This window comes from Cibotium barometz, chromosome 4 (genome assembly GCF_041138505.1).
Source record: "Cibotium barometz isolate CiBa-2024 chromosome 4, ASM4113850v1, whole genome shotgun sequence".
NCBI lineage: Eukaryota > Viridiplantae > Streptophyta > Polypodiopsida > Cyatheales > Cibotiaceae > Cibotium > Cibotium barometz.
In genome coordinates this window covers 63,296,301-63,368,389 of record NC_141049.1, presented here as the reverse complement: position 1 = coordinate 63,368,389, position 72,089 = coordinate 63,296,301, and the positions used below count along the sequence as shown (strand labels likewise).

Here is a 72,089-nt window from a genome sequence, read left to right as displayed (position 1 = left end):
AATTCTTCAATAATAGTTTGCCAAAATGGTTTAGTAATGCATAATCTCTTTTGGAAGAAAAGAAAACCATTATCATATGAATAATCCGAATGATGTAACCAATCATTATATTTTATCTTGTTGTATGCATTATAAAAATTAGAATCATTTTCATATGTTTCATTCATGTTATCAAAAGAAATACCTTCAATGGGGCAGGTATATTATTAATGGTAGATCTCCTACTCAAAGCATTTAGCAAACAACATTTTCATGTCCGAATGTGTATTGAATAGCTGGCTAAAAACTTTAAGTAAAAGATGCCCACTTAATATGTCTATCTGATATTACATTAATATACTTAATATGTCTATCTGATACTTAAGTTCAAATGGTTTCAATTTTCTACTTTCAAAAGTAATCAAATGGCTATCTTGCATAAAGAAGATAGCACCAATACCATCTCCACTAGTATCAGTTACTACCACAAAGAATGGTCTAAGGAAATCAGGTAGTGTTAATACAGGTGAATGGTAAGTGCGTACTTAAGTGCGTTAAAAGATTTTTTATCTGATACTTAAGTTCGAATGGTTTCAATTTTCTACTTTCAAAAGTAATCAGATGGCTATCTTGCATAAAGAAGATAGCACCAATACCATCTCCACTAGTATCAGTTACTACCACAAAGAATGGTCTAAGGAAATCAGGTAGTGTTAAGTGCGTAAGTGAATGGTAAGTGCGTTAAAAAAATTTTCATGCATGTTAGTCCAAAGAAAGACCTTACTTAGGTTCAAATGATTTCAATTTTCTACTTTAAAAAGCAATCAGATGATTATCTTGCAGAAGGACAACACCAATACCATGTCCACTAGCATTAGTTTTACTACCACAAAGAATGGTCTAAGGAAATCAGGTAGTGTTAATATAGGTGCATAGATAAGTGTGTACTTAAGTGCATTAAAAGATTTTTCATGCATGTTAGTCCAAAGAAAAACTTTAGTCTTTTTTAATAATTCAGCCAATTAATGTGCTTTATAAGCAAAAAAATTTCACAAATATTCTACAATAAGAACATAAACCAAGAAAAGATCTCAACTCATGAATGTCCTTGGGTCTAGGCCCATGATCTAATGGTCTCTATCTTTTTAGGACCGACACAAATTTCTTCTACAGACAATATGTCTAAGGTTTTCAATTTCTTTTTAAAAGAATTCCCTTTTGTCTGGTTGTCATACAGTTGATTTTCTTTCAAAAAAGATTGAATACTATCTCCAAATGTTTCTCGTGCTCATCTTCATCTTTGTTAAAAACCAAGATGACATCAAAGAAAACAACTATAAAATTTTGGTGCTTTAGAAATATATGGTTCATCATGCGACTAAATGTAGCCGGAGCATTAGTAAGTCCAAAAGGCATTACTAAAAACTCATAATGACCTATTTGCATGCAAAAAGTGGTCTTATAGACATCTTCTTCAACCATTTTAACATGATGATAGCTTGACTTAAGGTCAATTTTGGAAAATACTTTGGCTCCTCTCAACTTATCTAAGAGATCATCCACATGTGGGATATGATATCTATTCTTGACAATATTCTTATTTAAATCTTGATAGTCAATGCACGTGAAATGTTCTATTCTTCTTTTTTACGAGAATAATAGTTGCTCCGTACGGTGAGTTACTAGGCCTAATAAGTTTCGTATATCAAGTAGTTCCTTAATTTGAGACTCGATTTCTTTTTGGTATAGAAAATTTACTTTATAACCTGAGCTCTACAAGGTGGAATCCTACCAGGGATAAAGTCTATCCTATGGTCTTCTAGTCTAGAATTAGGTAATCCAAGAGGTAACTCATTCATAAAACAATCCAAAAATTGTGAAATGAATGTTTTTTGCAAGGTGTCCTTGGAAATTGGTTTAGAGACAAAAACCTCATTAACCATGACTAGATAAGTCTTTTTATTTTTCCTCATGGCTCACTTAGCTTAGGTATAGTCAAGGAGTGCACATTCACTAGATTCCCGTAATCCTTTTAAATATACATTCTCACCATTAAATTCAAAAGATATGACATGAGAATCATAATTAATGTGAGGGCTATGCTCATGTCTCCATGGCTCACTTAGTTTTTTCCTCATGGCTCACTTAGCTTAGGTATAGTTAAGGAGTGCACATTCACTAGATTCCCGTAATCCTTTTAAATATACATTCTCACCATTAAATTCAAAACATATGACATGAGAATCATAATTAATGTGAGGGCTATGCTCATATCTCCATGGCATTCCAAGAATAATATCATATGAATGCAAAGGTGTAACTAGAAAGATGCGAGGTTGACTATATGGTGCAATGGATAAAATAATATCTTTTAGTTCCTTTGTGAAATTATGCTTTGTTCCTTGAAAAGTAATTTTCATTTTATACTTTGAAGGAATGGTATTTAATTTAAAATCATGAACAAGCTTTTTGGAAATAAAGTCATGTGTACTACCATCATCATTCAATCTATTTACTTCCTTGCCCTTAATTTATCCTTTCGTTTTTAATAGCATATGAGGTGAAACTTGTTTTTCAATAGGCTTAGGCATACCTGAATGATCTGAAAGATCTTTGTTTTTTATATTACCCTCTTTCTCATGAGAGAAATTGACATCCTTTGCATCTTCTTCACCATCAATCATGTTAATATGTGCGGTTGTTGACTTCTTCTTCTTCTTCTTCGGGAAATTAGGTGCAATGTATCCTTTTTGTCGACAATTGTATCATGTCACAGCTCAAGATACAAGATCTTGTTTCTTCTTTGCGTCATCATTCTTCTTATTGTTGTTGTCAGCACCTTGATTATTATTGCTGTTTAAAACACATTTGGTATCATTGGTGTACCTGTCAAATTTATGAAAAGGAACAAACTTTCTAATTTTGTTAACATGAGAATCCTGAGGTTTTTGTTGTCCTTTGGTACTCCATTCATTTGCTCACAATTAGAACTTACCAAGATTTATCCATATAAAGTTATATAGTCTGTTTATCGAGTTGACGAAGCATATCCCATTATTGATGTACTCTTGCTTTATATTGAGATGGCAACAAATTCCTTTTAAATGAGCTTTTAATGTTCTTTCCAAGTCCTTGGTCTTTCATGTCCTTACTTAATTACATTCCACCATAATGATACAGTTTCAACTAAGTGATTTGCAACACACTTAATCGTATCTTTCTTGAAAAATTCTTGCCTAGAAAAATAATCATCAAGTTGGCTAATCCATGACAACATTGTTTCTGCATCCTTTTTACCATCAAAATTTTGAAATGAGAAAGCCTTACAATTGATTTTATTTATGTTAAGGAAACCCTACCCTAACTGTGTCATGGGAAGTTGCCTATCCGTCGAGCTCAAGCATGGCTCAAGAGCTCCACCGTAGCCACTCATCACCGTTGTCCTCTCGCACTCGTTGTCACATCGAGGTAGTTGCTCTAATCCAACGGGTGATGCAAGCTCTCTCACGAAGATCGTGTGGGATCTCCATGGAAGAGGATCGCGTTAGTTAGCCTAATCATGAGAGAGAGAGAGAGAGAGAGAGAGAGAGAGAGAGAGAGAGAGAGAGGGAGGGAAGTAAGAGGGAACAAGTAATTAGCACTAATCACTCCCAAACCCTAACCCTAAGCACACCACTCCCAAACCCTAACCCTAAGCACACCACACATGCTAGATTAGAGTTGCAAGAGAGAGGGAGAGAGAGAGAACACTCCACTTCTATTACACAAATGGGAGAATGAGTTACAAACAAGAGAAATTGGCTTTTATAGTTCCAAGCCTTTTCCCACTAGGCCACCCAGGAGTAAGTGACCCGAGGCGCCCAAAACATAGTTACAAGGCGTTTCTCTTTGGTTTGGCCAACTAACCAAGATCCTCTTATCTATCCTTTGAAGCTTAATACTTGGAAGTGTCTTTAGGGCGTATCCCTCATCAAATGACGGGATTTAAAATATAGCACGGGCGCCCATTACATAAGTGTGCGGACATAGTTGTCATAGGAATGTGTTAACCAATATGTGGTTAACATACACCCCTTCTATTTGGTGCGAGGTTGGTGAGGCACGCGGGGGAAGGTCGCACTTGGCTGGTTCTCTTGTCTCTCCAAAAATGAGAGGGGATGGGGGAGTTAGTAAGATGAAAAGAAGTTAGTGGAGTACTAGTGATTAAGTATCTAGCTAGTCGTATGGACTCTTATGAGTTTGATTTTTTGTATATGCCCAATAGTACTCTTTATTTTGTTTTTTCTCTTTCTTGTGTGTGTGTTTTTTTTTGCCTTTGCAGCAGGACATCTTCATTAGAGGAGTCAAAGCACTTGAATGAGTAGACTAGCACATGATGGAATACTTAATGACCATTATCCCAGTGGGGTAGGTAGTATGATTAAAGTATGTTGTATGTCAATGGCGATGTTCATGAAGCTCTAGCATCTTTGTCAAGACACCATGATGGGTATCTTGGCTCCCGTGGATGTTGAGTTATCAGGTTGCGGTATTCTCTCTTTTTCTTTTTATGCTTTTTCTTCTTCAGTCATTGGAGCTCTGGGATCCTGTGTGGATAGGAGTGGTAGTTGATGTCGAGGATCCATACACATGGAGCCAAAGAAGAAGTCGAGGGTAGGATTGATTAAGCATGAAGCATAGGTATTCGAGTGAAGCAGGGGTGATTAAGAAGATCCAGGCAATGGGTCATACCATGGACCAGGCTAGCGCCCACCATGGCCCCCCCATCCAGAGGTGTACCTAGATCTTCTTAATCGCCAAAAATGTTAAGGAAACCCTATCCTACCTAGCACCAAAAATGTTAAGAAAACGCTACCCTAACCGTGTCGTGGGAAGTTGCCTATATGCCGAGCTTGAGCATGGCTCAAGAGCTCCACAGTAGCCTCTTGTCACCGCGTCCTCCCACACTCATTCACACCGAGGCGACTGCTCTAATCCAACGCGGGTGATGCAATCTCTCTCACGAAGATCGTGTGGGATCTCCGGAAAGAGAATCGCGTTGGTTAGCCTAATCACGAGAGAGAGAGAGAGAGAGAGAGAGAGAGAGAGCGAGAGAGCGAGAGAGAAGTAAGAGGGAACAAGTGATTAGCACTAATCACTCCTAAACCCTAACCCTAAGCACACCACGCATGCTAGATTAGAGTTGCAAGAGAGAGGGAGAGAGAGAGAGAACACTTCTATTGCACAAATGGGAGAATGAGTTACAAACAAGAGAAATTGGCTTTTATAGTTCCAAGCCCTTTCCCACTAGGCCATTCGAGAGTAAGTGACCCAGACACCCAAAACATAGTTACAAGGCTTTTCTCTATAGTTTGGCCAACTGACCAAGATCCTCTTGCGTGTCCTTTGAAGCTCAATACTTGGGAGCGTCTTTAGGGCATTTCCCTCAACAGATTATGGGATTTAAAATATAGCACGGGCACCCATTACGTAAGTGTGCAGACATAATTGTCATAGGAATGTGTTAACCAATATGTGATTAACACTTTCCTTTTTGTTTCTCTTACTCACACGGAAAGTTTCTTTGATGGTACATCTAATATCAAAGTCAGATTTAACACCTCTTGGTTGTTTCCTGTTAGAGAGTGGTTCTTCCAATTCTACCCTCTTAGCTCGTTCTTTATTTAATTGAGTTTGAAGAGATAGAAGTTGCTCAAAAATAGGAGGTGAGAGCACGTTAGGGAAGAAGCCGCCTTCTGTGAGTGAATCTTGAAGCTCCAAGTTCGCAAGAGAAGCTTCAATGGAAGCTTGTAAAACACCAAAGCTCCAACAAGAAAAACTTTAATGGTGAAGAATAGAAACTTGCTCTAATACGACTATTAGCTACAATGGAGGAGCTAAACTCACATACACATAATGCTTAATGAAAAGAACACGAGAGTGTAAAGTGTGAGGGAGAATGGCTAGCTAACGGAAGAGAGATGAATCTCTCTTCTCTATAAGTACAAAGTAGAGTGTGACTGAGAATGGCTAGCTTAAAGGGAAGAGAGATGAAGCTCTCTTCTCTGTAAGTACAAAGGAGAGTGTGAGGGAGAATGGCTAGCTTAAAGGGAAGAGAGATGAAGCTCTCTTCTTTGTAAGTACAAAGGAGACAATATAAATGAGCAACAACCCTAAACACTGGGTGTGGATCTTTATATGCTAGCCAACCCTAAGGTGTTTATTCATACCTAATGGCCATGGGAAAAACCCAGTGGGACAAAAGTACCCACCACGACATCAGTACATGGCCTCATTATAGTATTATCATAAATATCTAACAATTTTCAGCCATAGAAACAAAGTTTATAAAGCATGCAAAAACCTCTAACTTTGTTTTCAATGGATACACCCAGGTGTGTCTGGTGTAGTTATTAATAAAATTTGTAAAGTAGATATATCCCACAATCAATGGTATCCTCATAGAACTACATATATCACTATGTATAAGCTATAATTGACAACCCTTACAGATCCATCTTTCAAGAATATGATGCCCATTGCATCTTGCCCAAAATGCACCCCTCACATGCATGTTTAACAGGGGCCTGAAGCTTTGGCAACTCTGACACCATCTCTTGCGTTAAGATATAAAAAACCTGCCAAAGTGACTAAAGCAAGCATGCCATTACTCTGCGTCACTATATCACATATGGTAGTAACTAAATATGCTGCTTCCTTGTTGTTGATGCTTGATTTGCTTCCATTTCTTCTTTTCAGAACCGAGAAACTGAGGTTTAGTTCTAAAAGTGTTAATTCTGACAGACTTCACTAGTTCTTCTCTGAAGTTGGAGTCTGAAGTTGGAGGAGGATTCTTCTTCTGTAGACGACGGTGGAGGATTTGGTTCTTCTTCTAAGCCTGAGAAGTCCATGAGGACATCCATGGAGATATCTCCAGCAAGTTTTGAATCAATTCATACTCTGCATTTTCTGCGAGGGGAGAGCCTTTACCTTCCTTTTACTTGCCTTAAGGTAATCTTTGGCATAGTGGTCTTTCTTGCCAAAGATTGGCAATCTTTGGCATAGTGGTCTTTCTTGCCATAGAGAAAATTTTTGCAAGCGAATTCTTCGCTTTGATGTGGTTGAAAAGCATCCTTGACTCGATTTGGCTGAGTCTTTCATTTGCTTGCATGACAGCTTTCTTGTTCTGTATTTCCCTTTTAGAGTATTGGATACCAAAGTGATGTCTCCATCGCTCTCTAGTCATGATCTAGACACCTATCTCATTTACAAATATGACCACTAGGCTAGAGTGATCTCTCCATCACTCTTTAGTCATGATCTATACACCTGTCTCATCAACAAATATGACCACTAGGCCAGCAATGGCAAAGACTGGCATGCAAGTTCTTTTTAATGCCTAGCACAAACAAGAATTCTGAGAGTGATTATCCCACCATTTGTAATAGTGAGAACAACCTTAGAGTTTTTTGCACATGTGACTGTGCCTCATTTGAGAAGTAGACTCAAGGGAGAAAAGCAAATCACATTAAGTAATGTGCTTGCCTAGTACCATCATCAAAATACCAGACATGATGATTTTTCATTTTGATGGTGGTGCTTGCTAGCACCACCATCAAAATACTAAACATGATGATTTGTTATTGACATGCATACATCATGTGGACATAGTGGTAATAACAAAAGTGCACAATCATCCTACGCATAGTTCATTGACACTTGGTGCTGGTGCATTAGCCAACGCCATGCGTGACTCTTTCTTCTTCTCCTCCTCCAATATTTTTCTACATTCATTGATATAATGGCTTGGCTTTTGCCTTTCTTCTTAGGCTTTACATTTCCCTTCTCAACTGTTGGAATTGGGGTTGCAGGAAAGCACACAAAGCTTGGAGAAGAAGAAGCAAGAATGCACACAACACAAAGTGTATTAGATTGTGTCAATGTACAAAAGATAAGTTAGCCCTAGAAAGATGGGCGTATATACAAGCCGGGGGAAAAAACCTCCTAAAGAGGGAAAAAGTGCCCCGGCGGTCCTAAGTGTATTCACACATATCACTGCCTATGTATATGGCAACAAATCCCCCCTGGGAGTGATGGTGTGAACGAGAGCTGGCACTCATGTATAGGGGAGTGCCATGCCCGAAGTAGATCAATCCACAAAGGGGAGCAAGCCCAAAGCTTTGCGGAAAGCTTCAAACTTCTCACGAGGAAGCGCCTTTGTGAAAAGATCGGCGAGGTTGTCCTGTGTTGGCACATAGGCCAAGCTGATCTCTCCTGCTGAGAGTCTCTCCCTGACATAGTGATAATGCACCTCAATGTGCTTTGTGCGAGCATGAAAAACTGGGTTTCTCGCAACTGCCAATGCGCTCTGACTGTCAGTGTAGATAGAGGTGGCAGACACCCAAATCAGCCATAAGCCGTTTGAGCCACACACACTCAACCGTAGCTGTGAAAGCTGCCCTGTACTCAGCTTCACAACTCGAAGTGGCCATAGTAGGTTGCTTCTTGCTCAACCAAGATATGCATGAGCTACCGAGCATGAAACAAAAACCACTTGTGGACACTCTTGTGTCATAGCAACCAGCCCAATCTGAGTCCGAAAAAGCATGCAAATCTGGTGGGGCAACGATCCTCCCTTGGGATAAAACAACCCAAGATGTATGGTGCCACTCAAGTAATGAAAGATGCGTTAGCTGAGACCCTGGGCTATGCATAAACCTGCTCACCTGTGAGACTGCAAACTGAATGTCCGGCCTCGTAATGCATACATAAATGAGACAACCAACAGCTGTCTGATAGAGTGTGACATCAAAGTGATCTCCAGCATCATGAAGACTCAACTTCAAACCTGTCTCCATTGGAGTAGCAACAGGCTTGCAGTCTTCAAGGCCAAATCTCTGCAACAATGTCTCAATATACTTTGTCTGACACAAAGCAATACCTCCATCACACTGCTTAAATTGTATCCCCAAATAATGATGCAAATGCCCCAAATCTGACATCTCAAAAGAGGCATTCAAATCAGCCTTAAAATCAGCAATATGACTCTCATTTGGTCCTGTGAGCAGCATGTCATCGACATAGAGAGCAATGATTAGATGTACACCATCCACACGTTTAACATACAAAGTGCTTTCTGTTAGACTATTCTAAAACCCATGTGCAGTCAAATATGCATGTATCTTTTCATACCAAGCTCATGGAGCTTGCTTTAAACCATATAAAGCCTTTTTCAAACTGCACACTTTGTTTTCATGCCCTCTTTGAACAAAACCACGAGGCTGCGATACATACACCTCCTCATGCAAATCTCCATTCAAGAATGCAGTCTTTATGTCCAGCTGATGTACATTCCAACCATTATGAGCTGCCAATGCACAAATGCTACGAATGGTAGTCATACGACAAGTGGGAGCAAAGGTCTCATCAAAATCAATGCCCTTTTCTTGAGCATAACCCTTTGCAACAAGCCTAGCCTTATAGCGATCAACACTGCCATCTGGCTTTCATTTCAACTTAAAAACCCACTTACATCCAATGGCCTTTTTACCAATAGGCAAATCACACAAAGACCATGTACCATTCTTCATTATAGCATCATATTCACTTTGCATTGCAGCTAACCAATTTTCATATTTTTGTGCCTCATCAAATGAAAGAGGTTCTTCCTCTTCACACATACTAGACACAGCCAAAGCATAACAATCTGATGCATAAGAGGCATGCTGAGAACCTGAACGAGTACGACTAGGCATAGGTGCATCAATTTTACTATCACGCAAGGTTTGCACCAGCCATTTAGGCATACCTCTAGCCTGCTCATTTTCAGCCCTATCCTCATAAATTACATCCTGTAAATCTGCATCAGAAATAGGCTGATCTATGATGTCGTTTGAAATCTACATAGGCTAAATATTTACCTCATTAGGACTTACATTTGAATTCCCACCTGTAAATAGAGGCAACAATGTATTAAATACATCCCGTGAGCTCACACCTGTCTCTTTGGTACATAACAAAGGCTGCACAGCATCTTCCACAAAAACAACATCTCGACTAATCAAGATACGCTTTGACTGCTGATGATACAATCTGTAACCCTTGCTCTCAGCACTGTAACCAACAAAAATGCATTTAACAGCCTTATCATCCAATTTTCTGCGTTGTTGCACAGGCACTAAAGCATAGGCCAAGCAACCAAAGACACGCAAGTGACCAATAGAAGGCTTCCTGCCATGCCAAGCTTCATATGGAGTAATAGACTGCAAGGCCTTAGTGGGACACCTGTTGAGGACATATGCAGCACACATGATAGCCTCAAGCCAAAACGCATGTGGCAAAGCTTGGCTCTTGACCATACATCGTGCCATCTCCATAAGTGATCTGTTTTTCCTCTCAGCAACACCATTTTGCTGAGGGGTATACGGCACTGTACATTGGTGTTTTATCCCACGACTAGCCAGAAATGCATCAAACTGGTGCCCACAGTACAATTGGATACATTTTCAACCATAAGAAAAAACTGTTTGAAGCACAAAAACACTTCGGACTTTGCCTTAAGTGGATATACCCATGCATGCCTTGAGTAATCATCATCAATGAAAGTCATGAAGTACAAGTGTTTACCAAATGACGGAGTTTGCATAGGCCCATATACATCACTATGTACAAGTTGCAATTTGCGAGTGGCCCGCATAGAACCATCCTTTGGAAACGCAGAACGCTGCATTTTGCCCAAAATACAGCCTTCACAAACAACCATATCAAATTTCTGCAAACGCAGCAAACTAGCAAAGTTCAGATGACCAAAACGAGCATGCCATAGTTTTGCATCTGAAACTGCCTTTTCATCGAAAACTGCATTTGCTGAATCTTCCACACACTTGTCATAAGAATTGAGTCTATACAGCCCACGAAACAAGGTGACAGATACAATAATCGTATCACCAGAAGTCAAATCATGAACAGTACATCTGTCATCCACCACAAATTTGACTACAAGTCCAAGTCTAGCAAGCGCAGAGACAGACAATAGATTCTTCTTTATCCCTGGCACATACAAAGCATCTGAAAGTGTGAAAGTGCTGCCATTTGCAGCAGTAAGCATAATTTTACCAATGCCCTTCACTGGGTAAGAAGCATTATTGGCACATGTGACAGTATTCCCATTAGGGACAGCCTCAAGACAAGTGAACATATCACGATGCGAGGTAATGTGCTTTGTAGCACCACTGTCAAAATACCATGCATGAGAGTCAACAGAAACTGCCAAACATGCATCATGTACAGATGGGTCATACTGGCAATACACGCTAAACGCCCATTCTGTATCCTGCACAACATTTACAGAATCTGCATTTGATTTGTAGAAGCATCCGCTATTGTGGCTGCATTTGACTCTTTCTTCTTTGCCTCTTTAGCCTTTAGCTTAGGGCAATTCTTAATGACATGATCATTTGCCTTACAATAGTTGCACCTGGTCTTTTTCTTGCCTTTATCAAGAGCCTTCTCAGACTTATTGTTGCTATCTATGGAAGGAGAAGAAGTTGCAGACCTACTAATAGGAGAAGAAACAGTGGAAGGGGCTACCTTACCACTTCTTCTCTGCTAATAAATGCTTGATCAACTGCACGCTGCCTGGCCCTGTTTTGTCTGGACTGCGCTTCTTGCAAGAGCTGGTTGACTAAAGTATCATACTTAACAGCATCAGGTCTGTCCTCATTAAGAAGTCTCCACGTGGAAGCAAAAGTCTGATATGTCTCAGGTAAAGCATCAAGAACAGTCTGCACAAGAGAATGATCAGGAATAATCTCACCTGCAGAAATCAACTGTTCTTTGAGATCTTTAATCTCAGCAAGAAAAACATTCATGTCATCATCTTCCTGCATAATCTTCAATTCTAGCTCTTTACGCAGGTAAGCGATTTTCGCCTCGTTACGACCTGCATACAAACCAGCTAGAATATCCCAAGCCTGTTTTGCTGTTTTAGCTGAACGAATATGTGGGATGATGTTACGTTTGACAGAAAGTGCAATCAAGGCATGAGCCTGCGTATCTTTACCATCCCAACGAGCTTGTTCAACAGTGGGTAAAACAGCAGCAACAGTAGAGCTGCTAGAACCTGCAACATCCTCAATAGATCCTACATCCACAGAACTTGGACGTACATCCATACCCTGCACAATGTTCCACACTCCTTTTGTAACCAAAACATGCTGCATCATGTATGCCCAAAGTGGGTAGTTGCTGTCTCCATCCAGTTTGTCTTTAGCAGACAACATGCGAAATACATCATTGCTGTTTTCAGCCATGGCCACTGACTGAAACTGATGCAAAAGTTACCTGTAATGAAGCAAAGACTAAACAGAAAACAACTCGTGCTATGTAGCACGGTCCACAATAGAATACGTATGCCTGTTTTGCAGAAAACTGCACTGTCGAAATTTCTGCAGAAAATGACGAAAACACCTGTGCAGAACTTGAAATGCAAAAACGGAGCCCGAAACAACCTCAGATGCAAATTCTGAGAACGCAAAGCCCTACAAGCCTATTTGCAGAGTATAGGGACCTGCAAGCGCTCGTGAAAACTCACCTCGATCGGAGAACGTGAGTCGGAGGGTGTTGGCGACGTAGCCCTGGGAGCCGATGCCTGCTCTGATACCAATTGTTGGAATTAGGGTTGCAGGAAAGCACACAAAGCTTGGAGAAGAAGAAGCAAGAATGCACACAACACAAAGTGTATTAGATTGTGTCAATGTACAAAAGATAAGTTAGCCCTAGAAAGATGGGCGTATATACAAGCCGAGGGAAAAAAACTCCTAAGGAGGGAAAAAGTGCCCCGGCGGTCCTAAGTGTGTTCACACATATCACTGCCTATGTATATGGCAACATCGACATCCTTGCTAAAAGAATGGGTTGATTTTGCCTTTGCCGTCCTAAAAAGGCTTTGCCTTACTTTTTTAAATGGCATCAAATGCTTGATCTTCCACATACATAATAGTTTGGTTTTGCCGACATTGCAACCAACTCAACGTAAGGAAATTGGGGTTACCCTTTATCATGAGTTGAAGTGTGGATGAAACACCTTAGTATGAATTCGGTAAAGCTATGAAACATTAGACACCAATAAATTGTCAGGAATCAATATATGTAGGAGCTGCTCCCTGAATCCTTGTAAGGAACTCATCCATTATATCTTCTTTATTCATATGATCAGACTCTAACTACTTACGCAAGTAGGCCACTCAGACCTCGTTATGCAATTGGTAAAGTGCATCAACAAGTGCATCCCAAACCTGATTGGCAATTTTACATGCTCCTTTTCATGGAAAGTGTCACCAATGTATGTGCTTGTACATCCCTGCCATCCCACCTGGCTTCTTCCTTTATGGGAGGCGTGGAGGTAGATGCCACAGTTACATCTCAACTAGTATCACCATCCAAAATGCTAATAACAACATTCCAAAGCCCTTTGACAATCAATATATGACAACCAATACACGACGTGTCTCAATGCCAATAACATTCCAAAGCCCTTTGGCAACCAACACAATGGCATATTATATAGAACCACAATGAGTAGTTGGTCCCATCAAGCTTATTCTTAGTGGAAAGCATCCCAAATACATCACTGCTTTCAGCCTACAAATAACAAATCTCTAACACAAAATGCAAAAACTGTCAATGTCCATACAATGGGTAGTTGGTCACATTAAGGTTATCCTTAGTGGAAAGCATCCCAAATACATCACTACTTTTAGCCTACAAATAATGAATCTCTAACAAAAAATGCAAAAACTATCAACACTCGTGCAACTGAGATGGCTGCTAATAGATCAATGTGATGATGAATCTCATATAGAAAAATGGGTAGTTGGTCCCATTAAGTTTATCCTCAATGGAAAGCATCCCAAATACATCACTGCTTTCAGTCTACAAATAACGAATCTCTAACACAAAATGTAAAAATTGTCAATGTCCATGTAACTGAGATGGCTACTAGTAGATCAGAAGAATCTCATATAAAACCACAATATGTAGTTGGTCCCGTCAAGCTTATCCTCCTCATTGGAAAGCATCCCAAATACATCATTGCTTTCAACCTACAAATAACAAATCTCTAACACAAAACACAAAAATTGTCAATGTCCATGCAACCGAGATGGTTACTAATAATGAACAGATCATTGACGAAGGACACCTATAAAGTGTAAAAAAATGGCTGAGTGTAGAAAGTAGAAATGTTACTAGAGCAGGAATGCAAAAATCGATAAAACAATGATGATGATTCTGTCAAAGCTGGATAATAGACTCAAAGGTGTAATGTTAATGGCACGATGATGGCCCTATCTGCACAATGCTGATGCAGTGAAGAAAACCCAAAATCAAACAAAGATTGACACTCCCTCAGGATGTCTACGTAAACCTTATAGCATGTGAGCAAGCCTCAAAATATGCATGAAATGTTCCTAAAATGTGCCAAAGTTTCTATAAACATATACATAGTTATCAACACACTAGGAGGATAGCGTAATTTGAGACAGTCAAAAGAGCAGCACGAGGAGAAGATAACAAGGGGGTGAGAGTTAAGAGAACCTGCTCTAATACCAATTGTTGGAGCGGAGGTAAAGGTATCAACACACACACAGATGTAGTAAGCAAGGAGAGATAGAGAGAAGCACAACAACTTTCAAAATAGATTGATGAGAATGAGTGAAGTAATATGATAAGGTCACTTATACACACTCATAAGAACATGTACACACGCTCTTATGAGTGTGTATACACACTATTACATATACCCCAAGCATGTACACATGCTCTGGGGAAAAAACCTCCTTAGGAGGTGGCGCCTACGTCAACACATCACTACCATAAAATTGGCTACAATTAGATGGTGGGCTTTTGGATGCACACAATCATGTGTTTATTAGATAATGGGGTTTTGGATGCATGCAATCATGTGTTTGTTAGATAGTGGGCTTTTGGAAGCATGCAATCAAAGGCAATCACATGTCCATTAGTTTTTGGAAGCATATAATCAAAGGCAAATAGTCGTGGTGGTGGCCATGCAAAATAGGAGCTCGTTGTTTGCATCCATCATTCTCCTCTTCTACATCCTCAAGGGCAAGGTCTAGGTCATCATGGGGGGCCTTGCCATCATCACCATTCTCCTCCACCATTATCTCATGGAAGCATCTCATGGAAGCATCTCCTCTTCTACATCCTCAAGGGCAAGGTCTAGGTCATCATGGGGGGCCTTGCCATCATCACCATTCTCCTCCACCATTATCTCATGGAAGCATCTCATTGAAGCATGCAATAAAGTAGTGGTAGTGGTGGTGGCCATGCAGTAGGAGTTCCTTGCATCCATCATTCTCCTCTTCTACGTCCTTAAAGGCAAGGTTCATGGGGGGGCCTTGCCATTAGTGCCATTCTCCTCTACCATTATCTCATGGTCTTTCCTAATGTCCTTGACAAAATTAGCTATTCTTTTCCATGCACATATAAGAGAAATGGTACACACATAACACTTGGCGAAAGGCTAGGTGGTTATGTGGACTTGAAAAATGCTGGAGCCACATGCTACTTCTGTGTCAATAGTTGTTCATGCAGCTTGAAGTTCGTAAAAGTGTATTGGCTTGTATAGAGTGTGATGATGTAGAGAACACTTTTAATTACAAGCCACTTGGAAGTAGTCTTGATCATTACACTTGACCTGAGGGATTTTAGCATATCAAGATCTTGATGGGATGCAAATCAACCTTCAGGAACATCAAAATGACTTTGAGTTTTTAATTTGTTTTATGATGCAATCGATGAGACGCTAAAGGCTACAACTTAAGAGGCCACTCAAGCCTGGATAATTGAAGGAGTATTTGCATAGCAAGTAAGGAAGGTCGGTCGCTTGAGGATAGGGTTATTGCGACTCAGGTGGCACAATGTTAGGCCGATGTATAAAAGTACAGGAGGGACTATAAGTAAGGAAGGTTAGATCGCTTGAGGATAGGGTTATTTCGACTTAGGTGGGACAATGTTAGGCTGATGTATAAAAGTACAAGAGGGACTATAAGTAAGGAAGGTTAGATCGCTTAGTACAAGAGGGACTATAAGTAAGGAAGGTTAGATCGCTTGAGGATAGGGTTATTTGTGACTCAAGTGGGACAATGCTAGGCTGATGTATAAAAGTAGAGGAGGGACTCTAAGTACACCAAGCATTCTAGTACTATTGCATTCTTTTTATATTTCACTCTTTCCCATTCTAGGTCGGTTAGGCTAACTAATTTCAAAAACATAAAAAAAGATTCGATTAAAATCAAATACGCCTCACCTTTAGTTTCTCACAAACTTTTAGTTTTAATGAATCTCGATGTGGGTGCTGGAGAGGCTTTCCTCGCTTCTCTCTTCGTCGTCTCTCAGCGAACCAAGCAACGCAGGCTCAGGCAATGGTGAAGAAGACCCGACGGGCAGCGCAATCGTTATGCGGCCGCCGCCGCAGCAGAGGACGGAGAAAGCACGGCTCATCAAGAAGCTCAAGGGCTACTTCGACCTCGCGAAAGTGGAGATCGACAAGGCGATCCGCGCCGAAGAGTGGGGTCTCCCAGCCGACGCCCTCCACCACTACCAAGCTGTGCAGGTCATCCTGGCCGAGGGCCTTTCAACACCGGCTAACAGGTTGCTTTCATATCCATTTCAATCCAAGCGCCATATCAGGCTAACGTAAGATGCATACCAGCACACTGTTGTTTCGAAACGGTAATCACAATGGTGGTTATTAAACATCATCTTTTCAAGTATATGCATGAGATGTAGTACCTTGCAACAAAAGCCAAGATGGCATTGGTGGGCAAGTCGGACATCAGTCTAGCAGATGCATGTGCCACGTGGCAATCGTCCATCTGGTAGTCCTCTGGAGTAGGTCGACAGCATGTAAGCAGGCCAACCAACACATCTGGGTGTTATATATACGCACGTTAGAAAATCGTCATTTTCATCTGCAATTCTCAACGCTGGTTCTTCTACAGGGCGTGTCTCTTAGAACGTGGACTGGCCAAGGAGATCTTCAGCAGTGTTGAGCTGCAAGTTGTCTTCTACAATCTTAGGCATGTGTTGTTTTGGTTCTTTGTGCATAATGCATAACAGTAGATTTAGGACTCGTGTGCTATTGCGTTGCTTTCTTCTCTCTCTCTCTTCTCTCAAACTCTAGCACATAGGTACAAGTGTTCTACATAAGGAGTGTAGACCGATGGAAGTCCCTGAGGAGGTGCCAATGTTAGTGGTGGAAGAGTCGAAGCTGGGTACCGGATTTTATCTCAGATGACCAGCAGAGTCCCAAGGAGGCACTAACGCCAACATTCACGTATCTCTCTTTGAATCTAGCACGGAGGAGGAGGAGACCAATGGCACAAGAGTTTTTGAGGGAGCAAAGGACTCTCCCATGTCAGCAGTGCATCCATTTGCAAAGGAGAGCCAATAGTTCTAGTGGAGGCAATAGTAGCAGAAGAGCTGGAGAGTTAGAAGATGAGTCTTCGCAAAGTTGTGGTTAGAAAAGGAGCAAAGGTGCATGGTTTGTTCGTTTAGTAGCAAGAGGGGATGCCATATGTACACCTTAATCCAGTGCCATGTAGTTATAATTATTTGTTCAAGTCAAGACCTTACTTTGCCCATGCTGAAACAAGTGTCGTCGGAAGCTTTGCCATGGAGTTGTGAAATTCAATTTCTTGGTTATGGGTGTGCTAGCCCATCCTTCGCATCCTCACTCTGTTGTCACACCAGAATGCTTTCATGTCTATGGGTGTGGAGGGAGAGCTCTATCCGCCTAAATAGAGGCAAGAAGAGGGTTCCCTTCATTGTGGTTCAATCTCACAAGAGGTAGGTAGAAGGTGTTAGCTCATAATGGAGCTGAACTCACACGCACACAAATGCTCAATGAGAAGAACACAAGGGTGTAGAGCGAGAGAATGGCTAGCTCAAAGGGGAGAGAGATGAAGCTCTCCGCAAGTACAAAAGAGAAAGTAGAAATGAGCAACAACCCTAAACAATGGATGTAGTTGCTTATATACAAGCTAATCCTAAGGTGTCCATTCTGTTAGCAGTCATCTCCTGTCTGTATATTTACACCAGGGCCTCTGTTGTGGGTGTGTGCCCGATTTAGGTGTTCTCTCATTTTTCCCCACTCCCCATATTTTTTCCCTATTTCTACCAGGTGTGGGAGGCTGTCTTGTGGTTCTGGGATTGATCCAGTTGATAGCCGATTGCTCTTGCTGCTCCTCGTCTCTCTTTGTAGCTGGTCGATTGCACACGTGTGCTGGCCGACTGGGATTTCTGTAGGTCGGGTGTCTTTTAGATGGTGTCGGTTGTCCTTGCTGTTGGTCGACTGGATAATAGGGGCCATATAAAATGGCCCCTTGCCCCCACACATCATGTATTCAGTTTTCGGGATTTTCTTGTGTATATATAGCAGAGTTACATGCCTCTCTCTCTCTCTCCTTCTCTATTGCCGTGTTTTTCTGCAGTGCACTTACTCTTGAGTTTTCAGATTTTGTCTTCATCTCCGTTGCATATTTTGACATGGTATCAGAGCTCTAGGCTCTTTGAAACCGGCCTCTGATAGTAACCAGAGTGCGGTAGACTAGCAGTCACCCGTCCACTTGTAGTCTAGATGTGAAAAGAACACAGATTGGAGCTAGAGTGCCCAAATCTGAAAACACAGCGACATTTGTTGGCCCCAAAGCTTGGTGCCCCTTGCGGTATTTCTTTATTCAATTATAATAAAATGAATGGCTGAGTACAACACAAAGATCAGCCAAGAGTTTACACCTGTATATCCAATCTGACGGCCCACAAATCCTTCTTAGCACAGAGGATCTATGCACACAGATCTGTGTCTCCAAATAACACACTGTGCCTCCCTCTGATCAGCCAAGATCACTAAGCAGGCCAGCCATGGGCATACATCTGGCATAACTCAAGTGCATGATACATCATCTCAGCTCAAACATACATGTGCTGTCCAAACTCTGTCTCAACCCTTGTCAATCTGCCATACCCCTCCTCTCACAAGGGGCCAGATAACTCATATCTGCAACAGACATCAAGCAGTAGAAAGAGAGATAGATGAACAGAAACAAGGCTTACCAAGTTCAGCTCGTGAAACAGCACTGGAGGAAGCAACAGCACCAATCTGTACTTGCAGGCACTTGTATCCACAACCCTGCTTCACACATGTGCTTGTACTTGCCTATACCCTCCTCTTGATGTTCACTCTTATGCTGTCCTTGAAAATACAGATATGAAAATCAGCACTGTACCCGTCTGTACCACCTCGGGATACGTGCCAGGAGTTGTACTTGCACAATCAGCCTGCTGTCCTGATTCTGGTCGCCTGAATCTGAGTAACCAGGCCTGTCCAGCAGCTGTCTGCACCGCCTGCAGCAACTGTACTTGCTGTACCTGGCTGCCCGTACACTGTACGGCAGCCGTACAGTACTGTACTTGCTGAAAACCTGACTGTACAGCCTGTACAGGTCCTGTGCGCAGCCAGCCCAGCAGTGAAGAAGACCCACAGCTTGTACCAGAGAGAGAGAGAGAGAGAGAGAGAGAGAGAGAGAGAGAGAGAGAGAGTGTACTTGCACAGATCTGGCCGTACAGTGCTGTACGGCTGATTTACACTCAGAAAAACAGCAACAGCCCTCCAAAATCTGCAGTCGACTTGCTCTTCCACTTCTCCACGTTTTGTGTACATGCGCTTGAAGGCTCCTCCATGACTCCTTTCCCAAAAGCTAGAGAGAGAGGGAGGAGAGAGAAGCACTTACTCCAAAAGTGGAGTGGCCCTCCTCCCCAAATAATCCCTAGGGCCCCAAACTTTAATAAGTCCCTAGGGCCACTAAGGCCTAGGGGCAAACTTAAATAAACATTAAAGTTTAATGTTTCTAGTTCCCCCCTTCACACCTAGGGATGTCCACACATCTTAAACTCTGTCCGGGCACCCCCCATGTGAATCATAAAATATTCTGACTCTGCAACCACCATGCCCACACTTGTACTGTTCCATTTTCACAGGGCCATGACATACCCCCCTCTTGAAAAATGGCAAGCGTCCTCGATTGCATTCTGGTGATGCATCAAAATATCCAAAGTGAAATATACAATATGGCAAGATCAGCGTCCCAATCTCTCTAAGCCATACACATGTATCAACATTCACTGCAAACCAATGGCATAGTAATAGTCCAAGTTGTATACCACTGTGAACCATACATATCCACAACAATCTCATGTGACTAGTACACATATATCATAGAAGTCCCATAAACAGATGTACTGTCAGCCTCAGTACCTTCGGGTGAGATAAAATCTGCACCAAGCGACCTCTAGATGTCATCTGAGCCTGTCTGTATCAAGGGAGTGGAGGTGCTACCCCCCACTTGAGCATCAGGTAATGCCCCAGACCCATGCTCTGCTGAACCTGAATGAGCCACAATAAGAGTCGGCTCTAACTCAAAGGCATCGAGATAAAGCTGCAAAACCTGAGGTGAATCTGTTAAGTCACCTTCCTCCATCCACTTCGCATCCATCGGTGAATAGTTCTTGAACTTCACAAGATAGCGACGGGAAACTTTACCTCGTACCTTCCTTTCTTTATGTGCCAGTATCTGCTCTGGAATCAGAACCTCATCAAGTTCCTCAACTTCCGGCTGAGCCTCATCTGATACATCCTCAGGCACATCCCCACGGAAAGGTCTAAGAAGACTCACGTGAAAAGCATTGTGAATCCTCCAGTGATCTGGTAACTTCAAACGATAGGTTACCTCACCAATCTTTTCCAAAACCTGAAAAGGCCCATAATATCGCATGCTCAACTTAGGGAATAAGCGCTCTTTACCCTTCATCTTCTTGAGTCTAGCCTTTTCAAAGCGCAAAAGAACCCAATCACCCAATGCAAACTATAAATCACGTCTGTGACGGTCTGCGGCTTTCTTTTGCTTCTGCTGAGTTTTCTGGAGGGCCAACTTAACTCTCCGATAAGCTTCATCCAAGCTCTCCACATACTGATCAGCCTCAAAGATCTTATCCTTTGTATGCAAAATGGGTGGTACTTTCTTCCCTCCTTCTACAATCTCAAAAGGCGCCTTGCCTGTCGAGCTATGTACAGTGTTGTTATATGCAAACTCCACCAAAGGAAGATACTTTTCCCATTGTTGCTTGTGCTCTGACACATAACACTTGAGAAGATCCAACACTATAGAGTTAGCCTCTTTTGACTGACCATCTGTCTGTGGATGAAATGATGATGAAAACTTGAGAGTGGTACCCATGTTGTCAAACAACCCTCTCCAAAACAAACTCGTCATCCGTGGATCACGGTCACTAATGATAGACGTAGGCAAGCCATGATACTTGAAGATGTTCGCCATGAACAACTTCACCATATGATCCACTTTAATTGTCTTCCTCACGGGAATGAAATGTGCCTGCTTACTGAACCTGCATATGATAGTCCAGATGCCATCATTTCCCGTTTGTGTCCGTGAAGATCAAATACAAAATCCATGGCAATGCTCTCCCAAGGTCTATCCGGAATAGGTAAAGGCTGTAATAACCCTGGTGTCTTCTGACGGTCAAACTTTACCTTCTGACATACGATGCATTGCCTCACAAAGGCATCAACATCTCTTCTTAAGGTTGGCCAATAAAAGAAAGTCTCCACTGCTTTGACCGTGGTGTCAATCCCTCTATGACCTGCATACGGTGGAGCATGACTTTCAATCATAACCTTGAGTCGCGATGGCCTGGTAACACACAGTCTGCCATGCATCAATAAAAACCCATCTCTGAGAGTGTAATGCTCATGCCGTTGACCCTCAGACATCTGATCATACAACCTTTCAAAATCCTCATCATGGGCATACTGCTCTTTCATTTCATCAAGCTCATGATGATAAGCAAGTGAAACTGCAGAGACCTGTGGCTTGCGTGACAAAGCATCTGCCACTACATTCTTTTTGCCTTCCACATGCACAATCTGAAAGTGAAACATTGACAAAAAGTTTGCCCAACGCATATGCTTCTCTGAAAGCTTAGTCTGCGTGAGGAAATAACGCAAGGTCTGATGATCTGTCTATACAGTGAAATCAGCCCCAAGCAAGTAGTGTTTCCAAGTAGAAAGAGCGTGAATTACAGCCAACATCTCTCTCATACACCTGTAAATGCTTCTCAGCATCTTGCAAAACTCTACTCTCATAGGCTATAACATGTCCCTCTTGCATGAGAACTGCACCAATGCTACTTCCACATGCATCACACTAGACAACAAAAGCCTTTCGGAGGTCCGGTAACACCAATACTGGGTCCGAAGTAAGCTTTTCTTTGAGCTTTTTGAATGCTGTAATTTCGCGATCAGCCCATCTAAACGGAGTTGCTTTCTTCGTCAAAGCATGAAGAGGCGAAGCAATTTCAGCAAAGTGCCGTATGTAACGCCTGTAATAGGAACACAATCCTAAAAAGCTGCGTACATCATGCACGGTCCTCAAAGCTGGCCAATTAAGTATTGCTTCCACCTTTGCTGGATCCATACGGACTCCATGACCAGACACAATATGCCCCAAGAAATGTATCTCTTGCAAAAAGAACTCACTCTTCTTGCCATTAACCACCAACCTATGGTTTCTGAGTTCTGCAAACACAATGGCCAAATGCCTTCTATGCTCTTCCTCAGTTCGTGAATGCATAATCATATCATCAAAGAATGTGCCCACAAACTCTCTATGAGGCCTGAAAATCCTGTCCATCATTCTGTTAAATGTGGCAGGCTCATTTGTCAAACCAAAGGGCATAACCAAGAACTCATACAATCCAAACGTGGTTCGGAATGTTGTCTTATGCACATCCTCGGGTCTAATGCGTATCTGATGATACCCGCTTTTCAAGTCAATACGACTAAAAACTGTGGAGCCCTGTAAGCGGTCCAAGATATCATCGATCCTCGGCATGGGGAATCGATTCTTGATGGTATTCTTATTCAGCGCCCTGTAATCTATACACATGCGCCAAGAACCATCCTTGTTCTGCACTAAGAGCACAGGTGAGCAAAAGGGTGATGAGCTAGGTTGAATCAACCCCTTATTTAGAAGCTCCTGCACCTGACTCATAATCTCTTCCTGTTGGGCTGCACTAACACGATACGGCAGTCTATTCGGTGGAGTACTACCAGGAATCAGATCTATAGCATGATCTTCTGGCCTCTCAGGAGGTAATTCTCCTGGCAATGACTCGGAAAAACAGTCTTGATACCCACTTAAGAAATCAGCCCTGTCCTTATCTAACATTGACAAATTAGACTTAGACTCATCATCCTGTGCATCCTTTACATAAATCAAGTACGCGGAAAGATGCTTTTTCATTACTGATGAAATCGCCGAAGCGGATACAATAGGAACAGATTCCCCTTTGAGTTTTACATCCAATACATGCTCTTTCCCTCTATGAGTCAGAGTAATTTTCCTATTGTAAGTATCCACCACCGCATGTACCCTGTGGCACCATGGCATCCCCAACAAAACATCACAGCCATCCAAAGGCATGATGAAAAACTCTTCGCTGTCCACATAACCCTGCAAATGAAGCCGAAGCTTCCCAATGATAGGAGTAACGGGTTCTGCATACCCTGGACAAGCCATATTAGCCTCATGTAACGGCCCCATCTCCTCTGCGCGAATCCCCAATCGGCCAGCCAAATCTGGTGAAATGAAGTTGGCTCTAGCACCTGTGTCAAAGAAGATCAAAGCATTCTGATCTCTCACTTTGCCCCATGCCCTGCACAACTCTGTAGCTTCACCACCTAGCTGCTCCCCCACAAGATCAGGAACTAAGCCTGCAGAAGGCTTTGGTTTCTTTGGCTTGGGCTCTCCTTTATTGTCAGGGTCGTTTTTGGACATTCTTTTGGGACAATTGAATGACATATGCCCCTCTTCAGTACAGTAAAAACACTTTTGAGCATCTCTCAAAGCCTGTCTTTCCTCAGAAGTCCTCTTGGGCATTGGCAACTTCTTATACTTTGTCTCTGAAGACCCTTTAGCATCACGAGAAGCATGCCCAAATTTTTCAGCTTTCTTGCTCAATTTCTTACTGCCTTTAAACCCAGATGAACCACCTGTGAGTAACGCATTAGCTGTCATAGCATTTTCAATCATCTGTGACATGTTCGTTACTCTTGTCTTTATACAATAATCTCGTACCTCTTTGGGCAGCCCACAACAATACTTCTCTACCTGCTCAGATAATGGCACGGCACGATAAGAAGTCACTGGGAGTAGAGCTTCCCAAAACTTCTTGTTATAATCCTCCAAACTATCACACTTTGAAGCATCCAACTTGTGCCATGCGGTCATAACATCCACCTCAAATGTAGATGTGAGCCATACGGAAGAGAAAACCTGTTTGAATTGGACCCATGTGGTGGGTGCTATGCCCTGCAAAAGAAGAGTAGACCACCACTGCAAAGCATTGCCCTTGAGAAAAGTGGCAGCTTTTCTCACCTTAGAGGACTCTGTGTAATTCCCACCAGAAAAAGCAGCATCAAACTGCTGTAAAAAGGTAAGTGCCTTCAATTTATCCTTGGCCCCACTGAAAATGTCAAACTTCACTGCAGCTCCCCCTTCCTTGTAATCCTTCGCCTTTCCCATAGGCGTTAGATTATCATATGGAAGTGGCTTCGCAAGATTGCTGCCCCCAACATTCATACCCATCATTGGGTCAACATTTCCCATTCCCACACCAGGCATACCATACATTCCAGCCATGTTTCCATACATTCCATTATGCATACCTGGCTGCATGCCTCCAAACATATTGCCTTGCATCCCAGGTTGCATGCCTGCAAACATATTTCCAGCCATACCGGACTGCATACCACCATACATATTCCCTTGCATGCCAGGCTGAAAATTGGCTCCAAAAGGCCCATACATACCCATGCCTCCTTGAGGATAACCCCCAGTCATGGATTGGAACACCGAGCCACCACCAAAATAACCTGGATGCATATTCTGCTGAGGAATAGGTGGCTGTCCATAGAAGGAACTCTGAGAGTTTGCACCATAAGCATGCTGCATATTCGGAAACTGGCCAAAAGGTGGTTCCTGTGGGATGGCACCACTATGATCCTGTGGAAGATTCTTCGAACGAACCTTCTTCTTCTTTTTCTGGGGCTCTGTGCGGGGCTCTGTGCGAGATCTCAAAAATTCAGCAAATCTCTCGCTTTGTGTGAGCTGCATAAAAGTATCCATAACACTAGCCAAGCGATCTTTGAACCGAGCATCATCATCCTCTTTACCATGCACATCTTCTGGCTGTGTTACATCCTCATAAGGCTCAACATCAGCAGCCTGTTCTCCTGCAAAAATATCCTCAGATACATCTCTCTCAGGAGAAGTCTCTTGCTCTTCTTCTTCATGATAGAAGTACTCTTTCTCTGTATCAGACATGTTTGCTGAATTTTCAGCGATGGCTTTCTTCAAAGCAACCACGAGCTCACTCCCTTCAGAAAGTTGATGATTGATCCCGGCAATGGAACCTTGAAACCGGCCTCTGATAGTAACCAGAGTGCGGTAGACTAGCAGTCACCCGTCCACTTGTAGTCTAGATGTGAAAAGAACACAGATTGGAGCTAGAGTGCCCAAATCTGAAAACACAGCGACACCTGTTGGCCCCAAAGCTTGGCGCCCCTTGCGGTATTTCTTTATTCAATTATAATAAAATGAATGGCTGAGTACAACACAAAGATCAGCCAAGAGTTTACACCTGTATATCCAATCTGACGGCCCACAAATCCTTCTTAGCACAGAGGATCTATGCACACAGATCTGTGTCTCCAAATAACACACTGTGCCTCCCTCTGATCAGCCAAGATCACTAAGCAGGCCAGCCATGGGCATACATCTGGCATAACTCAAGTGCATGATACATCATCTCAGCTCAAACATACATGTGCTGTCCAAACTCTGTCTCAACCCTTGTCAATCTGCCATATCCCTCCTCTCACAAGGGGCCAGATAACTCATATCTGCAACAGACATCAAGCAGTAGAAAGAGAGATAGATGAACAGAAACAAGGCTTACCAAGTTCAGCTCGTGAAACAGCACTGGAGGAAGCAACAGCACCAATCTGTACTTGCAGGCACTTGTATCCACAACCCTGCTTCACACATGTGCTTGTACTTGCCTATACCCTCCTCCTGATGTTCACTCTTATGCTGTCCTTGAAAACACAGATCTGAAAATCAGCACTGTACCCGTTTGTACCACCTCGGGATACGTGCCAGGAGTTGTACTTGCACAATCAGCCTGCTGTCCTGATTCTGGTCGCCTGAATCTGAGTAACCAGGCCTGTCCAGCAGCTGTCTGCACCGCCTGCAGCAACTGTACTTGCTGTACCTGGCTGCCCGTACACTGTACGGCAGCCGTACAGTACTGTACTTGCTGAAAACCTGACTGTACAGCCTGTACAGGTCCTGTGCGCAGCCAGTCCAGCAGTGAAGAAGACCCACAGCTTGTACCAGAGAGAGAGAGAGAGTGTACTTGCACAGATCTGGCCGTGCAGTGCTGTACGGCTGATTTACACTCAGAAAAACAGCAACAGCCCTCCAAAATCTGCAGTCGACTTGCTCTTCCACTTCTCCACGTTTTATGTACATGCGCTTGAAGGCTCCTCCACGACTCCTTTCCCAAAAGCTAGAGAGAGAGGGAGGAGAGAGAAGCACTTACTCCAAAAGTGGAGTGGCCCTCCTCCCCAGAATAATCCCTAGGGCCCCAAACTTTAATAAGTCCCTAGGGCCACTAAGGCCTAGGGGCAAACTTAAATAAACATTAAAGTTTAATGTTTCTAGTTCCCCCCTTCACACCTAGGGATGTCCACACATCTTAAACTCTGTCCGGGCACCCCCCATGTGAATCATAAAATATTCTGACTCTGCAACCACCATGCCCACACTTGTACTGTTCCATTTTCACAGGGCCATGACACTCTTGATAGATCTTGGGAACTGTGTGAGCAAGAGGGGGGCTGTTGTGTTGTTGATTGGTGGACTGTTTTGGACCATTTGGGAAGAGGAGAAGCAAGAGGAAGGCGGGCTGATTTGCTGGACAGCCACTTGCAGGTTTAAGTTCTTTTTTTTTCCCACCCACCCACCCTTTTCAGTTACACCCCCGCAATGGCAGATTTACTGGAGATGGCTGAGAAGCATGTGAAGATCCCGACACTCCCCACGTTCCTAGTGGACCGTCAGTTGGACGGGAACAACTACGGCATATGGAAGGTAATGATGGAATCTATTTTGGAGTCTTATGACCTTGCTGATTTCATTGCTGTTGGGGTTTCACGGCCGGAGTTAGAGGAAGGGGAGTTACCCTCGATTCGGAAGGAACGCGAGGCACGTGCACAGTTATGGGATCGTGTCAATGCCAGGGTCCGTTCTTTCATTTTTCTCAATTGTACACCACAGTAATCAATCATATCAAGCATATGACGCTGGCCAGAGATATATGGCAGCATTTGGTTTCTCTTTACAACAGGGTATCGCCCATGAAGAGGATCTCCTTGGAAGTACAGATGCGGATGATGAATCCTGCAAAGTCATCGATGATGCAGGAGCACATCAACAAGCTGTAGGCTCTTCAATAGGAAGTTCTTCAAGCTGGGAAAGAGATATCATCGGAGGATATGGCCATCATGTTGCTATCGCATTTGCTCTCTCACTACTCAGCATTTTACACTTCTTTGATTACCAGTGGGGGCAGACTCAGCACTATCACATGGGAGGAGCTTGTGTCCATAGTCTTAGACCAGGAGGAAAGATTCACGAACCCTCCACAGGGCGGAGGTTCGGAGGCCTTAACTGGCCAATGGTTGAAAGGTCGGAATAATAACAAGAAGGGCAAAGGGAAGGCTTCATTGGAGAAGTCTTCTGAGAAGAAGCCTGATGCAGACCGAGAGAAACTGGAGGCTGTCACAAATCCCTATATTCTAGAAACATGCGGATGCGTGTCAGGCCTAGAAACATGCGGATGCATGTATGTATTATACCTGGGCATGTGTATGGATCATATGAGTGGATGCATATGAGTCCAAGGACATGGCAGGACATTTGTGGACTTTCGGGCGGTGCCCGTGTGGATTCCGGCCATGTACACATGGTGTGTTATGATGGCAGGCAGAATATTTTCAAGTACAAGAATGATGATAGGTGGTTCTCCAAGTTTACATGTGCACAATGCATAAATGATGCATGCCATAACTTTATTTTACTTTGTGTGACATTGTCTTGCTGCCTGGACAATGCTTGTTATTTTGGCTTGTGAAGTCCGAGGGACCGGGGACGCCCGGGCACCTTGTGGACACGTGTGTGCACTCCTGCTTGGGCCTAAAACTGTGGGCTTATGGGTTTTGCAGGTGGTAAGTGCGTCCACACTCAATTTACAGCTTATTTCATTTACTACTAAAGTTTATTGGTTTGCAGGTCCACACTCATTAATAAGTGGCCGGACAACTTATAATGCGTTCGCATTTGGTTGGACCAAAATTAATGAAGTCCGGGACAGCTTATGGCCATTTCCCATTTGGTTGGACCTAAACTTATACAAACAGGACAAATGGAGCACTATGGGCTGGACACCTACCTGGACACCTTATGGGGGACACATGTCAGCCAGTTTGTGCACCCACCAAGCCCCTTAGGTGGCACTGGAGAAAGGCGCCTCCCTCAAGAGGCCTTTTGGGCTGTTTTATTCATCATTCAACACATTGGAGAGCTGATTGAAGCTTTGGGAGTTGCTACAGGGCTGGTTGCTTGCTTCCCGGACTCACACAAGCTTGGATAATGATCCCCACACTCTTCTAAAGGGCTGGTTGGTAAATTTCAGACCTGTATTTTCTGGTTATTGCGAGTTTTGGGCTGGTTACAGGTGTCCAAAGTCAACTTGGACAATACAGGACAGCTCTAGGGACCTCCACAGGGCTGTAGGACCCATTACAGGTGGATTTCTCGCGATAGAAAGTTGCTGTTTTGGACTGGTTATTGCACAAAACAGGCCGGACAGCAATGGAATATGTGAGCATGGATGTGTCTCAAGGATTCCTGGTGTAACAGGTGCCTAGGGCAAGCATTGGGGACACTTGCTCGCGGAGAACACAGGTTTCTGGATCAGTTTCTCGCGTGGAAACAGGACCAAAAGATCCATTTACATCCTGTGCAGGGCGGAGTACCTGTGAGGATTGTGATACTCTTGTGCAGGGCGGATGTACCTGTGAAGAGGCTTATGCAAGGCGGATGTACCTGTGTGTAGGGCGGATGTACCTACAGATTCTCTTGTTTGAAATGTATTCATTCATGATGTATTTGGAAGAATCAGGTGCAGGCTGGTGGTGAATCCCCAGGCACCCGTAAACTTGTACTTGCAGACTCTTTTGGTAATATAACCTAAAGGGGGGGGGTCAGCCTATCATCGGCCCCTTTATGTGGTGTACTGTCATTTTCAGCTTTGTGGTTGTAATGCTCAAGTGTTAAGTGCTCAGAATCTTGTTCACATTTATACGATTCCAATACACGCGTCCGCCTCCCGTTACATTGGTATCAGAGCTCAGTTTTTCTCCTCATTGGAAAACGGTCTGAGGCTTGGAATCATAAGTGGTGACCTGATTTGAGTATCATGGACAGCCACATTTCTGACAGTGTGGAGAACACACAGGACCGTGAATTTCATGGTACAAGGGATGCAAGAGATGCTGCAGGCAATGATGTCTATGGAGATGCAGGTACTCATGACACTATGCATTCTGATTTGGAATCTTTGAGGCGTCAAGTGCGACGCTATAGGGCTGAAACCGAAGAGCTTAGGTCATTGAAAAATGACCCGGATGTACAAAGGGTGTTGGCTGCGAAGGCAAAGGCTTCGGTCCATGAAGTCACTTTTGAAGCAATTGCAAAGGAAATGGATGTTGAGAAACCCCGAGAGCTTGCACTTGCATACCTAATGGTTAAGGGTGATGTATACACTGAAGCAGATGGTAGTTTGGCTTTCAAGAAGCCACCCCTCATGGCTGCCCATGGTGATGCACATGATGCACAACAAGCAGAAAGAGCACAGCAAGTGCCAAATGCTGAAAGGACAAGAGTCCCTGGTGCTAGGCTTGATGCAGGTCAAGAGAAGAGTAAGGATGAGGGATCCTCTACTCATTCCCGCTTTGCTCCAAGAAGACATGTCCGTTCTCGTGTTGAGCTTTCCACTCATTTGGAGAGTGTGACTCAAGAGAGAAGGAAGAGGGATCGTGAATCTTCATCGCGGCATCATCATCATGCAGATGAACAGGATGTACATAGGGATGCATATAGAAGGAAGAAGCCTCGAGAGTTCAAGTCCGGTGACAAGGATGTAAAGTTTGAAAACTTTCAGGGACGGATGGACTCTACCAAAGCACTTGCTTTCATTAGACAGTTTGAGATAGCTTTTTGCAATGAAGACTTTTCGGAAAAGTCTATGCTCAGGCATGTGGGAATGCATCTCAAGGATACGGCAAGTGATTGGTGGCTTGCAAAAATACTTGATGGAAGTGCTGCCCCAACTTGGTCTTCTTTCAAAATTCAGTTTTATGATCAATTCTTACCACCAAACTTTGCAAAGGGTGTACGCAAGGAGTGGGATTGGCTGTCCCAAGATGAGGGAGAGTCCGTTGCTTCATACATAGCAAAGTTTTGGAAAGTCCTTCTCAAGGTTACTCCCTTCATGAAGATTGGAGAGGACGAGAAGAAGAGAAAGTTTGAATCGGGGCTCCATCACATCATCCAACAAAGCTTGGGAGTGTACCCAAATAAGACCATACAAGAGCTTATACACTCAGCCATGATTGCGGAGAACTTGCACATAAAAGCACCCACAAATAAGCCATTTGCAGGTCAAAACAAGAGCAAATTCAGGGCTGGTTATGACCAGAAAAAGGGTGGACAGCCACCTAAGAATGCTCCCAAAGATGGCCGAGATGCAAAGGATGACTCCGAAAAGAAGCCGGGGGGTAAACGTCACAATTTTGGGCTCTCAAAACAGCAATTGGAAGAATACAGGAAGGCTGGAAAATGCTTTAAGTGTGGCAGTAAAGATCATATATATCCTAAATGCCCACAGAATCCTAAGAATGCTGAGCCTAATGTGCAAAAGCCTCTTGTGAATGTTGTACCCGATGTGCAGGGTAATACAGGGCATGAGCCCAAGAGTAGAGTCATATGCAAGGCTTGGGGCAAATTGAAGGATCAGCCCGCTTTGTTTCTTTTTGATGATGCTTCCACAGATAACTTTATATCCGTACAGATGGCTGCCGCCATAGGTCTTAATGTGGAAGACATGGGAATGCAAATGAATGCAGATGCCGCCTTTGAGGGCAAACAGGTTGATGTAACTCCGGTCATTGGTAAGCTCCGTGTACATATACAGGACTACCTCGACTATGAGAGCTTTCTAGTGGCTCCTCTTACAGGTTGTGATGTTTTGTTGGGGATGCCCTGGCATCACCGTTTAGAGCCTGTTAAGGCTTACAAAGAGAAGAAAATCAGCTTTGTACATAGAGGCCGTGAGCACTCTATAGATGCTGGTACTACTGGAAGTACCATACCTCTTGTAAGCCATGTACAAATTAATAAGGCAATAAAGAAATCAGCTTGTTCTTACTTGGTTTTTGTACGTGATACCATTGAGCATTCTAGTGTTGATGTTAGTACATTAGATCAAGACAAGCTTAACTTTTTGAATGAGTTCAAAGATTGTTTTGCGAATGCTTTGCCAGCAAGGTTGCCACCAGAGAGGCCGGAAGATCATTGCATAGATCTAATTCCCGGTAGCTCTCCACCTAATAGACCACCATACAGGGTGAGTGCTAGTCAACAAGAAGAGATTATGGCACAGGTGAATGAACTTTTGGAAAAGGGTTTGATTCGACCTAGTTCCTCGCCATATTGCTCGCCGGTACTTCTTGTTCAAAAGAAGGATGGTACTTACAGGATGTGTGTTGATTACCGTGCCCTCAATAAGATAACCATCAAGAATCGGTTTCCCATTCCGCGTATTGATGACATCTTGGACAAGCTTGAAGGTTCGGCATGTTTCAGCCGAATAGACCTCAAGAGTGGGTATCATCAAGTGAGAGTGGCACCTCAAGATGTACATAAGACTGCATTCAGGACAGCCTTTGGTCTTTATGAGTTTTTGGTGGTGCCTTTTGGCCTTACAAATGCACCCGCTACCTTCAACAGGATGATGGACAGGGTGTTCAGAAAGCATAGAAAGTTCACAGGTATATTCTTTGATGACATTATTGTATTCTCAAAGAATGAAGCCCAACATCGTGAGCACCTGGCTATTGTGTTTAAAGAGCTTAAGGAAAATCAGCTCTACATAAATGCAAAAAAGAGTGAATTCTTCCTCCCAGAAATTCACTATCTTGGTCACATTGTATCAAAGGATGGTGTGCGCATGGATCCCGCAAAGATACAAACCATGCAAGAATGGCCAGAGCTGAAATCAGTCCATGAAGTGAGGAGCTTCCTTGGTTTATGTGCTTACTACAGGAGGTTCGTCAAGCATTTTGCTTTTATTGCCGCTCCGTTACATGACTTAACGAAGAAGAAAGCAATCTTTAAATGGACACAAGAAGAGAGAGATGCCTTTCAAAAGTTGAAGAGTGCAATCATCTCGGGACCGGTACTCATTATTCCGGATTTGCACAAACCTTTTGTTGTGGAATGTGATGCAAGTGGGGACTGCATAGGGGCTGTTTTGAACCAAGAAGGACATGCCATTGCCTATGAGAGCAGACGCTTGCAACATGCAGAGCTTCACTTACAGGTTTATGAGAAGGAGTTGTTGGCTGTAATTCATGCCCTTACTATTTGGAAACACTATCTTTTAGGGGCTGATTTTATGGTCAAAACTGATCATCAAAGTTTGAGATACTTTTTGACTCAAAGTAAGCTCTCAGAGAAGCATATGAGATGGGCAAATTTCCTCTCAATGTTTCATTTTCAGATTTTACACACTCCAGGGAAAAAGAATGTGGTGGCGGATGCCTTATCTAGACGACCACAGGTTCATGCTATTACAGTTGCATACCATGAGGACTTATCGGATATGCGTAATACTTATCATCTGGATGAGGATTTTGCACATGTATGGGCTGATTTGCAAGAGGGTATTGCTGTCCCATCTTATGTCATAAGAGATGGATATCTCATGATGCAAAATCGTATGTGTGTGGTAAAGAACCTTCGCCATAAGGTTATGGATGAGTGCCATGCTCCTCCATATGCAGGTCATAGAGGCATTTTGGCCACAGCACAAGCTTTGGAGAGGTATTTCTTTTGGCCACATATTCGCAAGGATATTGAAGCATATGTGCGTGAATGTATGGTATGTCAAAAGGTCAAATTTGACAGACATAAAGCACCTGGATTGCTTCAACCTTTGCCTATACCAAATGAACCATGGGAAAGCATTGCTATGGATTTCATTATGGATTTGCCAAGGACGCCACAGGGAAATGATGCTATTTGGACCATTATTGACAGGTTTAGCAAGCAGGCACATTTCATTCCCGTGCGCAAGACAATAAAGCCAGATCATATGGCTAGGATGTTTTTAGCACAGATATTCAAACACCATGGCATGCCTAAATCTATTGTGGGGGATAGAGATCCTAGAACCACAAGCTTATTTTGGCGCACATTGTTTGACAATATGGGTACAAAGCTGAACTTCTCATCAGCTTACCATCCACAGACAGATGGGCAAAGTGAAATAGCAAATTCAGCCGTCCTCAACTTGCTGAAATCTTATGTATCCGACCGCAAATCGGATTGGGAGAAGTATTTACCACTTGTGGAATTTGCCTACAACAACACGGTACATACTTCTACGGGCAAGGCGCCCTTTGAGATTATCTATGGCAAGGTGGTACTACCACCCATCCTTCGTACAAAGGATGAGATTTTTGCAGCAGATGAGTATGTCAGAGACTTGGATACTGCATTTGCACAGGTACGGACAGCCATAGAGAGGTCTCAAACCAAGAATAAAAAGGCAGCAGATAAGCATAGAAGGGATGTACAATTCAAACAAGGTGATTGGGTCTTGCTGAAATTTGAAAAGGCACGCCTTCGGAAGAGGCCAGGAAAAGAGGGAAAGTATCCTAAACTTTCCAACAGGTACTATGGACCTTTTCAGATCTTGGAGAAGATCAATGATGTTGCATTTCGGCTTGTACTCCCAGATCATTGGAACATGCATAATGCTTTTCATGTGAGCCTATTGAGGCCTTATGTGGGACCGACACCGTTTGAGCCGGTTTTGGAAGACCCACCCGAGGTGGATGAGCTGGAAGAGATTCTTCAACCTGAACAGATTGTTTTTCACAAGGTACCTACTTCGAGGATTACCCAGATCTTTTGAAGGCCTATCTGGAGGCTTTTCAGTTGCGGTCAACTGATTAGAAGCCGGGGGGATGTCACAAATCCCTATATTCTAGAAACATGCGGATGCGTGTCAGGCCTAGAAACATGCGGATGCATGTATGTATTATACCTGGGCATGTGTATGGATCATATGAGTGGATGCATATGAGTCCAAGGACATGGCAGGACATTTGTGGACTTTCGGGCGGTGCCCGTGTGGATTCCGGCCATGTACACATGGTGTGTTATGATGGCAGGCAGAATATTTTCAAGTACAAGAATGATGATAGGTGGTTCTCCAAGTTTACATGTGCACAATGCATAAATGATGCATGCCATAACTTTATTTTACTTTGTGTGACATTGTCTTGCTGCCTGGACAATGCTTGTTATTTTGGCTTGTGAAGTCCGAGGGACCGGGGACGCCCGGGCACCTTGTGGACACGTGTGTGCACTCCTGCTTGGGCCTAAAACTGTGGGCTTATGGGTTTTGCAGGTGGTAAGTGCGTCCACACTCAATTTACAGCTTATTTCATTTACTACTAAAGTTTATTGGTTTGCAGGTCCACACTCATTAATAAGTGGCCGGACAACTTATAATGCGTTCGCATTTGGTTGGACCAAAATTAATGAAGTCCGGGACAGCTTATGGCCATTTCCCATTTGGTTGGACCTAAACTTATACAAACAGGACAAATGGAGCACTATGGGCTGGACACCTACCTGGACACCTTATGGGGGACACATGTCAGCCAGTTTGTGCACCCACCAAGCCCCTTAGGTGGCACTGGAGAAAGGCGCCTCCCTCAAGAGGCCTTTTGGGCTGTTTTATTCATCATTCAACACATTGGAGAGCTGATTGAAGCTTTGGGAGTTGCTACAGGGCTGGTTGCTTGCTTCCCGGACTCACACAAGCTTGGATAATGATCCCCACACTCTTCTAAAGGGCTGGTTGGTAAATTTCAGACCTGTATTTTCTGGTTATTGCGAGTTTTGGGCTGGTTACAGGTGTCCAAAGTCAACTTGGACAATACAGGACAGCTCTAGGGACCTCCACAGGGCTGTAGGACCCATTACAGGTGGATTTCTCGCGATAGAAAGTTGCTGTTTTGGACTGGTTATTGCACAAAACAGGCCGGACAGCAATGGAATATGTGAGCATGGATGTGTCTCAAGGATTCCTGGTGTAACAGGTGCCTAGGGCAAGCATTGGGGACACTTGCTCGCGGAGAACACAGGTTTCTGGATCAGTTTCTCGCGTGGAAACAGGACCAAAAGATCCATTTACATCCTGTGCAGGGCGGAGTACCTGTGAGGATTGTGATACTCTTGTGCAGGGCGGATGTACCTGTGAAGAGGCTTATGCAAGGCGGATGTACCTGTGTGTAGGGCGGATGTACCTACAGATTCTCTTGTTTGAAATGTATTCATTCATGATGTATTTGGAAGAATCAGGTGCAGGCTGGTGGTGAATCCCCAGGCACCCGTAAACTTGTACTTGCAGACTCTTTTGGTAATATAACCTAAAGGGGGGGGGTCAGCCTATCATCGGCCCCTTTATGTGGTGTACTGTCATTTTCAGCTTTGTGGTTGTAATGCTCAAGTGTTAAGTGCTCAGAATCTTGTTCACATTTATACGATTCCAATACACGCGTCCGCCTCCCGTTACAGAGGCCGAGAGGACCTGCAATGATTGTGGCGAGAAAGGCCGCTATTGGAGGAAGTGTCCTAAGCGGACTAGGAAGAGTCCTGATTCTTCAGCTTCAGCTGCAAAGGCTCTAGCCTTTGTGCACTTAGAGATGATGGACTTAGATGCTTCATCTTCTTCGAGCGAGGAGAGAGTTGGCTTCACCGCAAAGGATACTTGGGAGTGGATTCTTGACAGCGGTGCTTCTAGGCATATGACTCCTTCCCGTGACTTCTTTTTGGATCTGAAACGGCAGTCAGGTCGCGTTTTCATTGGCGACAATTCCATAATTCCGATACTCAGTGAGGGCCGGATGGAGATCATTCCTGACGGCAAGGGGGGTAAGCATTCCTCCTGTGTGCTTTACGTCCCAGTACTTGGTTTTCATCTATTGTTAGTGCATGAGGTATGCAAGACTGGCTACCGGGTGGAGTTTGAGGAGCATTCAGTTGCTCTATGGGACCACGAGATTGGCCAGGTTGTTTGGGAAGGCGGCGTGGAGAATGGTATCTACAAACTCTCCGCACTCTCCTCATTGATAGGTTCTCAAGTTGGTGACTTGTGGCACTTTTAGTTTGGCCACTTAAATGTGGATGGGCTGCGGTGAGCTTTCCGGGACCAAATGGTGGTTGGCTTGCCAGATGTTGGTAGTAGGCAAGGACGTTGCAGTTATTGCATACGTGGTAAGCAGCACAAGGAATCCTTTCCGAAGCAGGCTACCAGGCGGGCTTCGAAACCGTTGGAGTTGGTACACACTGACTTGTGTGGACCTATGCAGACACCATCCTTGGGAGGATCTCTATACTTCATGGTGCTCGTTGATGATTGTTCCAGATTCACATGGGTCTATTTCCTTTCTCAGAAGGACCAAGCTTTTGCTCGGTTCAAGGAGTGGCATGTGATGGTGGAGAAAGAGTCTGGATTGCAAGTAAAGACTCTCCGGGTTGACAAAGGAGGTGAATTCTCTTCAAATGATTTTGTGAGATTTTGTGCAGATCATGGCATCAAGAGAGAACTGGCCAATATAGGTTCGCCATCAGAGAATGGAGTGGTAGAACGCAAGAACAGGACTGTGGTGGAGATGGCGAGGACAATGCTGGAGCATCGTGATCTTCCTCGTCCACTTTGGGGAGAGGTGGTGGCTACGGCTGTCCATATCCTCAATCGGTCTCCGACGACTTCAGTACCTAACATGACTCCCTTTGAGGCATATTTTAGCAGGAAACTTGATGTCTCCCATTTCCGTGTGTTTGGGAGCGATGCGTATGTACACGTTCCGAAGAAGCAGAGAGGGAAGCTCGACTCCAAGTCCCAAAAGCTTATATTTGTGTGATATAACTCTCTTTCCAAGGGATACAGGTTGTTTGATCCAGAGAGGAATGAGATTGTTGTCAGCAAGGATGTGGTCTTTGATGAGCATGTTCCGATTTCCACTGTTGATGAGCTGCCACTTCTTGGAGACCTAGAGGATTCTGATGATGATTCCCAGTATATTGTTCCAGTTGGACAACCATAGTCAGCTCAGGAGGTTGAGCCCGCAGCTGGAGTAGAGCCCCCGCAGCAGTAGGAGGCTCCGCGTTCAGTTCGAGTACCCAGGTGGTTAGTGTACACCCTTTGGGAGTCGGGTGTCACGGAGCTTCCCTCCGAATGGACCACAGAGGATGGACCTCGAAGATCGCACAGAGTCCGTGACAAAAGTCATTCAGCGGAGCTTTTACAGGTAAACTATGCTTTGATGTCTCGTGTCATGCGGCGGGACAAAGAGTCCACTTCCGTCAAGGAAGCCCTTGCACAGGATATGTGGAGGAAAGCCATGCAGGTGGAACTGGATGCCATTGAGAAGACGAACACTTGGGAGTTGGTACCGAGGTTGTCAAAACGGTCAGTCATTGGTGTCAAATGGGTCTTTAAGACCAAATATGCGTTAGATGGGTCGGTGGACAAACACAAAGCCAGACTCGTGGCTAAGGGTTATGCTTAGCGGCCAGGCATCGACTATGAGGATACCTTTGCACCGACAGCGAGGATGACCTGATTCGGACCGTTGTTGCCCTTGCTTCTTCTCAGAGGTGGCCTGTGTATCAGATGGATGTCAAATCTGCGTTCCTTAATGGTGACCTGCAGGAGGAGGTGTATGTTGAGCAACCTCCAGGCTTTGTGGTTCCAGGATCAGAAGGGATGGTTTAAAGGTTAAGGAAGGCCTTGTATGGTCGTAAACAGGCTCCTAGGGCTTGGAATCAGAAGATTGATTCCTTCTTTCTCCGGATTGGATTTTAGAGATCGATTGCAGATCCCAACCTGTATCTCTTTCGGGAACACGGCATGGTTACGTTAATCATCCTTTATGTGGATGATCTCATTCTCACCGGCGGTCATGTGGAGCACATTGGAGTGATGAAGGCTGCCTTGTCAAAGGAGTTTGAGTTAACCGACTTAGGCTTACTCCACATCTTGGGATTGTAGATCTGGCAGACCCAGAGGGGGTTTTTTGTTTCTCAGCAGCGGTATGTTCATGAGTTGCTTGAGGCCTTTGGGAAGGAGAATTGCAAGCCTATTACGTCGCCGATGGACCCTTGTAGACATGAGGTCGAAATTTTATTGGCAAACTGAAGGACTGGTTGCGCGTTCTGACGCGCTCCCCTGAACTTGTCTTCGAGTTGCTCAAGGTAGTGGGGTGGTAGAAACCGCTGCTTAAGGTCGCGGATGAACTCGTCCCACACATAAGCTGCCATATCTACTCTGGTGTGGGCATGAGCCCACTGAGTCCACCATGGAATGGCCTCACCTTCCAAGTACAAATTGGCTAAGATTACTCTGTCAGTATCTGTTTTCCTCACTGCGGCAAAGTAAGCTTCGAATTGATGTAACCATGAATAAAGAGTTGTGGGATCGAGTTTACCATTATACTTACTGAAATTCATTTTCTCGGGATATATACATATACATATATGTATATATACATATACATATATGTATATATACATATACATATATGTATATATAGATATATATATATATACACACACACACACACACACACACATACATACATACATACATACATACATACATACATACATATATATATATATATATATATATATATATATATACATATACATATATACATACAATATATATACACACACACACACACACACACACACATACATACATACATACATACATACATACATACATACATACATATATATATATATATATATATATATATATATATATATATATATATATGTGTGTGTGTGTGTGTGTGTGTGTGTGTGTGTGTGTGTATATATACACGTTTTTTATTATTAAAAAAATGGCGTTTTTTATTTTGGCTTGATAAAAACGACGTATTATACACGTATTATACTTTGCCGTATTATACGTCCCGTCCCGTACCTAGCTGCTATGTTGAGGATCAGTAATCGGGGTGGGGGGGCGTGGCTCTCTGAGTCGTCGCCAAGCAGTGGCTGCATCTTTGCTCATGAGCATGTGGTAGATGTCCCAGTATTGAGCCTCCTCATATGTGCGTCGCTTACGGCGTGTAAGAGACCGCATCTGTCTACTGGCTTGCTGCTGTGTTATTTCCCCTTTCGCTATTTGGGCTCGGAGATGTCGATGAAGTTCTCTGCACTCATTATCATACCATCTATTCTGGGGCATGTCCCCGGATCTAGGTGGCTTCCCTGTCTGGAGATGGTGTGGAAAGCTGTAGCTAGCTGCTGTGTGCAATATGTGCGAAAGCTGGGCCGTCAGTACATCGATGGGTGCTGGACGGTCCATACCAAAGAGGCCATCATGTACTTTTGAATCATAAACGTCTGCAAGCTCCCGGGTAAAGTGGAAGATGGTACGAGATGCCTGAGTGGTCGGGGGTGGCAGATCAAGAGAGCTCCTAAGAGAAAAAGCCAAATAAGTATGGTCCGCACCAATGGGGCATGTAGGGATAGTGAAAGAGTCTATCAGGTGTGTGCTCACCCGCGAGCCCAATATGTAGTCCACAGTGCTGCTGCCTCTTGATGATGGGAAACATGTGAGTCTTTCCGATTCTGGCCATTGTGACATCCCGTTATAAATAACGAGATGGTGTCTAGCTCCCAGGTCCAGAAGGTGCCCATAACCTGTACTGTGTGGCCCACTGTCCTGTGACATCCTCCTGGTCCCTGCATCTACAGTGTCTAGTGCCTGTAGGATGAGGGGATCTGTGAAGTCGAATGATTCACACTGTCGATTCTGTGTGCGTGCATTGAGGTCCCCCATCAGGATAACCTCCCCCATGGTCGAATAGTGTAGGATATCTACGGATAGAGTGGCGTATGGAGACTCACTAGGAAGGGCCCCTCTCTCCTCTCCTCTCCTCTCCTCCAATCTGGTCCTCCATGTGACTTGTGTTGAATCTCGACCCCTTCGGCGGGAAGTAGCATATTGCCAAGTAAATTGTTCTCACCTCTGAGAGCTGTAGGCTAATCCACATGTAGCGTGCCTCTGGGTCTCTCGACACCGCCCTGATACGCTGGTGTAGTACTCGTCTGAATAGTAGAGCGATCCCACCTGAGCCTCTGGAAGTGCCCTGTCGCATCCCTTGTCTATACACTGATTCCCACTGGTACCCTGCTACCCGTGGTAAGCCTCTCTCTGGGCTTTCATGTGTCTTTGTTAGAAACATGATGTCCCGGTTCTCCATAACCTCCTCTAGTCTGCCTGGATGTGTCCATAGAGCCCCATTGCAGTTCCAAACTGCTGCATATATCTCCTTGTGCTTCTTGATAATTTCATGTGTCCCATAGGCCATATGGCGCTATGCCACCATCTTGCCCTCTATGTATACATGGCCGTCTCTGTAATGTGCCTTTTTCCCTTCAGCCCGTGCTGCTTTAATTTGTGGCATGCATGATTTCCTATGTTGTCTCTGCATCCAGGTTAGGTCATCATCAAAGTAGATGGGGTCCCTTGGTAGGTTTCTTAGAATAACTCTGTGTCTCATGAAGGTTTGCCTGCTCACTTCGTCTGCGAACTGTAGCACTAGGGCTTTACTTTGGGTGGGTTCCTTGGGTGGGGCTGTCCTCCATATCTTGGTGAATGGAAGTGGTGCATCCTCCGCATGGCCTAACTTTATGCATAAGTTTTGGCCGTCCGCCTCAGGGCTGCACCCCTCTGTCTCTGGAATACTTGTCACGCGTATGTTCAGGTGAGAGAGAGAGAGAAAGAAAGAAAGAAAGAAAGAAAGATATATTAACGTCTACGAGAGGCCAAAGTCGGCCTATGAGACAAAAAATAATACAACTGTGTTCTTCCGGTCATCGGAAGAAAAGAAACAAAAGAAAAAGTGTGCATGTGTCCAAAGTTTCAACCATGTGACATCTGATACACTATCTGGAAAAGAAAAGAAAGGACTGAAGGTAAGTATCTAGCCCTACAATACATCAGTAGGGAGCATCCAGAAGCAGCAACTAGGGAGAGTGGGAAGCTAATGCTACTAGTCAAAATGGGGTACATGAGTACATGGATACATGAATACATGAATATGGGGGAGTACAAAAGAGAGAGAGAGAGAGAGAGAGAGAGAGAGAGAGAGAGCTGTATTAACGTCTACTAGAGGCCGAACTCGACCTATGAGACAAATCAATGTACAACTGTCACTGTCCTTTGGGTGTCTAGGAAAAAAAAGGACAAAATGAAATTGAAATAAACTATGAAAGTATTGAGCTAGTGGGAGGGGGGGGGTGATGGATGGAGCACTACTGCCAGAGGCTCAGTATGCAACCTATATGCGTAGGGTATACAAGAATGCAATGCAGATCTGTCTAGCTCCAACCAGTACCATAATGGGGGTGTAATATGTGATACATAGGCGATGGCGAGGCAAAAATCCTTTGGAGCATGATCTCCGGGTGTGAGTGTAAGTGAGCTAGCCGCTCTTGGATATGGTGTTGATGTCGAGTCCGTATCTCTGTGATCTCCCTCTGATGTAGTCTGAGAGTCTGGTAGCTTGGTGCTCTCGGTCTCCGTCTGGCTCGGAGGCCTGCAGCACGTTGAAGTGTAATCTCCTCTTGTGTCAGGGTAGGCACTGGGATAGATCTCTGGAAAAAATCAGTGAGCTGGAGAGGTTGCTCACCTGGTATGAGTCCGTATTAGTGCCTCTCTGTGGCACTGTCTCTAGCAAGAACTGGCCAAATCTGCGCTGGTCTGCGGATTCCATGATCTGGTGGAGTGAGGGATGTCCACTGAAGATGGTGGTGTATCTCTCTCTGATGTCACTATATGCTCTGCATCTGCATACATAATGCTCCTCACTCTCAACCTCGTCTTGGCATAGTCTGCATATCCTCTCTGCTCTGGGGATCCGTGCTGCCCTACCTGCCTCAATCTCAAGCTAGTGTGATGACACTCTGAGCTGGCCAATCACCACTCGGGCACTGTGAGGCATGTACACATCCATATATTTGGGTCGCTGAATGAATCCATCTGCTGAGATACGCATAAACTGATCTTTGTACACTGTGAGAGAGCTGGATGTGGTGCATGTATATCATACTGGAAAGGTGGCAGGTGTGATGACACTCTGAGCTGGCCAATCACCACTCGGGCACTGTGAGGCATGTACACATCCATATATTTGGGTCGCTGAATGAATCCATCTGCTGAGATACGCATAAACTGATCTTTGTACACTGTGAGAGAGCTGGATGTGGTGCATGTATATCATACTGGAAAGGTGGCAGGTGATGTATGTCGAGACCATGCTGTGTGAGCCACTGTATCATCTGTGAATACCATGATCTCCTATCTCCACTCTTTGTGAGCTGCCTGGACGCCTCAAAAGCTCTATGTGAGAGTCGATCTGATGGCATATCTTTGATCCTCTGTATGAAGCAGATCGTCTGGAAGAGGGCCTCTACTAGCATAGAAGGTGCGGCAAACTCCGCTCGGACAATGGTTTGCCGTGGATCATCCGTGAGAGCATGAGAATCTGAGGCCTCTCTATCTGAGACCATGTGGAAGTGGCGAGCCGAGGTGCCCATACTGTTGCAGCATACATCAAAGCAGGGGTGACTAGTGTGTCAAACAACCACCCCTTCTTGCAGGGCTCTTGGAAGTGTGCTTGGTGACATTGTCTCTCTAGCATGGCCAGAGTTGCATACCCTCGTGTGAGTCTATCCCTAGTTGCCTATGCCATAGTAAATCTTCCTGCGGAGTCGCAAATGTAATCCCCAGGTACACATATGAGTCTACCACCTCTACTTGTCCTCCTGCTAGAGTGAAGATGGCCCGTTGTCGAACCGGCCTTGAGGTGTGGAAAATCATGACCTTGGTTTTCCCAAGGTTCACTGTAAGTCCCCTCTATGTGCAGAACTCATCGAGTGCATGGAGATGATGCTGCAGTCCCATCCGCGACTCAGAGACCAAAATAATATCATCTGCATATAGCATAATGTGGATTGTGGTACCTGAGATGTCTACCCCGTCCCCACCACGGTGAACAATGAAGTCAGCCACCTTATCAATGTATAGCCCAAATAGTGTAGGAGAGAGTGGGCATCCTTGCTTCACACCTATGGTGCTAGCAATAACATCAGATAGCCCCCCGGGGCATTGTATGCGCCCGAGGACCTGCTCATATAAAGCATAGATGCCCCAAACCATCTCTGATGGGATCCCCAATGACTGGAGGCGTTGGAAGAGAGTCTCCCGTGGCACCGTGTCAAATGCTTTGCGGAAATCCACAAAGCAGTAGTATAATCTCCTCCCCCGCACCCTAGCCTGATCAATTAGACATCTCAGAGTGAATATATGGTCAATAGTGGAGAAAGCTCGTCGGAATCCAGCCTGCCCTGGTGCTCGCAGTCCCTCCTCCTCTGCATATGAGCTCAACTCTGCCTCAAGCATTGCGCCATAAAGTTTGGCCAATGTATGGCCAATCATGATAGTCCTTTAGTTGCTGGGGTCTAGCCTGTCTCCCGCTTTGTGGAGAGGCACGATGGTGTGCCTAGTCCACTTAGCTGGTAGGCCCTCCACTAGTGTCCTATTAAAGAGGTGAGCAACAAAGGGTGCCAGTGTGTCAGTTGCATAAATAAGATGCTCACTCTGTATACCTATGTGGTTAGCCGATCTCCCATGTTGTAACCGGCGGATAGCTCTCTCTACCATCGAGGCGGCAAAGAAAGTAGAGGTGGTGGTAGGGCGGGGCTCCTGTGGCTGTGGTATGGGCGGTTACTGAGGGATATGGTAGAGGCTCTTTGCATATGTGTGCCATGTGTGTGGATCCTCAATCGGGGTACGAGGATGAGGCTCTCTTATCTTGCACCATGCAATGGCTGCGTCTTCGCTCATGAGTAGGTGGTATATATCCGAGTACTGTGCCTCCTCATATGCACGCCTCTTACGGCGTGTGAGGATCCTCATCTGTCGGCTCGCCTGTCTCTGTGTGATGGTCCCCAGTGCTCTCTGGGCACGGAGGTGTCTATATAGCTCTCTGCACTCATCATCATACCACCGATTCTGGGGCATGCTTCCAGATCTATCTGGGCTTTGTGTCCGTGCATGGAAGTCCCCCATAAGGAGGACTTCCCCCAAGTTGGAGTAGTGTATGATCTCATCTGAAAGGGCTGCATATGGTGACTCTCCCAATGGCCGTGTGTCCTTCTCCTCGCCTCTACTCTCATCCTATGCTGTCATGGCATATCTCGATCCTCTAGGAGAGAAGTAGCATAGAGCAATGTATAACACCCTGTCTGTTGAGAGTTGCAGTATGATCCACATGTATCTAGCCTTCTAGTCACGTGCTACCACCCGTAGGCGCTCATGTAGTTCTCGCCTGAAGAGTACCGCTATACCGCCAGATCCTCTCGATGTGCTCTGTCGTGTGGTCCCCCTGTGTGTAGACTCCCACTGATAACCCTTTACTTTGGGTAGCCCCTTCTCTGGGCTTTGGTGTCTTTGTAAGTAGTATGATGTCTCGTCCCTCCATGACCTCCTTCATCCTCCCAGGATGTGTCCAAAGTGCTCCATTGCAGTTCCAAACTGCTATGTGTATCTGTGAATCTGGATCCTCCATAGCCAATGTCCCATAGGCCACTTGGCGCTAATCGGTGGCCTTGCCATCGATGATGACACGACCATCGCGATATATATATATATATATATATATATATATATATATATATATAGAGAGAGAGAGAGAGAGAGAGAGAGAGAGAGAGAGAGAGAGAGAGAGAGAGAGAGAGAGAGAGAGAGAGAGATTTTATTAACGTCTTCCAAAAGACCGAACTCGGCCTATGAGACAAATCGGAGTACATGTATGGGGTATCCTCTGTCATCCCAACAAAATGAAAAAGTAATGAATAAAAAAGCTGAATCTGGGTGTGCAGGGGATGGAGCTCTATTACTAGGAGAATGCAAAGCTATATGCATGGAGTATACAATCATGATATGCAACCTAGCTAGCTCCATCCTGTACCATATTGGGGGTATAAAATGGTATACATCAGTGAAGGGGGTGTCCACAGCTCCCTGAAGAACATGCCTGGGTGTGCTCTGAAGCGAGCCAGTCGCTCCGCACCCTCTCTGTGAAACTGGGCTCTGATCTCTGTCATCTCTCTCTGGTATAGGCGTGGTGTCCGAAAGCCAGGTGTCCTCTGTCTCCTGCGGGCTCTAAGTGTCTCTGCTCTCTGGAGAGTAATTCCCTGCCGTGTAGGGGCTGGGAGGGGTATGGATCTCTGAAAAAATGTAGTAATCTGTGTCTGTCGCCCCCCCTCTGGAGCTGTCTGAGCCTGTAATAATGTCTCTCTGTGGCGCTGTATGTCTAGAATGTATCTCCCCAGTATGCGCTGGTCTGCTGCCTCAAAGATCTGGCGTAGGGAATGTGGCTCTCTGAATAAAATGAGAGAGAGAGAGAGAGAGAGATGAAAATGAAATGATATATTAACGTCTTCAGAAGGCCAAAATGACCTATGAGACCAAAAAGGTTACAACAATTGGTGGATGTGATACAATGTCTGTGTAAGAAAAGCTAAAAACAACTAAACAACTAACTGAAACTGAAACTGAAACTGAAACAACTATGAGGAAAAGTACGGTACTAGGAGCTCCTAATGGATAACATCTGGGAGGAAAACTCCAGCAACAAAGGTAAGCATCATACACATCACTATCCAAAGATGTCTCTCATCGGTCGATGGCGGATATCCTCAATGTCCTCCATGGTGAGTACTCTGATTGGACGTCTCCCATGCCGTGCTAGTATGGTCCCGATCCTCTGTTGTAGTCTCCGCGGATGTCGAGATGGGCCTCTCATCTTGGGGCGCCTGGACCGCCCCAGCTCTATAGCCCGATCAATCAGTGTATCTCTGGTGCGGCTATACTCTGGGGCTATTTGCAATGCCTGCTGGCTTGACTGCCCAATCTTTGGTCGAAAGAAGTCAGTAATCTACCTCTGTAGGTGTCTCTCCCTCTCTGATCCCCTCCCTCTCAAAAGACCCTCTCTATGTCTACGAAGCTCCGGCAAGTATAATCCGAGGCATCTCTGATCCTGGTATCTCATGACTCTAGAAAGTGGTCCGAAACCCTCTCTAAACAGGCAGTGAAAACGGCCTCGTATCTCATAATATACTGGACAGTGACATATTAACGTCTTCCAAAAGACCGAACTCGGCCTATGAGATAGATCAGTGTACTTGTGTGGGGTATCCTCTGTCATCCCAACAAAATGAAAAAGTACTGAACTAAAAAAGCTGAATCTGGGTGTGCAATAAGTACAGTGAGTGGGGGAGGTGATGGAGCTCTACTACTAGGAGAATGCAAAGCTATATGCATGGAGTATACAATCATGATATGCAACCTAGCTAGCTCCATCCTACCATACTGGGGGTATAGAATGGTATACATCAATGAAGGGGGTGTCCACAGCTCCCTGAAGAACATGCCTGGGTCTGCTCTGAAGCGAGCCAGTCGCTCCGCACGCTCTCTGTGAAACTGAGCTCTGATCTTTGTCATGTCTCTCTGGTATAGGTGTGGTGTCTGAAAGCCAGGTGTCCTCTGTCTCCTGCGGGCTCTGAGTGTCTGTGCTCTCTGGAGAGTAATTCCCTGCTCTGTAGGGGCTGGGAGTGGGGTGGATCTCTGAAAAAATGTAGTAATCTGTGTTTGTCGTCCCCCCTCTGGAGCTGTCTGAGCCTGTAATGATGTCTCTCTGTGACGCTGTATGTCTAGAATGAATCTCCCCAGTCTGCGCTGGTCTGCTGCCTCAAAGATCTGGCGTAGGGAATGTGGCTCTCTGAATAAAATGGGATATCTCTCTCTGAAGGCTGTATATGCTCTGCATCTGCATACGTAATGCTCCTCACTCTCCACCCCCTCTCTACAATCTGCATACCCTCTCCTCTCGAGGGATCCGTGCTGCTCTGCCAGTCTCGATCTCTCATCGATGTGATGAGACTCTAAGCTGACCAATAGCTACTCGGGAGCCGTGTGGTAAAAAGCCCTCCATGTATCTAGGCCTCTCTATAAATCCATCATCAGTGATACTCATGAAGTGATCTTTGTAGTATAGCATCTTCGGTGGAAGAGACTGTGTAGGTGATATCCATGTCTCTTGTGTATAGAGTTGCCATAGGTCCTGTCTCAATACTCTGTTCCTCTCACTATGAGAAAGACGGATATGTGGTGCATCCCTGTCATACTGGAATGGTGGTAGATGATCCATGTCTAGGCCATGCTGTGAGAACCAATGTGTGACCTGTGCATACCATGATCCTCTCTCCTGCCTCAGCCAGCTGTCTAGATGCCTCAAAAGCTCTGTATGACAATCTGTCCTGTGGCATCTCTCTGAATCTGTCTAGCAGGTATATAGTCTGGAATATGGCCTCTACCATATAGGAGGCGCAACAAACTGTGCTCGGATAATGTCATGAGGTACTGATGGTTTGTTGCGTATCATGCGTGCCATCATGAGGGCCTGTGGTCTCTCTATCTGTATCCACCAATAGGTAGCAAGTCCTGGCGCCCATACTGCTGCTCCATACATTTGTGCCGGTGTGACTAATGTGTCAAATAGCCACCCCTTCGTCCGGGGCTCCTGAAAATGCGCTTGGTGGCACTGTCTCTCTAGCATAGCCAATGCTGCATATCCCCGTGTCAATCTGGCTCTGGCTGCCGAACCCGTGGTGAAGCGCGTGGCTGCTGCAGAGAAGGTAACCCCTAGGTATGATGTCACCACCTCCACCTAGCGTCTTGCAAGAGTGAATGTCAGCCGACTCCTGCCCTGTCTCGATGTATGAAAGACCATAACCTTGGTTTTACCAAGGTTCACAATAAGACCCCTCTGTGTGCAGAAATCATCGAGTGCATGTAGATGCTGCTGTAGACCTCCTGGAGACTCAGACACTACTACAATATCATTAGCATAAAGCATAATATGTACTGAGGTACCTGCTAGATCAACTCCGTCTCCACCTCCCCGTGTAATGAAGTCAGCCACCTCATGGGGGAAAGTGGGCATCCTTGCTTCACACCAATGGTGCTAGCAATAGTCTCGGACATACCTCCTGGGTATCTGACTCGCCCAAAAACCTGCTTATATAATATATTGCAAAAGGCCAAAATTGGCCTATGAGACAAACAAGTAGTACAATGATGTTCCTCCAGTCATCAAGAGGAAAATGTGGAGTGAAAATAAAATGTACAAGTATGACAACACGACCATAGGGGACTCAATAGTGGTGTACAAACGAGAGGGTGTGGATGGAGTACTAGGGCCACTAATGCATCTCTATATGCTGAAGGGGTGATACAAGTATGATATGTTATCTACTCCTAACTCCATCTAGTCCCATAGTCTGGGTACAATATGTCATACATCCGATCTGAGGATGCCGTAAATGTCTAGAACATGCGTCCTGGATCAGAGCGAAAATGTGCCGGCTGCTCCTGGACCTCCTGCTGGTGTTGAGACCGAAATTACAACCATGTGACATCTGATACACTGTTTGGAAAAGAAAAGAAAGAACTAAAGGTAAGTATCTAGCCCTACAATACATCAGTAGGGAGCATCCGGAAGCAGTAACTAGGGAGAGTGGGAAGCTAATGCTACTAGTCAAAGTGGGTACATGAGTTCATGGATACATGAAGAGAGAGAGAGAAATGAAATGATATATTAACGTCTTCAGAAGGCCAAAATGACCTATGAGACCAAAATGGTTACAACAATTGGTGGATCTGATACAATGTCTGTGTAAGAAAAGCTAAAAACAACTAAACAACTAACTGAAACTGGAACAACTATGAGGAAAAGTAAGGTACTAGGAGCTCCTAATGGATAACATCTGGGAGGAAAACTCCAGCAACAAAGGTAAGCATCATATACATCACTATCCAAAGATGTCTCTCATCGGTCGATGGCGGATATCCTCAATGTCCTCCATGGTGAGTACTCTGACTGGACGTCTCCCATGCCGTGCTAGTATAGAGAGAGAGAGAGAGAGAGAGAGAAAGAAAGAAAGAAAGAAAGATTTTACTAACGTCTTCCAAAAGACCGAACTCGGCCTATGAGACAAATCGGAGTACCTATAGAGAGAGAGAGAGAGAGAGAGAGAGAGAGAGAGAGAGAGTTACATTAACTTCTACGGAAGACCCCAAGGGCCTATGAGACCAAAAGTAATACAATGGTACCATGGATATACTGAGCCATGGAAAACTGAAAGAAAAAGTAAATGAAACATCTGACGGTACATGTGATTAGCAAATGATCCTGTGTAGAGTGAGATATGCTGTGATCAGCTAATGACGATACTTGCCTCGGCCAGAACCGATCTGATGGTGGAGTGAATGTCAAGCCTCTGTGATGGGAGCATGACATGTCGGCAGAGAACCTCACGAATCTGTGTGTGTGTGGTGGAGGGTCCTGATGCTCTGGGTCGGGGACGTCTGGAGAGAGAGAGAGAGATGTCAGACATCATCCCCTTCTTGCTGGCTTCCTATTTGGTGTCCTATTATAGCCTCTAGGGCTGACCATGTTAGTTAGAGGGGCTGGTCACCCCTCACATATATATTCCCACATTATTCCCCATTTTATGGAGTCTTGGGTATTTTCCCAATCGTGGAGGATTTTATCACCAGTTGGCTGCCTACTCATGGGCATATATATAGTTGGCTTGCCTCCCTCATTTCTCACTGCTTGCTTAGCATTGTTTGCTGTAGTCCCTCACATATGAGGTTTTCTCCCCTCTTGCTCGGGACATGTATTCCTTTTGGTGATGATATTGAGAGCAGGTTCTCACCTGTGTTTCCTCTCCATCTCTCTCTCTCTCACTCTCTCCTGTGTTTCCACTAAGCATTTGTAAGGTTATCCATGATTTGTCGGCGTGGCACAAAGCCATATTGCCTTGGGTGCAAACCATCAAAAAGAATGTCTTTGATGCGGTTGACAATCATTTTGGCTACCAATTTGTAGATCACAGGCATGAGTGTGATTGGGCGCTAGTCTGATAAGCAGTCATATAACTGCTTCTTAGGTAGCAAACGTAGCAGGCCTTCCTTCTAGCGTGAAGGGAGACTGCCAGTAACCCAAGATCAATTGATCATAAATAACAGTTGGACCCTAGGGACACTTTCTCTCCAGGGAGTACGGTGGAGTTTGTTGGCACTACAGGCCCCCAGTCTGGCTTTTTCCTCTGCTTCCAGCTGCAGCCTCCCTCTGATAGACCTGCCAGCCGAGGAGGGAGCCTCCCCTTCCTTATCTCGCATTTATATTTGGACTGCTTTTTAGAAGTGTTGTATTCAGCCAAACGGCTGCTTTTCTCTTTATAACTAATAGAATGATCTTTCATTGGAAAAAAAAACCTCAATCCTAGAATTTAAAAGAGAGATTAATTCGATTAGTTTCACATATGCTAGAAGTGTAAGGACATCAAATTATTTTTTTGATGAGTACATAGAGGGATCTAAGCTTGAAGCCTCAATAATCTTTTTGTACTGTGGCAGTAAGGTATGCAATTGAGTTCTTAGTACTTAGAATGGTTTGATTGTATACTTTTTTAAGTAGCTAACTCAAGGGTATTTATGGTTTTGCATCAGCCATGTGGGTGGTGTCAACACTTATCGAGAAAAGATGTTGAAATGGCGAAGTGAGGTCAATGGGAGAATACACGTCTTGTCGCATCGATCAGGTAATGTTGAGGAACAGGAGGCTTGCATGGTTTGTCGCATTATTTAATTTTCTCCCATGCAACGAGAGTGTTGCGTGCTGGTGGAGAACTCTTTCAACACTTCACGAAGATGCGTTTAATGTATGCATGGTGGTTGTTTGGCGCATGGTGTTCTCCTAGAGGACCAAAGCGTTAATGTTTCTAACTGTTCCTCCTTTTGGTTTTAGATTTGAATTTGGACAATGCGGATGTGAGGCAGGTATATACAGTCCCACTAGGGTGCAGTGTCTGCTCTCTATTTAGCTCTTCATTCATGGATTTAAATTATTATTATGCTTGCAGATTGTATCCAGAAAACCACTTCATTCGGCTAGTGATGGTCTATTAGGAAGATCGGCTAAGCTAGCATCATCTTTAAAAAACAAAAGCATGCCTGTCCACAAACCAGGTGCCACTGGATCAAGCACTTCTGCTGATGCAGGACACTTGCCACAGATGCGAGCTTCACTACCAAAAAGCATCGAACCTAAACTTGCAGAGATCATCGAGAACGAAGTTGTGGATAGAAGTCCTGCTGTCACTTGGGATTCTATAGGTTCCTTTGGTCTCCTCTAGTTTTTACATGAAATTGACTGGTATGAAGCATTGACTAACGTGTTCACTTTTTTGATAGCCGGACTGGAAAAGGCAAAACAAACCTTGATGGAGATGGTTATTCTACCCATAAAGAGGACCGATCTTTTTACGGGCCTACGAAAACCTGCTCGAGGTCTCTGTCGCAGGTTTCTATTTAGTAACAATATATATATTGAAGGATATTATATGGAAGAACATTCTTGTAATTCTCTCTCAAAAGATTAACAAGCAACATCGCAGGACTCTTGCTTTTTGGGCCACCTGGAAACGGCAAGACTATGTTGGGAAAGGCTGTTGCCTCGGAGTCATCGGCAACCTTTTTCTGTATCAGTGCATCATCTCTAACGTCCAAATGGGTTAGAATTTTTTTAACAGAACTTATGGACAAATGTTGCTTTTGTAGATAGTAGGGCAACATTTTGTGGACTCTAAGATATGGTTATGTCACATTGGTTCTTGAAGAACTTCTAATTGATTATGAAAATGAAGTGCAAAGTGGTCAAAAACTCCTCTGTGCATGTCAAAAATTAAATTGGTTCTTTCTCACTATTGTCACTTGGGAGTGGGGAACTCGGATGGCGGATTGGGAAAGGTGAGGATGGGCTGTTGCAGCAATTGACAATGGAGTAGATGATGGAATGATGAAACAGGGGGGTGGGAGTTGGTGCTATCATTATTGGTTTGGCTTTGATTTGAAGTTCTCCAGTGAGAGAACGCTCACAAGAACTCCCTTTTTCTTTCATCTAGATGTCAGGTTACTGCTTGAAGGATGCGCCTCAGAACAATGCTTACTATGATCCTCAACTGTCCTTTTATAGTGTCTACAGTGCTAGGGTTGGCTGGTTGGCTATTTGTGCCAAGTGGGCCAACTGTGCCAATTGTGCACGACTAGATACATCGTATCTAAAACCTGTCTGCACTGACTGGTTCTTGGGCGCCCCTCTGTCTTGTATCTGGCTGCCCAAGATCCTTCTCCATGATCCTGAACATCACCCTTAATCTTACCCATAAGGTGGCCGATGCTGAGATTAATGTCCATGTGGCACTCACAGATTTGATGCAGATGACATCAACCACCACCACAGTTGGATGCCTAAAACTTCAAAACCTCCCTCTTCTCTGCCCATGCAAGACCAAAGGAAGAGCATACAGTCACTAGCATGTGGGGAAGAAAATACCAGCAAGGGCAAACAAATGATGTACCAGCCCCACACGCCAATGCCCCATCAACTTTGCATCAACAGGTGAAAGACCTTCATAGCCAATGGGAAGCCGTCAGATGCACTGAAGTGCCGTCACTGGAACTAGGGCTTCAAAGAAATGTAAGCTGCACAACGCTCTCACCTCCTTCACTATCCATGGGAACAGGAGCTTGGCTTTGTGTACGAGATTTTGAAGGTTACTACAGCTGTATCAAGCTTTGCAACTTGGGTCAAGGACAGATACAAGTCTCTCCTAGGTTAATTCCAATCACATAGAAGTTTTGTCTCTCGTAGCAGTCCTCCATCTAAACCTGTATCTTAAAAGAAAAGGGAGAAGGGCGGGCAATGTGAAGAAAGTAGGCAAAATGTTGAGGAAAGAAGAAGTGCTGGGATATTGAAGAAGCAGCCAAAAAGAAGAAAGCAGATGTGCCAGAGTCATTAGTTGGTAAATAGTCCAACAAAAGTGGAGAAGAGTTTCCATTACAGACACTCTAGTAAGGAGATCACCACAAGGTGACACACTTCTCCTTGAGAGTAGATTCTCACAGCAGCCATAAACGCTGTTCGAATAAAGGCATTAGCCACAAGAATCTGTTGCATGTGGCAAAAGAAACATCCCGGGAGTGTACAAGAATCCAAGCTCACAAATGGCATGGACACAAGAACCTCCCACCCAAGTCTTTAGGTAGGATGCCTTATCTACCTGTGCAATACCAGGTCAGATATCTAGTTTGTGGTCTCTTTATTGAGCAGATTCATGCATAGCCCAGGTAAAACATTGGCAGCATGTGAAGTGAGTCTTCAGATACTTGAAAGACTCCATTCCTTGGATTGTACTATTTCAGGGGAGGTGATTATGAGCTGCATGCTTTCAGCGATAGTGACTGGGCTGGTTGTTTTGACACCCTCATGCCCACTAGCGGATTTTGTTTCTTTCTTGGTGCTTCATGCTCAACAAGAAACAACCGATAGTGGCCACATCTGGCTGTGAAGCTGAGTACAGGGCAGCATTTACAGCTACCATTGAGTGTGTATGGCTCAGATGCCTTTTGGCAGATGTTTGTGTTGGACAGCCATCATCTACTCCTATCTACACTGACTCTTAGATCACATTGGTAGTTGTGATTAACCTAGTGTTTCATGCTTGCACGAAGCACATTGAGGCGCATTACCATCATGTCAGGGAGAGGCTCTATGTAGGAGAGATCAGCTTGGTGTATGTTTCTACATATGACAATGTGGCATATTTGTTCACGAAAGCTCTACATCGTGAAAAGTTAGAAGCCTTTTGCAAAGCTTTGGACTTATGGCCTTTCGGGGATTGATCTGCCATATCCTTGTAGTTCATCACTCATAGGGGTTTGTAAACATCTATGCGTTTTTCAAGTATTCTGCTTGTTGAAATAGGCTAAGGCCTAAACACTTATTTCTTGTACTGTTGTACGTTCTATATTTATATATATATGCATTTTTGTTTGAAACTTTTTTTTCCGTTTCAAAAAAATATGAAACTTTTGAAAACGTTTCTGAAACCCGTTTCAAATCACTCATTTTTGAAACTCCTGGTAACTATACTCCTAGTGAGGGAAAAAGTGTCCCTGGATGGTCATAGAGTGTTTACACACCAATGCCCATGATGACTCATGAGAAAACTCATTGGATTCATTATTATTCAATGTAAATAGTGATTCAATGCTAGAAAACAACAGCAGCTTCATGAAGCTTGTGAGGGTGGACAGCAGTCGTGACCAGTTGGCCAACCGTACATAGGCAACAGCAACAAGAGTCGGGAGTCGAAACGGATGCGTAGACAAGCTCCTTGAAACGTGTGCCACAAAAGAAAAGTCGGTGCAAGCAATAAGACGTTTTTTTTTTGGGAAAACAAATCGGATAAGAAACGCCTTTCATTCAACGAAACTTTTATGAAACGTTTCAGTCTGTTTCATACCAGCTGAAACGTGTTTCGCTGCTGCTATGACTAGGAGGTTTTTTTCCTGTGCACAGGAACACTCTATCTCATTTGGGGGAGTGTGTTTGAAGTGACTTTTGTACTATAGGTCACTCTCACTTATCATTTTGTACTTGCATTGTGGTACTCTCAATCAACAGAGTATTGTGCCTCCTCTCTCTTGCTCACAACTGCTTCATTGTGTTTGTGGGTGTGTGTGTGTTGTGCATTGCTGCAAACCCTAACCCTAATCCCAACAATAAATCTGAATACATGCATGTTGTAGGTTGGTGAAGGTGAAAAATTGATGAGAGCACTTTTTGGGGTCGCGAAGGCCAGGCAGCCTTCTGTTATTTTTATTGATGAGGTACGTGCCGTGTTCTTCTTGAAAGTGCCTACTGTTGTGTATGCTGGTTAAACAAAAACTTTTTATTGTGTTTTTACTACTACCTTGGTTTCTGTTTGAAGATAGACAGCATCATGTCTACGAGAAGCTCGAATGAGCACGAGGCAAGTCGCCGGTTGAAATCAGAATTTCTTGTACAATTTGATGGTGTGATGTCAAGTGATGATGATCAGGTTGTCGTCATGGGTACGGCCAGTGGTCATGTGCTTGCATACATCTCTAATGGAAAATCATCTTGCAAGTAAAGTTCTCTAGTTGACCTACTCTGCTTTGGCATGGATGCTCCAGGAGCAACCAACAGGCCTCAGGAACTGGATGATGCTGTCCGGCGCCGTCTGGTATTGCCATCATACTTAAACCATGCATTGCATTTATTTTTGAGAAAGAGCTGTCTGGTATTTTGCCATTGTGTTCAAACCATGCATATTGTTGAGCATGTTTAATTATCAATTTTTATGGGTGGTATTGAAGATATCAAATGTTTTTGTAATCAAACCAGGTGAAGAGAATATATGTTCTCTTGCCAGACATGAACACACGAAGAGATCTCCTCAACAAGCTTTTGAGGGGGAATGCATATGGTTTGCCTGGTAATCTCTATTTGCTGTTTGGAGTGCCTGCTCTTCGAAAGTAGGCTCTACATCAAGTACATTGAGATTTTAGGGGAACATAATCTGACTTCACGGATCACAGGTCCAGATATAGAACACATTACACAGGAGACTGAAGGTAACTATGTACTTGTCAGGTTTCTTGAGGGTTGCATGCTCCAGTGCTGCTTTTAGCTAACCCGGTCTCCCTTTTTGGCAGGGTATTCAGGTAGTGATCTTCATGCGTTGTGCCAAGAGGCAGCCATGATTCCCATCCGGGAGTTGGGTACACGCGTGAACACAGTGCGGGCTGATCAGGTAACTGATCTTCATCTTAGCTTTTCAATGTTTGTGTGCAAGTTTCCTTTATCATTTGGATCCCTTGGGTAGAAGCGTTGATGGCTTCCATGTGTGGGCAGGTTCGCTCTTTAAAGTACATGGACTTTCAGCTGGCCATGAGAGCCATAAGACCGAGTGTATCAACTGACCAACTTGCTCAATTTGAACTCTGGAATCAAGAGTTTGGTTCCAATTAGTTGGAAACTGTATAACTTGCCATATAATGTAGCATTATTCATTCACATACTCTCAAATCAATCTAGCTTATCACATGTCTATGCATAGCACTGTATGGAAGTGTTAGGTGTTGACAATTAAGGCAGCAAGCATGCTACTTTGAGAATTGAAGACCTCATGGTATCTACTACTACTAACATTTGTTCACACTTGATAATACTTTTCGTATCAAGGAGAAAATATATATGGCCCAAAGAGGAATTCTAAATGTGAATTCATGCTTGCTCAATCTCACCCTAGAGATATGAAAGTCATCACTTCCGTTTTGTGGAGCTTACCTCCAAATCCTTCTACTCATTAAGGGTCTCTAGTGCACCCAAATCGACTTTGATGCCTTTATGTTAAGGAGGAAATCAACACAATATTATCTACATATAGTAAATCAGTAACAAAAGCGTGTCCCAAAAGAGAACTAGTCCCCTACAAAGTTAAGCCATATTATCAATATAGAGACCAAACAGAGCTCTCGTTAATGGACAATCCTTCTCGACTCTAGTGGAGCTTTTGATCTTCTTTAATATTCCCTTCTAATATTCGTTTCAATGTTTTGGCAAGCCCTACGATCTTCTCATAGAAGGTCGATGTAGTGAAAATTAGGTTTATTTGGAAATTCAAGCTCTTGAGCGAATCAAAGAGCTTTTTTGCATGAAAATGTATTAAAAGCCTTGCGAAATTCACTTAAAACAACAATACACTTTCTTAGGTCTTCCATGTGCCTTCTCAATAATTGCTCTTAACGTGAACAAAGGAAGCAGGAGGAGAATGTTGATGGTGATCTCTTAGGTGATGAACACTTACATGTGGATGGTAATGTTATCATGTGACGTTTTTAGCACCTCAACCAAAGGCCTCACAAATGATGCCACGAGCTAGAGAAAGTTTGAGCATGCAATATTTGAAGTGGAGGGCTTGATCTCAATATAGGAACAATGAACTTGCTAGAGAACATGGTGCAATCGCACTTGTTATACTTTCGTGTTCAAGACAAAAGCTTACCTTATCCTATACATCGAAACAAGTGTCGTTTGGTAGTTTGTCCTACGTAGATGGAATTTCTCGTGGGTGTGCTAGCTTGTCGTTTGCATCCTCTCCTTTGTTGGCGATCGTTCCTACTCTAGCTGCCATGTGTCTATCATATATCCCATGTATGATGAAAGGGTCAAAAATACGCTTAGTATAAATGGCTAATTAAGCCCTTGGCCCCCTTATCCCGCACCTTTTTTGCTGGACTCATGGGGAGGGGGTGGCCATTGGTCGCATCATCTCTACATGTTTGCTTCATTTGTGCTCAATCTTTCACATGGTGTCAGAGTGTGGTTCCGCCTCGCTCTCTATCATCGCCATCAAGCTCTTTTCTCGTGGTCAAACTGTAGGGGCGGCCAAGCCAAGCCCATGCGCCTCTGAGCCTGCTATGTGCCGCTGAGCCAAGCCAAGCATTTATCGCCTCTGAGCCCAAGCATATGCAAACCTTTGAGCCAAGTCATCTCGTTGAGCTACAGCCGCTGTCGTAGTTTGAGCGTGGAGTCAAGTCAGATGATGGGGGGATGTTAGCGATCCTTCCTGCTCTAGCTGCCATGTGGATATCATATATCCCATATATGATGAAAGGGTCAAAAATACTCTTAGCATAAAGGGATAATTAAGCCCTTGTCCCCCATTATTCCCCACCTTTTAGGTGGACTCATGGGGTTCAAGGGGAGGGGGCCTGGCCTAGTTCACTTGGTTCAACTTTGGGTGTGAGGTGATGCGGGTTCACCCCCACCATGTTTAGGCCACTCTGTACAAATCCTTAGCAGTTTGGCGAAACCATTTTAGTTCACTTAGTTTGGTGTGAGAAAAGTCGACATGATGGTAGTAGTTGGGGGATAGGAACCTGAACTAGAATAATGAAAAGAAAAGTTATAATCCACACATGGGGCCTCTTTATCTCTTTCTCTGTCTCTGTCTCTATCGCTGCTCTCTCTCTCTCTCTCTCTCTCTCTCTCACACACACACACACACACACACACACACAAAAACAATTTTTTTTGAGATAATTGAGTATAATTTTCTCTTAAAAACAATATTTTTCACACATACACACACTCATGCAACTCTCCTTTAATAGTAACACATTGCATTTCTCTTGTAGACACCTATTAATGAGTAATTTTCACATTATCCTTAAAGTTTTTCACTAGAGTAACTTGGAATTAAAAAAAAAGGGGGGATGGTTCTCTTGTAGACACCTATTAATGAGTAATTTTCACATTATCCTTAAAGTTTTTCACTAGAGTAACTTGGAATTAAAAAAAAAGGGGGGATGGGCAAGCTAGATAGTTATTGTCTTTTGTTGTGATTCCTTTTTGGGTCTGCTAGGGACGACGCACTTGAGATTTTCATTGCGAATGAATTATGGCAAGCTATATGCTTTCGTGGTGTGGTTGGCTAAGGAGCTCATCTAGAGGCTATATATTTTGTTGCTATTTGCTAGGTGTCAATACCTATATCATGGCTATGGTTTTCATACTCACTTAGTCTTTGTTGCTATGTGTTAGGTGTCAATACCTATATCATGGCTATGGTTTTAGCTTCTGTGGGGAGTGCAACTACACAGGTACTCCTACACTAACATACACAATTTTTTTGGCAAAGATTTGTTGTTTTCAAAGTAGTTATGAGGGTTTTTGCTCAATGATAGTTTGAGGTGGCTCTTGCATGTTACTTTACACTTTAATATGTGGTATATTTTTGCTATCAATGTTGGGGCGACATTGCATGCTTGATAGAATAGATGCTTTGCAGTCCTAGGTTTTTGATGCTTGCTACTGTACTTTTGGAGATTTGGGTTTGGTTTACCTAAATAATGAGGTAAACTATTTTGTTTTCCCTATAATGAGTGAGGTTGCCATATACAAGCCATTAGTTGTTTGGTCTTTGTTTATTTCAAATTATAAAGAACTAGAAATGTGTTCATAAAGATTGTTAGATTTTGCTATAAAAAGAAAGGAAAAATGATTTAAAGATAAAAATTTGGAGGCTTAATACACTTTTTTAAGGAACTACTAAATATGGTTATTTAACAAAATGTTATTTGAACTATGGTAATTGAATCAATTAGCCTTGGCTAGCTTTTTTCTCATACTAAATTGTTGTTAGTTTATCTAACCCTAGATAGGTATGGGAGTTAGACCCTAGTTTCTGTTTGGCTTGCTCTTAGTCATGGACAGGTAAAAAGGGTTGATCTTTGAGGTAATTTGAATATATTTATAAAGGGGGGTAACCCTGTTCACACATTGAATCTTGAAGTTATTATGAACATATACGTGAAGAAGAAATCATTCTAATATGATGAATGCAATGATTCACAATACATTAAAGACTGGCATAATTGAATATTCTCATGTTGTTTCCAATACTATTTAAGAACACCATGGGAAATAAGATTTTTTAACTAAATGAATTGTTATAATTTTGAGAATTTATTATGTCAGATCTTCTCGGGGTGCTGATAACCTTTTGGCCCTCTAGATTGGATTGGTTCTTATCTAATAAAATGGATCTGCTTACTAATATACTCTCTTGATATTCTGGATACAGCAGTTGGTGTCTTTTTGGGTATACCTCTACTTGATTATTCAGTGAAATATTAGGAAAGCATGTTGACTGTATGTGTGGTGCTAGGATTTCATACTCTTGACTGTATAAAATGATGCTCGTTCTATGTCTTGAAGGCATAACCTAATGTCTTGGATAAATACTAGACTGTGATTCAATTCTTAGTTTGTGTTGCTAATAGTAGTTACTGATTAGGCTTGCAAGACCGTGCTAACTGGTTTGGGTTTTTATATGGGTTAGCTATGTGTTAATTGGCTACTTGAAGGTTTCAACCTGTTGATCCTTTTGTTGGTTTAAACCTGCTGATTTAGTTTTTTAGCTTATTAGCTAGATCAGTCCTTATGTTCAGCTTCTAATTTGATATAAAGCTTTGCCTTGGTTTGTGTTTGACATAATCCAGGTCAGTGGGGGCAAAGTAAAAAAATAAAATAAAAGCCTAAACATCGACTTATTCTTTAAGTTGGTATTGGATGATCTGAGTCTATTCCTTGAGGATATACCCTAGTGTCTAGGAATAATCCAGGTCAGTGGCAAAGCTTTTTTAAAATAAAAGCCTGAACATGGGCTTATTCTGTGAGCTGGAATTGGATGATCTGAGTCTATTCCTTGGGATATACCCTAGTGTCTAGGAATAAAAAACTGGACTAAGATTTATTTCTTATTTTATGATTGTCCACCTGCTCCAATATTCCTTATGTTCTTTGGAGCACCTTATTGTTTGTTGGGGACAATAAGACCCTTCTAGCTATTGGGTTTTGTTGTGTTAATCAACATGAGTTGGTCTTTTTAGTGATGTAAAGATTCGCCTCCTCTTTTTCTAGTCTTAATCTTTCCTGGTCCTTTTAAACCTAATGGTATTTCAGCCCCTCAGTTTACCCACTGGTTTGATTACTATGATTTGATCCTGTTGTGCTATGGAGTTGTACTCTAGTCTATGTTTGGACCTTGTCCTAGGTATGGGCAGTGGTTTGGATAACAAAAGCCTAGACATGGGCTCTATTTTTGAGGCTATATGATGCTGTGTTTATTTTCTAGAGGTATACCCTTGTGTTTGGGAATAAATAGTAAACTGTGCACTGCTTTTTTTAACTATGCATTGGGTAATGTGTGCCCATTTAGTTTAATTTTTTGGATACCATTCTGGCTAGTAATTAAATATCAGCAAGAGGGTATACTTGTGCTAGTAGTTTTTATCCTATTAGTAGTTTGGTAAGGAAAATGGGCCTTTAGGTCTTAGATTGTACTAGGTTGACTTTCACATTGATTAACCCATTTAGTTTAATTTTTTGGATACCATTCTTTCTAGTAATTAAATATCAGCAAGAGGGTATACTTGTGCTACTCGTTTTTATCCTACTAGCAATTTGGAAGGAAAATGGGCCTTTAGGTCTTAGACTGTACTAGGTTGACTTACACATTGATTAAGCCTATGCACTTCACAGTTGGGAGGATGAGGTGTGGTAGAACTCATATGTCAAATTGGTATAATAAATAGTGGGGTTTGGGCTGGGTGTGACAACTATGACATGTGGTTAGCTCCAATGACACTTGCAATACACATTTGGACCAATTAAATGTTTGTCTATTTGTATGGATGTAGGTAACATGACCTACCTTTTCAATTCTTGCTGCATTTATCAAATGCTATTATTGTGGTTTAGTAAAGATGAGACTACTTTCAAACATGATTTATGTAACTCTGCAATTGTTTCATGGGTTATGTAAACATATTATTTAAATAAAGGTAGTTGTGTTTTTTTGAGTAAATGTTTCTATTAGCGATTGTGGATTATTGTATTATGTTTAATACAAAGACACACACACCAGGAAGAACCTGGAAGAACCTTTTAGGTGATCCAGGTCTATCGATCTTGATTCCTTTGGCTATAGGATTATCCAGCCCCTCATTATCACCATGCCTGTTGGCCGATAGATCCAAAGAAGTGGTGGTTGATCCTTTGGTCTGGACTGTGACTCACAGCCATTATGTGAAATCCACTGGGTGGTTTCAGGAAGTCACAATCCTCTTTTCACTTCACTTTTTCATCTCCTATTACATGTCTTGATTTTTTTGGTTGTTAAGATGATGGTATGATGCTTACCTCTATTTTGTGTGGTATAGATTTTGCCTTTGTTGTTCCAAGGGGCTAAGATTTCCTTCTCATGAACACACCATCTAAAGCATGTCACCATGTTTTGGCTTGAATTAAGGACGAAGATGCCCATAGGAGGATCCTTTCTTCTATCAACCCTGAGTCTTTCCCTATGGGATCTATTATTCAGCTTTTATCCTTTAATGAGATTGGGTAAAAATCCTTATTACTGCTCTTGAGATAAGAGCCAAGAGAATCAAAACCTAGCTATCTCTGATTTGTTATCATAGATTCGGGTTCTTACAAAAGCCTACCACACACACAGATCTTACTACTTTTGCCGCTTCTAGGCCAGATCTTTCTAATTTTCTCAAGAAGCTTGATGGGTTGGAACTCGCTTTTTTGACTGCTCTAGCAACACCTATTCCATTGGCAACATCTTTAGCAGAGATGGACTCAAGGCTTCTAGAGTTGGTTCTTCCGAAGGTGTCTAAGGTTTACCTTTTTTTAATTACCTCCTCATTATTAGATTGAGGTAGAGTCAATTGGCATCGCACACGGCTTTGGACGTTGGCTAACAAAGGTTTTTTGGAACCCATTTAGGCAAAAACTTAGGTTTCCAATCTTCTTGCATTTGCACTTGAAGATGCAAGACTCATGCGCACTGAAGAGTATATAATATTTGGAAAGGGGTGAACTCTTAAAATCACCCTTCTCCATGAGTTTTCTCAATCCTACCAAGTGTGCATCACTAGTAGGGATCTATGGGAGAACAAAGTGTTCCGGAACCATGGTACATGGAGATTAGATTATTCCACAAAATTAAATAATAAAAGAAATACATCATAACATCATAACATAAATCAAGAGCATGAAAATCAAAGAACGCAAGATTGGGTGCAATCTCCCTCCCGACGTGTGTGGCTCCACTCCCACACGCGGTATTTAAATCATATTCATAAATTTAGCCCTTGGAGCCATAAATAACATAGCTCTTCCAAAGTTGGGCTTTTACAAAATTGAACCTTAGTCCAATGCTTTTAAAGCATCTCATCGAAAATAAACCTTGCCCAACATATGTACAATGGACCAAACCATACAAAATCAAATATTTAGCACACATGTGCTTGGCTAGATAATCTCGTCCAATATTCACCTTGGTTGTCCCGAACTCATGATCTAAACTCAACATAATCCACAATGTTAGATCACAATTACTTTGGAGTCACTCATAAAAATTAATTCTAGCAAATGGAAATCATTCACTACCATGCTTCACACATGAACCATGCATCACACATAATTAATTGGATTCACTCCCAAGATAAAATATTTTGAAAAACCTCACTCCTGTTTGAGAAGACAACCGTTCTCGATTGTAACTATCATCAGCACACATGAGTGATCAAACACATTAATTGTTCCCACATTGGATTTACTCACAATGTCATTATGTATTTAAGTGGATTCACTCCTACATATCCTCACACGCATCACATGTGTCTTAAAGTTGATCAGATTTACGATCAAATTCACACGTGTCTTAAAGTTGATCGGATTCACTTACGATCAAATTCACAGAACCTTTACACGCGTCACACGTGTCTTAGAGTTGATCGAACTCACTCACAATCAAACTCCTACATTGGATTTACTCACAATGTTTTCATACGTGTCACACGTATTCACAAATTATACCACACATTGCACACGTGTCACAACAGCTGGTTGGACTCACTCACAACCAACCCTCATTAATTCAAAAGAGTTGATTGGATTCACTCACAATCAAATTCACACATTTCTTACATGCATCACACATGTCACACTTGGTTGGATTCACTCACAAACCAATGTAATCACACTTGGGTCACCCAAGCTATTGTTTTTACTTATTGGATCACCCAATAAATTAATTACCATAACACGAAAGGTGCCATGGCTTTCATTAAGGCTAGTGCAGAATATTACTTCAAAACCACCTAGAATATTTACATGCCATACTTAAAATGCACTTGTAAGTTTTTGGATCCAAATGTACCTTGTGATTCTAGCATTATTGGTTTGGGCATGCTATATAGTATGTTCTAAATCATTTGAAGACTTGTTTCCAGACAAATCGATTATATTTCATCTATCACTTCTCTATTCTTGTGATTGGGTGGCCAAGCAAGGAACTTGGTTCTTGCTCAAATTACATTCATTCAATTTGCAGCACAGTGCTTGAGGTGCTTAAAGAACTTAGGGGAAATGAACCTCTTACTATTCTTACTTACTTAGGGCGAGTTTAAAGGGGTGAAGATGATAAAATCTTTCTTAAACCCTTATGGTATTGCCATGACCATTTATCACATTTTTAAGGAAATGGTTAAGGGAATTTCAAAGAAATGGCTCTCGATGGATAGCACTTGCATGACACCTTGCATTACACGTGCGGATTCTGAGTTGATGGAAAAATTCACGATTGTTAGTTTAGATAAGGCCTCTAACAATGCAACTCTAATTTGCAAAAGATTGGCCTATTTGACTAGACAAAAAAGACTCCTATAGGGGATAAATTCTACAAACTATATGAAACCTCATTTTAGATAACCCAATCCTCCTTGTAGAGATTAACCATTTGGGACAAAGTACGAGGATACTTGCACTTTTTTCCATATATAAGATACACGAGAATAACTTTTGTTGGATCTCCAATGCTTTGCCTTGGATTTTCACTAAGATTTAACACTCTGAATCACTCTAAATTTGGTACCTAAATATTTTCATGGGATTTCTACCGCTAAACAACACGACTTAAAAATGTTTCTTATCATTAATGCAAATCCTTTTTGGGTGCTTAAGAATTCCACTGAGGTACTTCTAAACCTCCCCTCTAGAATTTATAGTTTGTTCACTACGGATATCAGATAGTGTCATGAAAACATACCTCTAATAGGCTTGCTCGGGCTCACGAACATACTTGATAAAGTATGCAAGTGGTTTTTTGAGTGAAGATAGATGATTGGTTTTCAAAAAAATCTCTTTGAAAAGGACCATCGCACGCTGGGTTAAAAGACCCTCACCAGTTTTCCCAGATATAATAGATTACATAGAATTACAAACACTTTTAACTTGGCTTTTTAACCACAACATTATGTAGCTATAGGGTCAAAGAATTTTAGGTAGATTAAAGGAATTCCAATGGCATTCTCATGTTCACTAGATTTAACTCTTACTTATCACACTCAAACATTAACATATACAAGTCTGGGCTTAAAAGACTTGATTATTCTTTGACATACATGGATGATATTCTTAACTTTAATAATCTAGATTTATTTTAGATACATGAATGATATTCTTAACTTAAATAATCTAGATTTTTTTAGATACATGGACAATATTTTTAAACAATCTAGATTTTTTAAAGATACATGGATAATATATAACTCCCCTTTGCTAGATTAGAAGCTTCATTAGTGTTAATCAACACTATTAGTGCTAAGCACACTTTGAAGAGCTTTGAGAACTTGAAGATGGTATTGATGATAGAGCTTGATGAGAATGAGGCTCATGAATACCCCATGTGGTTGGCCACTGCTTCAAAATCAAGAACTAGATCAGCAACAAGCCCTCACAAGATTACTTAGGTGATTAGAGCAAAGTGGAGAGGATTAGAGCAAGAAAAAGCATAATTATGAAGCTTTAATGGTGAGCTTCAATGGAGTTGAAGGAGTGCAGCCTGGTTTTTTCATTGTAGCAGACGAATGGATGCACCATTTGGAGTGAAATTTGAGCTGTAGACTCCTCGGAGTGTGGGCTTCAAAAGCCCTAAGGCAATGCAGCCTCGCTTGTAGGCGACGAATTCGTGTACGGCAACAGCTGCGCAGGGAGAAAAATAGGCGACGTGCTTAGGCGGCAATGCCGCAGTGTGACGAAGAGAGGAGATACCCTTCAATTGGTCGTACGAACTTGAACGCCCAGACCTCCTCTTCATTTCTCCAGTTGAAATCTCCCCAAGATATGGCCTCCACAAGCTGTTAGAGCTCCTCCAATGGCTCGGGGTTCAGCTCCACAAGTGAAAGGATAAGAAAAAATGAAGAAAAAGTGACCTATTCTACACTACAAAGGGGCCTAATCAACCAAAACTCTAGATACCATGTTAGAATTCGTGGTGCTCATACTAGATCAAGTATGTGGAGGAGAGGGACTCACAAAATACAAGAAAATATCTTACTTATTCCATACAAATTGCCTTCTAGCTCCACCTTTAAATAGGTGAGCTAGTGGACCTTAAGTCCCTTCACACACACACCCTTCTGCTACCCTTTTACATCCTTGCTTGCTTGCATGTGGAGAAGAATTTGTTGTTAATTAGTGAGTGCATGTAGCTAGAGAAGGGCAAGCAAAAAGTGTATACAATAGAGAAATGCAAATAGGCAAGGACTAGAGTAGAAGGATGACTATAGGTTCATGTGGATAGTCTGGCTCAAGCATGCATAATATAAGGAATAAATGTTTTTTATATTTGAAGTGATTTCAAGGGAAGTAGTGGTGTAATGTGGAGATTCAAAATTGAAAAAAACTTCTTTGCAGCCATTATTGAATTTAAAACAATAAAAATTTAAACAAATGCATTTTTCTCCTAGAATTTTTCTAAAATACTTACTTTACCACTAAGTCTTGTAATTTCTACTTTTGTAAGACACTTGTATAAAACCACTTAATAGCTTTAGAAGTGTGTCACCCCTTTCGAGCATACACCCTTTTCAAATGTGTTATAGACAAAATTTGGAAACAAGCTCTATAAGAGAGTTGTCGTATTTTTGGAATACTATAACTTTTCTCCTCTAAATTCTTATGCTTGATAGGTTGAACTATAGTCCAAAAGTGGTCCACAAGCTTGTTTTTATTGTTTTAGTAGATTTTTAACCTCGATTTTCAGGTTGACTTTTGTGACTATTGGTCAAAGGCCAAAACGATGGAAATTGGCTTGGTCCACACAAGGGAAGATTTAAAGAGCATGAAAAGATCTTTGAGATGAACTCTAGAACACGCTCATCGGCCTATGGTTTGGGAGATACGGACCCACCATGAACATGGTTAATTTTTATGCTTTTTTTTCCCCTACCCCCTGGTTTTTCATAGCCATGAAAAATTGAGCATGAATATCTCTGGTTTTTCATGCCATTTTGTTTTATTTTTTAAGCTTAATTTCACTTTCAATGGACTTAGATGAGCATTCTAGATCATATAAACATCTCAACAACCTTAAAAAGAAATTTCTTTTGGACGTGAAACTCAGAGTTCGGCCATGAAGTCTATTGTTTTTTTGAGTTTAAAATCACTTCCCCAATGAAGTCTAACAATCAGTCCAAAACAAGTTATTACCTTATTAGCCTCAAAAAATGATTTTTTTGGACATGAAAAACTTGAGTAAATCACAACCGGTCGTGAAAAACATTGGTTTTTCATTCCAATTTTTTCCAAATTTTGGGTTCCAAAAATGGACTTTAACAATTAGTCTCTATCATTTGATCACCTTCCCAACTCTAAATTCGATCACCTTTACAATTTCAAAATGTAAAATTTTGACATGAATTTCTCAAGAAATTCATGGCCATGAAAAACCACACTGGCTTTCACGTAAAAGTTTTTCAAGTTTTGAGAATGAGATTTTCAAGATAAGATTTTAAAGCTTGGGTGAGGAAATTTCTCAAATCACAAAGTGATTTTTGCATTTTTTGAGTTTTTCATGACCATGAAAAACTGAGTTTTTCCGAATGACTATCTATGGTTTTTCATGCCCATTGTCGACATGAATATCGTTCTTTTTTGGGAGTTTTTCATGATTGTAAAAAAATGGTTTTTCATGTCGTCCGGTGTGAATATTTATTTTCTTTTTTGGGTGAGTTTTCATGAAAAACTATTTTTCACACGTGAATCTCTAGTTTTTCATGTCACCATCGTGAAAATATTTATTTTTTTAACTTTGAGTTTTTATATTGGTTTTTGGAATGTTATTTGTTTGGAGGGGGTGTTTTTAAATCTCAAATTAGGGATGTAGGAGGTTTTTCCCAAAAAGGCAAATGGGAGGCAAAAGTCAACACTTTGAGACCTCTTACACACCTCTTACATATGCATTGAATGCTACCCAAAAGTGGATTCTATCGAACTCATAAGCATCTTCACATTAGCCACTAATGAGTTGTGGAAAAAAGTAATTAGGAGTTAATCTAAGATTAACTCTTTCTTTAATTTTTCTCCTTTTTGGATTGAGTAGGGAGTCTTAAATAACCACTAATCACTAATTACTAATTCATTCGCATAATTAAACACATCTTTAGATTGAGCAATGAATTGCTAAGGCATATGCATTACCTAATATGTGAATTAACTAATAATGAATGATTCATTAGGCTCCAAATCATGGGCTCTTATCTTATGTAAAAGAGAGCTAGAATCCTTAATTTTGTGAGTTTTGTGTATTAAATGCTCACCTCTGAGACATGCCAATCATTTCTTCTGTGTAATGTGTCTACATAGCTCCATCCTTAATAGGAGTTCTTTATTTTTGCTTAGCAAGAAATCATGATCTTGTTGCTTAGCCCATGCTTTCTTTAGAACTACATTCTACACTTTTAACTGAATATTTTCATTAGCTAATAGTTGGTTTTCTCCAATGGGTTTGTTATAATAGAAAGTGAGTCTTTCTATTTCCTCTGTTTTCTTGGCAAGTTTGGCTTTTGGACGTCTTACCTCTTTGTTGTTTTATTTTTTGCTTGCCTCCCTAGGATGTGATTTATCTCTGCTCTATGAGAAGCCTTTTGTGATGTCTGCAACCTGTTGGAGAGAGACTTTACTTTTCCTTTCTTTTGTTCCTTTTCATCTACTTTATTCAATTCTAGAAATAGGTGTTCAAGTTTCTCATATTGCGGTTTAGAAGAAGGCTTATTGTTGTAGAAGAAATCATCGTTTATATTAGCCATCTCTTCCCATACTGTTGTTGAATCTTCTTGATGGTTATTGTTGTTGCTTTACTATCAATTGTTTTTGCTATGCCAATTATCATTGTCACTATGCTTAAACCATGAACCATTTACTAGAGTTGAGGGAGCTTGACACCACTCATGCAAGAAACCACATCTAACACATGGTTTACCAAAACCATCTAGTAAAAAACCATGTATACAATTCTACTTATCAAAACCATCTAGCAAAAAACCATGTGTACAATTCGCCTTACCATTTTTCACTTACCACCTCCTCAATTCCAATTAGTTTTCGTTTTCACCCAAACCTTAGAACCTTAGATCATTTAATTATTTTTTCCCAAGGGTACACATACTTAGGCCAACCCATTTTAATTTATTTTCTCCAATGTGCTGATAATATTTCTACCTATGCTCCTAGTCCTAGATTAAACCTCACATTTCATATTAAATTAACAGACTCAAATTTTTAAAATTCTTTTTGGGATTTAAGTACTTTCTCATAGGGGTACACACACACACGCACCCACGCACACGCATGCACGCACGCACGCACGCACACACACACACACACACACACACACACACACACACACACACACACACACACACACACACACACAAGTGTCAGTATCCGATCAAGACCCGACACTTGCGTGGTTCCGGACCACCTAGTCGTCCTGAAGAGCAAGACTAATGCAACTATGTCTAATGCAATAAGCCAACGGTGACATGTTGAGCTACTTGTCTGCTTAATCTAGGGGAGTTAATCATGTTTGCATCATTTAGGTTAGTTCCTAGGCCTGTCATGATTCCAGATAGGAATGTACTTAACATGGAATGATGCAGAATAGACAAAATAATGCAAAGGAGAGTAGAGACAAGTGAGAGACCAACCCCAGCAATATTCTTCAGTCTTAGCTTGAATAACACAATGCAGTACCATAGAAATTCACCCTTTGTTGCTGCTTACATCCGTTCGGACACTACCTGTTTCCAAGAAACCGTTACAAGTTTGTTACAAAAAAAGTATTCTCAACGCATAATGGTTTGTTGCATAATGTGTTAGTTTGGCTAGTGACTTGGGCGATGACCAAATGCGCTGGTTGGCCCGCCAACACCTGGCGATCACAGTGGAAGTTGTACTAGCAGTCGAAGCCCATAGTTATTATCATGAAAAAAATTTGGATCCAGATATTTCTGACTTTGAATCCTGCAGTAGTCCATACGCTTTTACGGCCTATCCCATCCACCTTCTGCCTCTGCTTCTATGTTGCGATGCCGCCTGAGACGAATTTGATTTGGCGGTCATGCGCTTACCTTGGCTCATAGGCCCTTTTCTTGCTGCTCACCCATGTGTGGCCCAATCTGGTTCTCTTATTTGCACATTGGAACTGCACATCTATGGGATGCGCTTCTAGATACCTTGCCCTGTCTCTTTTCATTGTGTCTATAGCCATGCCTTTGCTGCAAAGGCGTGGGGATTTGTCTGCTCTGGGGTGATGGCGTCATGTTAAAAAATTGTTTCCTTTGGCTCTCTTGGCCATCTTCTCCTGCGCCGACTCCTTTTCCACCCAAATGGTGGTATGCCTATTGGTTCTAACCTTGGTACCCCTCTTTCTGTGTCTGCTAGGTGACTCTATTGGTGAGGAGCACTAGCAGTATTGCTGTTTGAGTGAGTTGTTACCTCTTCACTTGGATCTGTAAGTCATAAGAGCCCCGCATGGCTCTGGATCTGGGGGAGGGGCTTCTTCCTTGTCTAGCTATTTGCTGCCTGGGAGTTGCTCTAGCCAAGTCCTACTACCTTAGGCACTTCTAACTGCTTCATGAATTTCACAATTTTGTCCCAGTTGTTGGAAGGCCTCATGGCACCCGCTTGTTGCTGTGCCGTCTGGATCAGATTTTGCATGCACCTTTTTCTATAAATCCTCCCTTTTCCTTCTTTCTCTTTTAGCCTAGCTTTGGAAGTCTTCCAGCATTTTATCCTTTGACTGCACTTCCTCCATATGTGATTTTTTCATAGCCTCCATTTGATCTGCTTTCTTTCTAAGGACAACATTAGTTGTCATCAAAGCAACGTTAAGCTCATTAATTGTCATTTTCCCACCTTTACCTCTTATTGCCCTTTGTGGGTGTAGCTACCTCCACTTCCTTTTTCAGGGTTTTATTATCTTTCTATCCTATCTCTGCTGTTCTTTGAATTCCTTGATGAGTGCCTCCAACTCTTCAATCTGGACCCTCAATACAGCCTCATCATTTTCTTTTTCCTCCAACTTCTTTGCACATGCTCTTAAGTTCATTTTTGAGGATGAGATCCATTGATGATTCGTTCCATAAGAGAATCTCTTTCCCCTTCCCTTCTGATTGGCGCGGCTAGCTTCTTTCCATCTCCCTTCAAAATTGTGAATCTCTTTTTCCAGACCTCTATCTCTTGTCGTTTTCCTTTTGTAGCTCTTCTTCTTTTGGTGGAGCCTCCTCGCTATGCTGCCAGCTTCTTTGCCTACTTGGCCGATTGCTCCTATTTCGAAGGCCTTTATTGGCTCTGGGCCTATTGTCTAGGCCGGATTCAGATTTTTGGACCCCCCTTTTAGATCTGCACCTTTTGATTGGTGAGGAGCCAACTATTTGCAGAATGTGTGGGGGCTTGCATTATTGCTGTTAACTTTTCAAGATACTATCCCCACACCTCCTTAAGGTCATCTATTGCCCCACTGTTCCATCTTCTCAGCATCAAGCTCGTATACTTCAGGGAATTCTTTTGCATCCAGCACTGCTAGCCTGGATTCTACTTT

The 72,089-nt window shown here is 42.9% G+C and overlaps 1 protein-coding gene across 1 annotated transcript; it reads left to right on the top strand.

Moving 5' to 3' along the window:
• The first annotated feature begins 16,293 nt into the window (after positions 1 to 16,293).
• Positions 16,294 to 56,841, top strand: LOC147639492 (uncharacterized). The gene is made up of 13 exons (XM_086791895.1): positions 16,294 to 16,632; positions 51,205 to 51,296; positions 51,503 to 51,534; positions 51,618 to 51,870; positions 51,949 to 52,044; positions 52,152 to 52,267; positions 55,348 to 55,428; positions 55,530 to 55,653; positions 55,756 to 55,805; positions 55,967 to 56,057; positions 56,161 to 56,196; positions 56,278 to 56,375; positions 56,477 to 56,841. Exons 1-13 carry the CDS (start codon positions 16,328 to 16,330, stop codon positions 56,591 to 56,593), a joined length of 1,491 nt encoding a protein of 496 aa, XP_086648021.1. The 5' UTR covers positions 16,294 to 16,327; the 3' UTR covers positions 56,594 to 56,841.
• Positions 56,842 to 72,089: the final 15,248 nt, after the last annotated feature.

What these genes read in the sequence shown, in the direction of transcription:
- LOC147639492 (XM_086791895.1), top strand. Translation starts at nt 16,328, where the DNA reads ATGTGGGTGCTGGAGAGGCTTTCCTCGCTTCTCTCTTCGTCGTCTCTC. An exon ending in CCTACGAAAACCTGCTCGAG is followed by an intron (nt 52,045 to 52,151) that starts GTCTCTGTCGCA and finishes GCAACATCGCAG; the next exon opens with GACTCTTGCTTTTTGGGCCA. An exon ending in CATCTCTAACGTCCAAATGG is followed by an intron (nt 52,268 to 55,347) that starts GTTAGAATTTTT and finishes TGCATGTTGTAG; the next exon opens with GTTGGTGAAGGTGAAAAATT.